Raw genomic sequence first — 59,894 nt, forward strand, 5'->3', positions numbered from 1 at the left:
GTTATGCTGTGTTGGGTGTGTGCAGAGGAAAGGGTGGAGACAGAGTTGTTGAGACTCTGTAACTCCACACTAAGGATCCCACGGACCTGCAAGACAAAAGCCAGAAGGAGTACAGGAGCAAACACACAAGGGATGTTAAACAATTAACATGGTTGAAAAAGATTGCAAGGCTTGCCTTCAATGAGAACATTTCAGATTACGTTTTTTTTTTTCATCAGAGATTTGTTTTTTTTATCCTGTCCAAATTACAATTGCCAACCAAAGATTGGATGAATTCTTTAAGGTGTCAATGTAACAATTGGAACACGTGGAATCTTTTCATCCTCACTGCGGGGTTGTTAAGAGGAAAATTGAGATTGGCAGATTCCTTTCAGAGGATATGCTGAAAGGTGGAGTCTGCGAGGATAGATCTAGATCTGCTGGTCTGACTGGTATGGCTGGGGGTGTAGCTCGTTGCTCAGATCTTCCAGAGGTGTGGTTTGATGCAAACAGAAGCAGGTGGAGAACTGAAACGAGGCTTGTTGAAGGGTGAAACTCTGGAATAACGTTGAAATTTTTCTGAGACGCCATTGTGAGTATGACCCGTGAAATATGTCTGAAACTAATATTTTGAAACGTGTGTGGAAAATTATGCTGCAAAACAATGACTGCAGCTATAGTTACAGCTTTGGTTTATCTTTGCACAGCGTGTGACGGAAACAGATTTTAGTGGATCGAGGTGAGACAGCTGGACATTATTTGAAAAGGAGACAAACATGGCAGAATGCTTGAATCATTCCAGTGATCCGAAGATTGAACTCTTTGTCAAGGTAAGACATGCAGTGAGTTGTTAGGTGGGTAAACGATTGTGTAATTCCCATAACTTCTAGGAACTAATCCAATTCCTGCATCCCAATATGGTAAACTTAGCTTGTTGCCTAAATTCTGCACCAATGGCTTCAAAACCTAAGACATTTTAATTAGATGTGTTATTATTTGAACATAATTCTAACTGTGCACTTAAAATTAGACACTGCATACAGAGGCGATTATGAATAATAGGATACTTAAGAGCTGTAATTTACCCTTTCCTTATTTTAAAAAAAAATTCTGATTCCTCTTTCTAAACACGTGACTATAAAATTCTCAAGATACAATGTTAAGGTAAAATATTAAGGTTTGATGTAAAGAACTTTTAGGTATCTGCTGAAAAATACCTCAGCAGCTTACAAGAAAAGACAGAGCAGAGCAGGCTCAACAAGAATGCCTTTAAAGGAATTCACCGTTTGGTTTGATACATACCAACATTTGTGCAATAGCAAATTCACAGGTGGTTTTAACAGTTGAGATCATTGAAAATTGTTGCCACAGTTACAGGTTTTTGTTTTGTCTTCCAGGCCAGTGAGGATGCAGAAAGTGTGGGGAACTGCCCTTTTAGCCAGAGACTCTACATGATCCTTTGGTTAAAAGGAGCACACTTTACTCTAACTACTGTGGACATGAAGAGGTGAGAATACTCCCCAGTCATTGTTTTCAGGGACTGAAACACATTTATCACAAATTCTTATTTTTTCCTGGAGTAGTGTCAGCAAAATGTTACAATCAGTGTTTTCATTTCGGAAAATTGTTTTGGTCTAGGGTGACACTGTTTTACTGCACCTTTGGTAAACTACTACCACTGTCCCACATCCTATTACTCAGTGTAACAAACCACAATTTCAGAACTCTTTGACAATCACTATCATTACTGAACCAAACAAAAAACAATCAGAATACAATTTTAACTTTTATTACACCTCTCCAGTGTTTTAGAAGCTGGGTGTGCGACAGTGCGCACACTGCAGTCTTTACACAGCTGAATGAACAAATGAATGAATAAATTTACCAGCAACTAATCGCGTATTTGTTTATTTGCTCAAATCTGATTAACATACAATCCCTCTGTCAATATCTTATTTAATTCAGAGGGTTTTACTACAGTTTCAGGACGCATTAGAAATTAAAAACAAAATGACTTTGTTTGGATCATTATTATATTGAAAATATACTGTGCTATTGTATAATTAATTTTTATTCCATTTTATTTTACTTCAATACAATCCATTATTAAAAATTGTTCAAAAATGTATTTTTTGACATTATATATATTTATATATTATAAATTAAGGTACTACTATATTTAAAGAAGGTGTTGATATAAAGAAGTGAGATGTATGTATACTGTATTGTGGTGTATTAGGTCGTTAAAAAGCGGTTATTTAGCCTTCTTTCAGTTGTTCCTGAAACTCGTATTGCTATTCTGATTACTCAGCATTATCACTGAACAAATATCCCTTTTCTTGGTCAATGATATTAATAAAAGCTGCATCTTTGAAAACTAATGCAAAAAACCTTTTTTAAGTGCACACAAGGAAACAAAGAAAAACACTTTAAACATTTTTGTTGAAAATGTTGCAATACTGAGTGTCATGACTATTTAGTAAGCTCTTTGCAGACTTTTTATTGTTTACTGTGGCTTTGAGCAGGGCACCAGAAGTCCTGAAGGATTTGGCTCCAGGCTCTCAGCCTCCTTTCCTCATCTACAACGGTGAACTCAAAACAGACACCAACAAGATTGAGGAGTTCCTGGAGCAGACCCTTGCTCCACCAAAGTGAGTAATAAACTGTCAACTTTGTTAGTGTCTTTTTATGAAACGTAAAACACCTAAACTCTTTTTTTTTTTTTTTTTTTTTTTTTAAACCTGCACATGACAGCCATCCAAAACTGAGCTGTCGATACCGTGAATCCAATAATGTTGGAGAAGACATCTTCAGGAATTTCTCTGCATACATTAAGAGTGACAATGCGCGTAAGTGAAGTTGATTACATTTTTGTGGACATAGACCCGTGATGAAATGTAGACACGTACAGTGCAGACGCTGACATAAAACTGACATTTTACACTGCTTCTTCCAGACCTAGAAAAGAAATTTCTGAAGACCCTGGTGGATTTGGATAAATACTTGCTGACACCTCTCCCTCATGAAATGGATGAAAACTCAAACATCACAGAGTCTGAACGCAACTTCCTGGATGGAAACTGTCTTACGTTGGCAGACTGCAACTTGCTTCCCAAACTCAACATTGCTAAGGTACACAGAAAATCTCTGTAAATTTAAATCCATTTCATTGTATCACATTTTCCTTTAATTTTTTTCCCCTATGATGATAAATATTTCCTTTTTAGGTGGTCTGTATGAAATACAAAAGTTTTTGCATCCACGGAAATTTGAAAGGTCTGAAACGTTACATGGAAAAAGCCTACAGACAAGATGAGTTTTTTTACACCTGTCCTAACGACAAGGAGATAATCGATGCCTACCATGGAGTGGCCAAGCCCCTCAAAAAGTAGATCCAGAGGGAGTAAACCAGGATTTGTAAAAACTAAAAATGAAAGCCTCAAAAAACATCTTTAAACAAACAATGAACCCTGTTTTATTCTGTCAGAATCTTGTGAGACTGACTTAAAAAATTTAATATTTACATGCTTAGACAAGACATTAAATGTTTAATATATTGATTAAAGTTTTTATTTTAATCAGTTTGTTGTGTACATAATACTGTTCATATATTGTATCTACTATTATACTGATTATTGCACTACTGTAATGTTGATGGTTTTTCTTTGGCTCTGTGGGTTTTCATAAAATTACTACGATAACCATTAAAGAAAATGTTTGTTTTTTAAAAACTAACCCACATAGATGTGTGTGTGTGCATTTATGACCTTGACTGTGAATAGTACAAATACTTTGTATTCATCTTTGTGTAACTAATGAATGTTAAACTTTATAATGTCTACATTTTAACTGAAATAGAAGAGACATAAATAAATGGTGATATGTTTTGATAATCAAGTCTAACAAAAACCCCATTTGTTGCTTATTTATTATTTCATACATTTGGTAGGAGGTAAACATCGTAAAACTCTTTTAATCTCTGTGCCAGCTATCCCTTATCTGCTCTGTTTTCTTACCTTGTCTAATGGTGCCTTAGGAAAGTCTGCTTCATTTGGGCCGGTGTGAACATGCAAATGAAGCCTAGAGCGGATCAGGCAAGCAAATTTAAGGTGTTTGTTTTGGCCGGTCTCGGAGCGTTTCCAATGGATTTCACTCCTCTGACAGTTTTGATGGAATTTTCAGGAAACATCAAAAAAGAGATAAGGAACGAATGGCGCTGTGGGTGGGCAGAAGAACCAGCTAGCTAAACAAAACATTAACACCAGCACAGGACTTTGTTGTTGTTCCATTGTTGAATGCTGTGAAAAGGGAGAAGGGGTGGGATTTTTGTGCGCTTTTACACATTTGTGAGATCCTTCTCATTTCAGATTATCTGCCAAGAGAAGTCTGTACTCAAGTGACAGCGTCCCAAGCGAGTAGCACATGCAACTGCACCAGAGGCTGTTTAGAACAGATCAAAAAATATGGGCCCTGTTTACAAAACAAGCCAACTCAAAATGATACAATTATAAGTTATTCTCCACCTATTCGGCCCGAGTTTAGAACTATACCAGAATTGTAAGCCAGTCATGTCTTCTGTGATGCTCTGAGTGACTGATCTAAATCACCTCAGTGCAGTGTTCGGTGTTAATTAATAAGTGTTTGTCATTGTTTTGCAGCTCAAGTAAAGTCTGCATTTTAGCCTATGTTGTACTTCACTGTACTTAACCTGTCCCCTACATGTTAAATCATACTTGTTATGCTCGTCACCTATTTCTATTTCTATTCTCTCCTGATTGTTGATGGGAAGCTAGGAACCAAGTTTATTTTAAAGTTTTGTTCTCACCTACTTAGAAGTCATTTGATGAAACAATGGCCTCCTCTGAATTATTTTTCCAACTATGTTGGACTGTAACCAAGCAAGGTTAATGCTCAATCACGTGTGAGCAGAAATGTGTCACAACATAATGAAAAAATTAAATGTATATGACGTATGGAGACAACCTCACAATACCATATAATATATCTTAAATAGAGTGAGCATCTAAAAAATACAGTAATATTATCATGAAAGGGTCAATATTAAAGATCTTTGGCATTATATTTAACATATTTTTTTTCAATTTGATATAGAAGAGGTCTAGTTACTATAAATGAAATAGAAAAGAAGAAAGTTTACGTAATTTAGCAAATAATAAAACACGAATCCTAAAATATAGCTGCGTCCGAATAGTCCCTCCTATCTCGTTTTCTATCTCCTTTCCTAGCCACTGTTCCTATACCCCCGGAAGTGTTTAAGTGGTGGCCAAGATAAATAGCGTCCGAGTTTTCTTTAAGCTCAGGAAAAGAGGCTCAATGCTTCCTTTTTTGAACCTCATTTAGCCTAGGAAACACTGATGCGTCTTTTACCAAAGGAGACGAGATAATGCTGACACACAATTCCTTGCGGTGACAACATTTAAAGGAACACGCACACCCGAGCGCATACGACAACTAACGACCAACTTGAAAAACCTTGAACAACTTTAAATAAATAATCTAAAACCCATATCATATTACATGCAAGACATAGTATCAGGTAATAGGTGGCAAAAAAAACAGACACTTTGTGGTTCAAGAAAAAGGGATCAGAGACATTTTAGCCACATCATGTTTTATTCAACATAATTCATATTTCTGAGTGGAAGGCGAGCGTAAGCAGCCATTCTCAATGTGACGTTATTTTAGTTTCACTTTTGTTCCTCGTAGCCTGTAGGCTCTTTTCCTTTGATTTACATTCAAACCTTGTGATTTTTGAGATTATATAATCGAAAAGTGTTATCAATGTGTTTTTAGTCCATTTTCGGAAATGTGTTGTTTTTTCACCACGACAGACGTCACTAACATTCGCGGACGTCAGATTATTACGTGCGTCTGATTGTCAAAACAACAGTGATGGCCTTTTCCTAACTCCTCTCCTAACACCTTTCCTTATCCCAGTGACGTCATCAATGGGGTTATGAAAAAGTGGATAGAAAAGGAGATAGGAGTGAGTATTAGGACGCATCTGTCCCAGACACTTTTTTTGTTGGTCGCAGACACTGTAAACAGGAAGAACAAAATTGCCAGTCCGCCTCTGATTGGTCGACTTGTGGAGCGTTACCCAGGCGACCATAGACAAGGTGGAGCTGATATATTTGACAGTGAGTCGAAAACTTTGTTAGCCACCGCCTAACTTTCACACAACCGTAAGCTCAGCTATGCAATCAACCTAAAGCATCGCCATACATGTCCTCAAAAAGTAAGTTTTGTGTTTTTTATTTCCGCAGGAAGCTCACCATGCTGACAGTGGCTATCGATTAATTAACAAAATGGCTAACCAGAACAGCTGCTAGCTAACGTTGTTGCTAAACTAGCAAGCGTCCATAGTGTATTGGGTCAACTCAATCAGCTAAACTCATGTTAACCTACTAATACCTTTATCTCTAAATAATTCCATGAGCTATTCGTGTCATGAAAAGCTAGACTGAACACAGATTTCGAAGCTATGCTGATAGCAAAAATAGTGTAGTGCTTTAACTGGTGAGCGTCGCAAATGGTGACAGAAATGTTTACCAAAGCAAATTTCTTTTTATTTTCTGCAACTTTAGTGTCGTTGTTAAACAGACTCGCTTATGTCCATACGTTCTGTAATATTGGAATCCTTGCTTTCACCGTATGACGTGGGATATTCGACATATATTTAAACAAACGAGGCGAACGAAATGCAAGCGCTAATACAAGTATACATTGTTGCATAACTTTATTTTAAAACTAAAAGTTAAAAGTTTGACTAGTGCAGCCGACTCCGGGAATCAGTGAGGTAGTCGGAAGTTAATAGAGCGGTCACCAATCATAGCGCTACATCTTCTGGTTCTTTTTTTGTTTCATCTAAACAACGAGGTGATCCTTTCAGAACATCTGAAACCTGTTGTCCTCCAACGCTGTAGTCTTCTTGCTAACTTGAAAAACGTGGGTTTAATACACAACTTTACGGATTTTGTTCCAGGATGCACTGCCAGGGAGATGATGCCAGTGAGCCATGCACCCTGTCCAGCTCAGTAAGCCAATACTTTTCTTCTTTTTTCTCATATTTCCTTTGCCATTTTATACTTTCTTAAAATTCCTTTAGCAGGGGTTGTTTGGATGTTTAAAAGCTTTGTTCTCCATATAGGGTGTTAGAGAATATGATTATATCTATGTTTTATTGCTTGTTCTAATTATATTGCACTTATAATTAGGACAAATCTATTGTGTGAATTTCAATTTAATTCTGAAGATTGTGAAGTGAAAAGCCACCATGAGAAGTTTTGCAATACTTCACAGCTTTCCTTTTGATAAGAATGTTAAAAAAAACAAGGGCAAATGTGAAACTGAATTAAATCAATATTATGTTTTTAGATGCTGTTGCACAGCAAAAATGTGCTTGGAAGTCGACTGCACCAGTTTGTGGAGTCGAAAATGCAGACCACTATGGTATGGAATGTGCCATTGAATGTTTAGGGGTTGTATATGTGTAAAAAAAAAAATCAAATGCATGATTTTTGATTTAGAAAATTAATTTGAAGTTCTTTCCTTTCGCTTGTTGTTTAATTGGGTCTCATAGAGACCAACACACTCCTGGATAAAACATGCTCTTCCTGACACTTTTTTTTCAAACTGACTGCATTATGTTCTACTGAAGTAATTTCATTAGAATAAGTTTTAAATGTCTCTTGTTCCTGTCTGTGTTCTAGCTCACTGGCGTTCTTATAGGAGCAGCAGTTGCAATCTCACTCATTGGGATTGTAGTTCTCTTTCTTTACAGAAAATACAAACATACTCGTGAGTTACAAAATCTTTCATCTTCATTTCATGCGTTAAAAATAAGTCATTGTTTTCCTGTAAAGTTCCAGATTTCTTTAAAAAAAAATGTATCCGTTTACTTGCAGCAAATTAACTGTTATTACTGTTTTTGTGTGTGTTTCTCCTAAAAGGGGAACAGCAGCCTGGTGTACCACACTATCGCTTCAGAAAACGAGATAAAGTGCTCTTCTATGGACGGAAGATAATGCGGAAGGTTTGCTTTGTGTCCAAATTATTACACATTCATGCACACAGTGACCGTGCAGATTTGTACCTCTGTTATAAACCGCCTGTAATAGTGCCTCTGTAAATGTACCTATAAATATCAAAAGGAATATTATTCTACATTCTGTCATGTTAGTTGAATTCAAATGAAATAAATTTCCCTTGCAGATTACCTATCAGTGATTCAAAAGCTTGCAGGGTGAGGACCAGACACATTTTTCTGTCTGAACTATGGTTAAAATCTCTTTCCCCTCATATTAATGCCAGATTAATGTTTGTGTGGAAAGCCTGATTTTAACTTCTTACATTCCTGCATTCAGAAATGATCAGCGTGCATTAGTCGTCATCATCATCTGTTATCAATGTTTCACTTGTTATTTACTCTTGTATTGGATCAAACTGTGGCTTTACATTGTACACAGTGTTAAAATAGTCTCATCAGTCTGACATCTGTCAGAGTTTATAACAAGCTGTAGGCAGCCGACACGCGCACTGTGTACACAGCTGATCAGCTCTGTGACACAGCACCCCCTTCCAGGACAAAGAGTGGATGGCACGGATAAAATATAATGAAATGTAACACATTTTCTCCCATCTAGAATTGGTAAATGTGAACATACTAGAAATGCTGATGGTCAGTCCTTTGGCGTGCTTGTGCGTCTCCTCCCATCCTCGTGACAGTGTCAGTTTGGATAGATTCTTTCCGGGAGTCTCTTCTGCAATATTATGAGTGTGTGTGGCTTGAATTGTAACTAAGTCCAAACTTGTTTCACCTTATCGGGGAGCTGCACTTATTCCAGGTTCAGAAGCCTGTAAGAGGAAAATAGCAGACTGGAGAGTACAGGTAAGGCCAAATTTGAATGGGAACGCCCACATTTCAGGGCTGCTCCACCCACAGTGCGTAACTGGGATGGAGGCGTGCAGTTGCTGACTTAACTACAGGGGGAGAATAGCGCACAGCCAAAAACAGCGGCGCTACGTGGCTTTTTTTTTTTTTTACTTACGCGCATGGGACAATAGAGCCCAATGTGTCTTGTATACATGACAAATTAAAATTTTTGTATCATCTTTCTGATTTGAAAAGGTCCAGACTTTGTCTTCTAATCCCACGCCAAACTCCTCTTCAGTATCAAAGCAATCGCAGCGCAACCGCAAACGAACCAAAGTGCTGAGCATCGCTCGCAAGTAAGCGTCCATAACAAAATCAGTAGTTATTGATGCACATTTTTGTTGAATCTCGCTGAAATAGTGCTCGTTTTTTTTTATGTCAACAGCATTTTAAGGATCCGTAAAGATCCCCCCACCCTGCAACCAAAGGAACCTCCTCCATCTTTACTGGAGGCCGACTTAACAGAGTTTGATGTTCAGAGCTCAAACCTCCCCTCAGAGGTTCTTTATATGCTGAAGAATGTCAGGTACGATGAGAAAATATCTGCTTCTATGTCACACATTTGAAATCTCGTTTTATTTTAATTTAGTGAGCTTATCATGTGCGACTTGTAGGGTCTTGGGTCACTTTGAAAAGCCCCTGTTCTTGGAGCTGTGTCGCCATATGGTGTTTATTGAGCTGCAGGAGGGAGAAGGCCTTTTTAGGCCAGGAGACGACGATGACAGCATCTTTGTTGTTCAGGATGGACGACTTGAACTTTCTATCCAAGAGAGTGTACGTGAACTACATTTAACCTTTTCTGATAAACATGTACAGAGTTTGGGTTTTAAAAGACCTACACAAAAAGGTAAGATAATAACATGGGGTTAATTCAGTCATTAGACTGCTCTACATAACGCCAGTTTCAGTTTCCTTCTGTACTTTCCCATAAACACAAACAGCGATTTAGCTTTAAAGCACACGATGACAAGAATGTTTGTTACATTACTTTCTTTATACCGCTTACGTTATACAGTGGGACAAAAAAGTATTTAGTCAGCCACCAATTGTGCAAGTACTCCCACTTTTTAAGTGGGAGGCCTGTAATTTTCAACATAGGTACACCTCAACTACAGGGAGGACAAAATGAGAAAAAAAATCCAGAAAATCACATTGTAGGATTTTTAATGAATTTATTTGTAAATTGTGGTGGAAAATAAATATTTGAAAAATAACAAAAGTTTGCTTACCTATTGCATATTCAGTCTTCCCAGCCTGGTACAGGTCTATAATTTTGTTTCTGGTGTCCTTTGACAGCTCTTTGGTCTTGGTTATAGTTGAGTTTGGAGTGTGACTGTTTGAGGTTGTGGACAGGTGTCTTTTATACTGATAACGAGTTCAAAAAGGTGCCATTAATACAGGTAACGAGTGGAGGACAAAGGAGCCTCTTAAAGAAGAAGTTACAGGTCTGTGAGAGCTAGAAATCTTGCCTGTTTGTAGGTGAACAAATACCTATTTTACCTAGGGATTTACCAATTAATTCATTAAAAATTCTACAATGTGATTTTCTGGATTTCTTTTTCTCATTTTGTGTCATAGTTGAGGTATACCTATGATGAAAATTGGAAGTGAGAGAACTTGCACAATTGGTGGCTGGCTAAATACTTTTTTGCCCCACTGTAGCACAGGACTTAACCTAAGATGTTAAAAAAGCAACATGAAAGTAGATTCTTGCTGAAACAAAAACTGTGTGTTGTTCTCTTTGCTTGTGTGTGTGTGTTTTTAGGATGGCACGGAGTATGTAGTGAAAGACGTGCTTCCAGGAGACAGTGTCCACAGCCTGCTCAGTATCCTGGACATTATCACTGTGAGGTCCCTCTTCATCCTTGTTTTCCACTACAGTCATTTTTGCATTTCACTGTACTCAACTAACAAGTTTATTACTTTTAATGTTTCCCTATAATATCCTCATCATTTTTTTGTGTTTCAATATTTTCAGTCTGTCACTAAAATATTCAAACAAAGCGATATAAGGAATTTAAGATGAATATGAATATTTTTTCCGGAAAAAATATTTTTATGCTTAAAAACAGGTCAATGTTGGATATAATCAATTTCAGTGTTGGACATCAATCATTCTTCAGTGGAAAATGCTTAGTTGCATTTTTAAAAATCTAATTCTGACTTCTTATTGATTGGTGCTCAGTTTGTTCACTTCTTTTCTGCTGTCGTGTCAGGGTTATCCCGCTCCTTATAAGACTGTTCTAACACGAGCTGCCACTCGCACCACCATCCTACGCTTACCTGCCTCCGCCTTTGAGTCCGTGTTTAAGAATTACCCAGAAACCCTTGTACGAGTCATTCAGGTAACAGATTATTCATCAAAGAATCTTCTCAAGCTGATTTTCTGTAATGTGTGTGGTTTTCAGCTGCGATTGATTTTATTTGTGTTCCAGATAATCATGGTGCGTCTCCAAAGAGTCACGTTATTAGCGTTGCACAACTATCTGGGCCTAACAACTGAGCTCTTCAATCCGGTAGGTGGGAAATCTATCAGCGCTCACATGTTGTCTACACACTAAATAAGAAAAATTATGTTTGAAGATACTGCACATAAACAAACCATAGGGGCTCACAGACACCTATAAGATAATCTTACGCAACATTAAGCTGTGCATCATTACTCCACGCTGCAGTACGCTCACAGGAAATAAATAGAAATGAATGTAAGACCTGACGATGGCTGTAACCTTTAGACGAGGCTGACATCCTACCTCATTACTGTCACTTTTTCCCCTTAATGAAAGAAAACCAGTCAAGCAATAATACTGTTTGCCAATAGTTAAATCCTTAAACTTGGTCATGTTTTTTTTTTTTTTTTTGGGGTCACAATTTATTTATTTTCTCTGTAATGTTGAATGAATGATGAATATATATATGATTATATTTAAAGAAGAGATTTAAATTAGTGATAGCTTGTTTCTGATTGGTGATAAAGACACAGTTTGTCCTATTATAATTAAATTATTCTTACAACCTGCACTTTTTTGTTCTTGTTCTTTTTCATCCAGCTAACCTTTTTTTTTCTTCCGATTTCACAGCATACGTATTTTAACTTTTTTGTTTGATTGACAGGAATGCCAAGCTGTGCCTTTGACCAATGTCAATAATGTGATGCTAGGCGAGGGAAATTCTGCAAAAACGAGTCGCCGTCTCCATTTCCAGGATGAGTTGCAAGCTGGGAGTGTCACTGAGTGCCCTGCGGAGACAGGTTACTTTTACAAACACATGTATAGCAAACATGACTTGTGTCATTTTCAGACTGATGTAGTGCCAGCCCTTTATTTACGTCAAACAGATGGTATCAAAGACAGCCCGTCAAACAGCTACAGAAAGCTGCGATCCATCTCGATGCCTGCTGACGGCACAGGTAGGGCACCAAATCACACATGCCTGTTCCTTTCTTGCCCGTACTTATTACTGATCACTAATCTAAAACAAAGTGCACAAACCTGCTTATTTGATCTGTATCCTTTTTCCCCCGCAGCGAATGACCTCGGCATGGCCTGTGAAAGAGCACGAGTCGCCATTGATGAATCTCCACCCAGTCCTGTGTTTCATAAAGTGGGGGTTTGAATATTCACTTTCTACATAGATATTGATCTTTCTTTATGTGCAGAAACATCTGCTTCCCTTCTGTTGTAAAACAGTATTTGTATTCATGTTTTCGTAGTCCAGCCTAAAGAAGAGTGTGACAATGCAACAGACCCCCTCTGAAGTGTTTCACTACACTGACAGTGGGGGGCACTCTGGTATCATCCACCTCAGTAAGAGCAGCACCATTCTTCAGGCAGCAAAAAAGGACCTTCTAGGAATCTTCCAGCTGGAGGTTTGTTGATAATTTGCACTCAATTTTTAAAGCTAATTTCTTCTATTTCTGCCTGTGTTCAATAAGAAAAGTGTAAAAGCAAGCCTATCTTACATATTTACCCGTTAATGACGATATCATTAACAGATTGTGATTTTTTTTTTTTTTCCCATTGTAGAACCACAAGCTACTGGAAGGCAGAGTGACCCTTCACCAAGTCAAAACAGGCTCTGTCATTGCTCGCCAGGGAGATCAGGTCAGAACTGCAGCTTCATAAGCAGTTACACTTCCCTTTTTTCAGTTTGTGAACGTGTGCTTGTCTGATTGAAGCAGACACTGTTGCTGTAGTGTAGGAACTTTCAAATCTTGTTTTTTGGGTATAAAAGAGCCAAAACAGCAGTACAGTGGAAAAAGCAACTTCTGTAGTTATTGTGACTTTTCTGTGCTGACATCACTTCAATACTTTAGTCATTTAATCTATACTAGTCCCAATTATGGGTGGGCGTTGCCATGAAACTGATGATACAATTCACGATTTACATGTCAGAATACAATATATCCCAATACTAAACAAGCAATAGCGACAACAATAATTACGAATTTCACCTTTACAAGTACAAAATGGAGTAAAATACAATTTATTTCATTTTTTTAAAAACTTACAAGAACAAGTAAATGGTAACTAACTGTAAGTACCAATATCAAAAACAAGTGATATGCATATCAAACTGTTCAATTCAATTTTTCAAACAAGTTTAACTTTTGCTTTCAAAACAGATTTTTTTTTTTTTTTTTTTTTTACCTTGTCTGCACATGCTGTCGAAGGTTAACACTACAAGAAGTGCAATCTTTTGACAGCAATGCATATTTTATTATTGCAATTAAATAAATTTATTTATTTCATTGCATAATTGTGACCGTCACCAGCCCTCCCTAGGGAAGGGTAAGAAATACTTTATTAAAGGGAGGATGTAAAAAAGAGAGGGCAGTGTTACACCAAGGTGAGGGGTTGGAGGGGGGTGGGGAAGTTAACAGGGAAGAGGGATACAAGATAGGATATGGAATGGGTGGGGAATAGTTTTAAGTGATGCGATGTGAAATTGTGGTTGTGTATATTGTGTTTATTGTTGTGTTGTCAAGCCAGTTTGGTGACCAGTGTGTGGTTTAGGAATAATGGTGGTGGCTGTGAACAGAGGAAGAGGTGAGTGGAAATTCCATAAAACAGGTATTTGGGAACAACGTGTCTAAGGTTGAGCCCAGTATGAGTGTTATCCCACAGCCCAAGGCCAGTGCATCCATGACAAATGTATTTCCAAGTACCGCCACTGCAAAACCCAAGAGCCGCCCCCGGGCCCGAAGAAGCAGTCAGGCCAGCAGCAAGAGCAGGCAGCCTAAGGGCCCCCGGCGACCACCCCACGGCCAAGCAGTCCCCCGAACGCCCCCAAGATCCCAAGCCGAGAGGCAGCCATCGCCCCCCCATACACACCCGAGAAAGCCCCAAGGAGCCAAGGACCCAGCGCACCACGCCACCGATCCCACCCCCAACCCCCAGACCCCCCACCCCATCGACCCCCCCACCCCACCCCCGCGCCCAACCCCCCGAGGGGAGGGCCCAGAGAATTCAAAACAGATTCTGATTCTGTTAAGTTCTTAAAAAAGTACATACATTTAAAAAATGTGCCCAGTATGTTTTATGAAAATAAAGTGCAACTTCCAAGCTCAAATGAATTGAGGAGTATTTTAACAAGGTCCGATTCACTGACACCTAGTGAGCGGGCGTTTATGTGCTATACACGTTAGCCCAATTATTTATTCATTTTTTGTTAAAAACATGATTTAAAAAATGGATTTGGACTTTTTTTTCGCCCTTAGTCTCAGTTTATACTTGTTGTGAAACACAACTGAGACAAAGTGCTTCAGTTTTTTTAATTAAATTTATTCCCCTCTTTATGTTGCAGGAGGTGAGCATACAGTTTGTGATTTCCGGCCTCCTCCATGTTTACCAGAAGATGATCGACCGTGATGAAGAGACGCTTCTGTTTGTGACTCACCCTGGAGAGCTTGTTGGTCAACTCGCTGTCCTGACAGGAGAGCCCCTCATATTTACTGTTCGTGCCCAGAGAGACTGCAGCTTCCTCTCTATCTCCAAAACCCATTTTTATGAGTGAGTAGCTTTTGTCGTAGCAAACTGTCCATAGGACCTTTGTGTACTGGCTGCAAAATCTTAAGTGAATAAACAACTCAATAAAGGGATCAGGAAAAAAATACAAGGTTTCTTTTTACAATATTTTGTGTTTTTTCCTGTTCTTCAGGATTATGCGTGAAGAACCTAAAGTTGTGCTGAATGTTGCGCACACGGTGGTGAGGAGGATGTCGTCTTTTGTCAGACAGATAGACTTTGCTCTTGATTGGATGGCAGTGGAGGCTGGTAGAGCTGTTTACAGGTACTCTACCTTTGGTCCTACATTCCTCAAACAAATAGTCTCCCAAAAACAGAAATCTGACAAACGAACAAAGGTTATCAGTAATATATATCAAATTCTAAATGTATTGCGGTTTGTTTATTAATCTTTTTTTGTAATTTTTTAGCTAAGTTTACTGTGTTTGTCTTTTTCAGGCAGGGAGAGAAATCAGACAGCACTTTTATTGTATTGAGTGGTCGACTACGATCCGTAATCTTGAAAGAAGATGGTAAGAAGGAACTGATAGGAGAGTATGGACGTGGTGATCTAATTGGAGTGGTAAGAAACACACTGCAATCTCCAGCCTTTACCTTGACCATATTTTGTGTTGAAGTACCTTATTTTTTATTAGCATATAAGTAAAAACAAAATGAAAATACAATATAGAAAGTATACAATATATTGACAAAAAGAAAAAATATATACAGTATGTATAGGTTGTATGTAATTTACCTTCAGAGAAATGAATGATCTTATTCTGTTAAATGCTTGTAATTCAGTATTTTTATTCACATCCATATTATGTATAGGATATGCAAAAATGAATTTTAAAGTTTTAAAGATGCTTTTAAAAAAATGCTTGAAAAACAACATCTCTAGCGTCTTTGCATTTCATCTTGATTGTCTGAACCCTATTTACAATCCATATTCACCAGTATTTACATTTACAACCATACATCTTAATGATCTTAGCTGAAATTATTGTTATTCACCAATGTTTTCCTGATGGTAGACTGACTCCAATAGCAGCGTATATTTTTGCTTTCATCACAACCATGATTAGTTTTCCATATTTTCCTCCTTTTCCAAATATTAAAGTTTTGTTTATTCTGTTAAAGTTCAGAAAATAATTTAACCATTTTTTAAAAAATCTTATTAGATTCTTAATTTTTAGCTTTTAAGTGTTTTTGTCTTGTACCTGTATGTCCATATGTATGATTATTTTTTAAGTGAGTTTAAAAAAAACCAACATTGTGGGTGCAGTGTTACCTGACTCATCTTCCTTTTGTGGCTGAAGGGAGTTACAGTGACTAAGGAGTGTATGTGAGACGCTATTGTTTGCTGAAATGTGAACGTACACCTGAGTTAAATGCATTTATTGTTCTGAGTGACTTTATTAAATTTGTACCTTGCAAAGTTTTCCACTTCTTAAATGTTCAGTTAGTTAGAGTTGGAAATGCACTGCGACTGAATTTTCTCTTGGATAAACTTTGTAAAGTAGTCTGTTTTGTCATCTGCTTTATTGTTTGTAAAAGTGGAAGATTTCAGTCAGCACGCGTCTAATAATAATTGGGCGAGTCAATGCTATGGTTACAGTTACCTGTAGGAGGAAAGCTGTGTTAGCAGCATCTGTGATTGTGGAAATAATTTTATATTGAGCAGGTGCACACTGTGAGACGCTTTTAGCTCTGCTGTGTGACGCAAGCATGTGTTGATTGGATAGAAAGCACGTATTTATAACTTTCCTTTGGAACCTACAATATAGAGTACATGGCTCTAAGAAAATCTTGATAAACCAAGTAACTGTTTAGAATGAAACTAATTTCAAAGCATGTCCCCTTTTAGTTATTTTTTGATTTACATTTAGTTTGTGGCTTTTAATTTTCTGGCAGGTTGAAACGCTGACACATCAGAACAGAGCCACCACTGTGCACGCAGTACGAGACTCTGAGCTGGCAAAGCTTCCAGAAGGAGCGCTCAGCTCCATCAAGAGGAAGTTCCCACAGGTTGGCCTAACTTGAACTCATACATGTAATTAATAACATATAAACTGTTTAATTCAAAGCTTGTTTTTGGAGGTGCAGCGTTTTCGAAAATACTGTAATTTCTGGACTATAATGCGCACGGCTGTATTGGCCGCATTCCAATAATTTACCCATTTTCCAAGAAACATCCATACAAAGTTGGGATTGTCACATAGGCAACACTCTATTTTGCTAATGAGCGTGCCCTTCAGATGACTTTGGCAATCAGAACGGGCAAGTAGGCGGGCTGATATACTTCCGTTTGCTTTAACAGAGATTTCTGTGTTTTAACTGATGAGTATCCTCATCTCTTCCTCACTGCCCCACGTCTACATATCAGTCAATTGGCAGCTTTTTATGGTCACTTTTTACTGGAACCAGACTTATACACCACTTTGTCCGTTCTGACCGTGAACTACCACGAAGCGATCACACCGAGTCCGGACTGTGAGTCAGAATACGGACGTGATCGCTTCTAAGCAAACTAAACGTGGTGATTTGGCAACTTTATGCTTTTTGTTTTTGTTTTCTGTTTTTGTCTCCTAACTGTAGTTGAGTGACACGGGAGATCCGTACTCTCCATGGCCGAAAGCAGTTTCTCCTCCAGGGTTAACTCCCGTAGACCTCACGTTCAATAAAGGTGGTACAGCGCAGAAAGAAAAGGCCGTTTTGTTGTTAGAGAGCTGCTTTGTTAACTAACTGCACTGTAAACATAAACCTTGCTACCCGTCCCGGTTGCCATGTCGGACTGTACTCAGGACTAACAGACACACGTCTTCTCCGCGGGCTCACTCTCATACACGCATCGGCTGTGCGCCTGCACTCACTCACATCCGTGCATTGAGCTGCCTGATCTAAAACCCAATCAAGCTAGACATATCTCACTACATTTCCTTCTGTTATAGACTGGCTGACTTTTACTGTATCCAGGCTGTTCTGATCTCCGCCATGTCTCCATCCGTCTGTTGTCCTTACGTAAGCTTCTCCATCAGCCTCAGCATCCAGGGTGTGTGCATGGCAAAATGACTGATCAGAATGATTCACAGGGAGCGCGCTGGATTTAATGTAAACAGTTTCATTGGTCTAATGGGATTTTTTTTGGCAGCAAGAAGCCTGTAAAACCAGAAAAAAATCCACAAATTAGCCGCGTCATTGTTTAAGCCGCAGGGTTCAAAACGTTGGAAAAAAGTAGCGCCTTGTAGTCGAGAAATTACGGTAAGCCCTTTTTTATGCTTCGCACATCATTTTACGTTTGTTTAATCATCATGAATTTGATATATAAGTGAAAATATTAACCATCAATTTCATACTTTATAAGAAGTTTGATTGTTAAGGTGTATTAAAGGCAAGATGTTTGTGCCCCTCAGGTTGTGACGAGATTGATCCACTTACTAGGACAGAAAATCCTGCAGCAGGTCAACGGTCCTCTAACAGGTGTGTTAATCCTTCATGTGTTTGTCCCCAACACGTCTGTAAACAAGCTCGAGCTTTGACTGTACTTAGAATGCTTTTTTTTGTGGGGTTTTGAACTAATGTCCCTGTGAAAGAAGAAAAGGATTAAGCTGTAATTTGTCCTCAGCTCGCAGTTTAGCCCTTCACACCCCAGGGAGCAAGTGGGATGCAGGGAACCAAGCGTCTAACCTCTCTACGGTGGCAGTTCTACCTGTGTCTGAGGAGGTCCCTCTGACGGCCTTCACCTTAGAGCTGCAGCATGCTCTCATTGCAATAGGTAAGAAAATCCAATGAATTTCAGGTCTACGTCCTCATGTAACGCCTCTTCCTGTAACCTTGCAGCTGTTCATGTGCTCACTGCAGATGGTTATTATAGGCCTAATAGATCAGTAAACCAAAGATCATTTGCTCAAAACAAACAAGATGCAAAATGCTGAATTTGCTGCTTAAAAGTTTGTTTTGATCTCCACTGTGAACAAAACATAGCATGTAATGCGTTGTGGAATGTGGGGTCCAAGTGCTTCTGTAGTCTTAGACTAAAAGTATTACCCCTGGAATTTTTTCACAAAATGCGTCATTTCTCACAGAAATAGTTGTTAGAAATGTTTTTGGTATACACGTGTTTATTTCCTTTATGTGTATTGAAGAAACACAAAAAAGCAGAAGATGAAGCCAAAATGTACATTATTTTACTCAAAATTTAAAAAATGGACTGGAAAAAATTGTTGGCACCCTTTTAAAACTGTAAATTTTAATTAAAGCATTAGAAAAGCATTATTTTTAGTTAAAAATGATAATCACAATATTTTCATGGAAATTATCTTGAATCGAACATGAACTGAAAATACAAGGGTCAGACTTGGTCCCACACCAGGCGGGAAATTACCGGAAGTGATAATAACTATAGAAATAAATCTATTCAGGAGACACTAATTACTGTTTCATGCCACTTGTTTACAAAATGAGATTCTTTAAAATGTGTGTTATCTCATTCATTCCATCATTATGCTCTAAACGTTTTTTTCATAGTGTTGTGAGCCAAATGATGTAGTCCGACTTGGGGGTACTTGGTTTCAGAAATAAAAGAAAAGGTTTGAGAATAATTGGACTACGGGACTCCACTTCCCACAATGTAATGTGCAAGTCTTTTCCAACAATATCAAAAAGAGAGTTTACATTGGAGATCAAAACAAACTTTCAAGTGGCAAATTTAACCTTTTGCATTTTTTTTCTGCAAATATTCTTTGGTTTATTGATCTATGATCCTACACAATGTCTTTATCTGATTAAAAAATTATCATCTCCAGCAGCTTTAATACTAGAATGTATGTTGGATTGAAAATTAGACTGAGATTTGTTTGTTAGCTTCTGAAGAACCAAATGACTGTGGCTATGCCCTGGTTTGCATAATAAAACTCACATGGATGTTGAAAGGGCTTTGAGCAGACATTGATGGTGTGATCTTATCTCCCACAGGTCCCACTCTCCTGCTGACCAGTGATCTCATCAAACAGCGCCTTGGGGCTACAGCACTAGATAGGTAATACTCCGTTCAGTCCCATGTATTTGCTTTTCATTCAGCATAACCATATTTATCAATCCAACCTTGAGGTGGGTTCTTTTCCATCTCCGGTGTATCCGCTCAGTGTTTATTTTTTGAGTCTGTTTCTTTCTTTTTGACTCAACTGTTAAATATGTTAAAAGTGAGATCTATTGACACAAATTGAAAAATGAAATGTCTTTCTCTTTAGTGTCCATGAGTACCGCCTGTCCAGCTGGCTCGGCCAACAGGAAGACATCCATCGCATAGTTCTCTATCAGACTGACTACACACTGACCCCATGGACGCAGCGTTGCATTCGACAGGCTGACTGCATTATTATAGTGGGGCTCGGGGAGCAGGACCCCACCGTTGGAGAGGTGAGGTGTTGAAGCTCTCATGCTTGGTCCTGTAGTAATGAACACTGGATCAGTTCAATCATTTCTATTTCAGTAGTCAGAATTATTAATATCGGAAGGATTTTTCAGTTCTGAACAATGTGTCAGTTTAGAGAAAAGGTTTTTTTAATGTGAAAAGTTGTTTTATTGACTCATTAGGAATGTGTGAGATCTAATGTTTTTTTAGGAAATTTACTTTGATCCCGACATGTTTTGACTGTCCACTGTCAGTCTTCCTCTAAGGCGTCTGCTGCTTAGGAGTTCTTTCTGGGCATGGCCAATTTGACAGTTCTGTCAGGCTGACCACACCCCCTGTTGCCCAATGGTCTCTGAAGAAGAGAATCCCAGGTGTTGGAGAGTGATAATGTTCTCTCAACCCTGGCTTCTTTGAAGTAGAAAAAACTCCAAATAATTACACATCAAAGTGATCAGCAGATGCCTCTGAGGAAGACTGACAGTAACATTTCCTGAAAAAGTTGTCAGACTAAATAAAACCTTAACATATTAATTTCAAAAAGATGACAAAATGAACATATCAGGAAATCATATCAGAACTCGTAGAGTATATTAACGTTAAAGTAGAAGGAAGAACATTGACCATGACTACGAATATCTGTTTTTTTAAACAGGATTATCTGTTTCCAAACAAAGTTTCCAGGGTTCACTGTGAGTTATTGGTTCAGTTTAAAACAGGAAAGCATCAAGTGCACAGCAGGTCAACAGAAGCAGATGACCACTTCAGCTCTGACTTCTGTCTGCCAATACTAGAAATGTGATTGTGCTTTAGGCGTTGCATCAGTGGAAGTGAAAGTGGACTGCTGGGGAAAATGGCACGAATCTCCAAGTGTCCTCACTCACCCTAAAGTTTATAGTTTCAACACACACATTCCCTCAGCTTTTATTGTGGTGCACCCTGTGCATGTGAAACATTTACAATTGTATTTATTTATTTTTAGTCTAGAGCAAAAGAGAGAGAATAATAAAATGAACAGACAACAACAAAATACACAAAATGAAACTGAAAACACGTGCACTGAGAGAGAAAAATACCATTACTAGCAACACATAAAACCACAACAACTTTAAAAAGTGTGTTATCACTCATTCATTCCATCATGATGCTCTATAGTTGTTTTTTCATAGTAGTCTAAGCAAAATGTTGTAGTCGGACAAAAGGGGGTACATAGATTTAGGAAGAAGAGAATGGGGGGTACTTGAGCCAAACAAGTTTGAGAAGCACTCGTCCAGAGTGTGTAATTGGGCACTGTCTCACTGAGAGGCTTTGATCATGGTTAACCAAACCTAATGATGCCCTGGGCTGTGGTTTACGTTTTACCCTTGAGCATCACTGAGTTAAAGAGCAAAGGGCAGGGGCAATGCAATGTGTTCTGCTGATGAAGGAGAGATCATTTCCTTTCTGGGCAGAAAAGAAAAGATTGTATTCCAGTTCAACAGGAAATGTGATAAGATGGATCAATATTTGCTCCGGCTGAGAATGAGTCATTGCTCGGGGCTGATTCTGTCTTACACACACACACACACACACACACACTCACACTGACTCACCTTGCATGGACACTAAACTTTCAGCAGACACAGAGAAGCAGTCAACAAGCTTTGAGATCTGACCTTCATCCCTCTCAGACTGTGCTGCTTTTATTAGAATGCATATTCACAAGTGCTTTTTATTTAACTGTGACCTAGCCTGGGAAACAGTCTGACTCTGTGAAAAAGTAAAACAGGCATAAATAAAGGAAAAGTAGTTGTTTGGATTAGAATGGTCTGTTTCTAATCATACATATGTCATAGCAAGACACTAAAATGTTATTGATTGCCGCTTTATTTCTCAGCTGTTATTTGGTCCTTGTTTCTCTTTTGAGACTTGACCAGACGAGTGTTTCTTTGGTGTAAGAATAAAAAAAAAGGTAAAACTGTGCTGCGTGTTCTTCTTCTAGCTGGAGCGAATGTTAGAAAGAAGTGCAGTGCGTGCCCAGAAGCAGCTGGTGCTGCTGCACAGGGAGGACGGCCCCCAACCTAAAGGGACCGTGGAGTGGCTCAACATGAGAAGCTGGATCTCCAGACACCTTCACCTCTCCTGTCCTCGTAGAGTGTTTTCCAAAAGGAGCCACCCCAAGCTGGTCAGAATCGAACCTCTATAGTTTCTTTTTCTTCCTCTTCCATATTAAGGCTCTTTTCTATCTTCCTCTTTGGCAACAGCACATCCCAAAAAATACTCACAAACATCACTATTAGACTCTCTGCACTTTAATCACAGCTTTGTCTTTGCAGTTGGAGCTGTATCAGCGTGTGTTCGAGAAGCCAGCAGACCGCCACTCTGACTTTTCTCGCCTTGCACGAGTTCTCACTGGCAACGCTATTGCTGTTATTCTTGGAGGAGGAGGAGCCAGGTTGTGCTTTGCTTTCACCTTTTACTGAAATGATTGCCCTTATAATTAAGAGTGAAATTTACAGCTCTAGATTCCTCCAACAGAGACCAAAAATTAACCAGCTGATTGTGTTGTTTTTCTAAACCAAGAACTCGCACTTTTGTTGTTTTACATTTTCTCAAAAAACTAAAAATTTTTTCAAACTCAAATTTTTTTTTTCTGTGGCCCACATTGTTCTCCTCCTCTTCTGACCAGGGGTTGCTCCCAGGTGGGCATCATGCGAGCGCTCTGTGAGGCAGGCATCCCAGTCGACCTCATTGGTGGTGTTTCTATTGGCTCCCTAATGGGGGCGCTGTATGCTGAGGATCGCAGCCACAGCCTTTTGAGGATAAGGGCCAGAGAATGGACAGTGGTGAGTCTTGGAACTATTGAGATAATGGCTTTTATTACTGTAAAAGCTTTATAATGGATCACTTTTTTACATATTCAGACACAATACATCAGCTCATTGATAAGACCGTAAAGACTGGAGTCTACACTAACATTTAGAATGAAATGCTGTGAACTTATTCCGACTTTGAAAGAGCATATCTTGGCTAGTGTTACATAACATCAGCAGGATGCTGCAGGCAATTTGTTCCCATTGTTTGGTCACCTGACAGCGCACTTTTAATTATCTTGAAATTAGTACAAATAATTGACAAATGGTTTAGGGAGATTGTTTAGAGTGACAGTGCGGTGTGGGCTGTTTACACAAGCAGCATTTCAGCATCTCTTCCTGTTTGTTGCTTGTTGTTTTGTTTTTTTGTGTGTGTGGCTGATGAAAAAAGGCCTCTTTCCTTTCAGTGAATTAAAGGATTTATTTTTTCATATTTTCTAACATCAGAAAAAAGGTTGAAATGTATGTTTTTTTTTTGTTGGATGTGGCTGTATTCTTTACAGCACTTTGCTAATTTAAGACCACGTCTTCCCATCCCATCGACCATTTCAAATGACAGGCTTCCACGAACCACTGTGCCAAGAAAGTACTTTATTCTCTCAGTAAATGGGCTTTGTAGAATCAATAAATAAAATGGATTTTCAAATTTTAATTTTGGAACAGGAATATGCTTGAACCTTTGTGTATAAAAAGTTGTACAACGTTTATTTTTGGAGTTCTTAAACTTGATTTTATCATTGAAGGCTTTCTTTTTCATCAAGTTGGGATTCAGGTTTTTATGAATAGTTTTTTTTTTTGTTTTTGAGAAAATGAATGTTGAAAGTGCATTAAGGAAACTTTTGTTTTTCATTCTTGTAGGAGATGACCTCAGTTTTTAAAAAAATACTGGATTTAACGTATCCAATCACTTCCATGTTTTCCGGGGCTGCTTTCAACTCCAGTATCAGAAATGTGTTCAATAGCAAACAGATTGAGGTGAGGATAACAAAACACAAAATAGTAATAGCAGAGAGAGTGTATTTCAGTTCATTTTGGGACAGTTTATTTCCTGTAAATATGTCCCCTATCTTATTGGTGTTTTCTAATGTGGCTATTTGTATGTGCAGGACCTCTGGATTCCATATTTTAACATCACAACTGACATTACTGCGTCAGCCATGAGAGTACACACTGATGGTAAGTACAGACTCAGGCAAGCATCTTTGTTAAAAAGAGTAAATGTATGCATCACTGTTTTTACATTGTAACCTAAGTGGATTTTAATTATTGCACTGCGAATTTTTCAATATCTTTTTTTTTTCTTTTTTCTTTATTCTGCTTTAGCAAACCAGGAATACTTGGTAAATGTAGCATTATGTGTCAGCAAATATTATCAAACAATATGAGATTTCATGTCAGGTTTAAAGATTGAAAAACTGTAATTAAGATCAAATATTTTTTTTCTTTTTTAGTTTGTGACATAACTTTAACATCAGAAACACCAGAAATGTGTTGGGATGTCACTTTGGCAGAGTAAAGGGGGGAAAACACAAAAAAATCACAAGAATGAAGTAAAAACCATTTTACGCATCTTGTCAATAAACGGAGTGTTTACAGTGAAGGTCAAAACAAACATTTTGGCAGAAAATTCAACCTTTTACATCTTTTCTTTTTTTTTGAATAAATAATATTTAATTTATTGATCTATGAGGCCTACATTATATCTTTTTCAGAGCAAATACTTTGTTAATAGACAGCAGTGTATCCTTTTCACTACTCTCGCTTTTTCTAAGTTTTCTGTGATTCTCGATGGAGAACTGACCCTTTGCTCTCATTGATGAGTTTAATTCTCAGTTGATTCTGCTCTGTTGCTTCTAATGAGGTAAGCAGTGCTTGAGAAGTGAAACAAACCCACAGTTGCCTGTTTGCATGTTTAGGGTCCCTGTGGCGTTACGTTCGTGCCAGCATGTCATTGTCAGGATATCTGCCTCCTCTCTGTGACCCCAAGGACGGACATCTACTCATGGATGGAGGTTACATCAACAATCTCCCAGGTTTGGGATCACATGGACAAATAGATCAAGATACTAAAAAATAAGAGTTCTGTTCATTTTACTATTCATAGCGCCATTTTTGTTTATCTAAATTTTTTCCTGTGGTTTCTGTGTCCTGCAACACTCCTAGCTGATGTGGCACGCTCAATGGGGGCCAAAGTGGTGATAGCTATTGACGTGGGCAGCCGGGATGAAACCAACCTCACTAATTATGGCGACTCACTCTCAGGCTGGTGGCTGCTATGGAAACGCCTCAACCCGCTCGCAGAGAAAGTAAAGGTGATGGATTGATTAAGAGTAAAGACACAGCTTTCAGTGTGAAAAAATAAACGAGTCCTCTGAATAGCATCGAGGATTCATTTCCAGGTGGTTTTTTTTTTTCACTCATCCATAAGTTCATCTTTATAGGTGTTAAACATGGCGGAGATTCAAACTCGGCTGGCGTACGTGTGCTGTGTGAGACAGCTGGAGTCTGTGAAGAGCAACGACTACTGCGAGTACATCAGGCCTCCAATAGACAGATACCGAACCCTGGAGTTTGGAAAGTTTGATGAGATTGCTGTAAGTTTGTAGATGACCATATTTCTTAAGCATCAAGTAAAAAAATGCAGTTTTAACTGATCTTTAAAGGTTTATGGCCTCATCTTGCAATAATTTAGTTTGATTGTTTTTTAGGAGGTGGGATATCAGCATGGCAAGACTTTGTTTGACGTGTGGGTGCGCAACGGTGTGGTGGAGAAAATGTTGAAAGACAGACACCAAGAGGAGTTCCACAACACTCAAAGCAAGAACAACGTAAGCATGTGTGGAGAGATCGAGATGGGAAAGTGATATTGTAAACAGGAAATAAGCGTGTTTTCATTTGATGCTTTTAAACTGTAAATAATTTAATTGTTGTCACATGAAAACAATGTAGAATTACATATTTTAATTACCACATCAGAGAATAATCAAATCGTTTTTAGACATGCATAAATAATGGTAATTATTTGCAACAAATTTAGTACAAATTTTGTTTACTTACTTTAAAAATTCAGATCTATATGCCATTTCCTAAGGAGTGGGCTGACTTTGCTGCTTTAATACGAGTAAGAACTGCACATCAAACTTTTTCATAACAAGCCTCCTGACTTAGATCTAACATCAGAACTGTATTTTATGTTGCTCCCTTTAGTTATCGTGTGGGTTGTGTAAACTTATTCGAGTGATGCTGAGGTTGTGCTCCTGTAGAACAATCCTGTGTCATGGCAAGAGCAGGTTGCATATGAAAGTCTGTTTAGTCTTAAGGCTTTTTAAATCCCTACTCCAAATGCCAAACACCCAATATTACCATTATTTATTTTAGCAAGGGACAGTAAGATCAGATGTTATCCTACAACTCGAGATTAAACCCGAGGAGCAGGATTGGTACAAAAATGTTGAAAATTACTCTAAGCAACACGCTAACAAATTGTTTTGAACATTCAGATAAAGGCAAAATGTATTAGTAAGGAAAAATCTGAAGATTGTCTTTTTTAATAGCTCCCATCCTCCTTCTTTAAAACAATGGCATTCCCACGCTCACAGTTAACGAGGGCTCTGCTATTCTCAGTAACAACTGGAGGTTGCATCACAAGAGGAAATAATACAGCGCTCAATGCGACGGATTTGACATTATGTTTATCTTCAAAATGCAAGGGGGAAAAAAAAACACAATAACATTAATTTTATGTCTACCTAATCCACTTTAGAAAGATGTGAAAATAAAAGAAGGAAGTGAACTGGCTCAGAGTTGGATAAAACGTGTGTGTGTTTCAGGTGGTGACATGTCCCAATGCCTCCTTCACTGACCTTGCAGAAATAGTGTCTCGCATCGAGCCAGTTAAAGCTGCTATTGTTGACGGTAAGTGTCAGACCTGATCACATATCAGAAACATACGGTACACATTAATCCAAGGGTTTAATTGAAACATCACACATTAACCTTTGTATCTCGCTCCTTCTGATCACTCGTCCTCCTCCTTCCTTTTTAATCTATTTGTCATGCATCACTCATCTGAATGTATTCTCTGACCTTTCACAATGTTGGACATTTCTGCCGTTGTGACTCACTCACCTGCACACCCACTTTCATTTGTCACTTCCTTTGCCCATCATATATTCCAAAAAACTAACACCCACAATATGCTTCATGTCCTCCACTCTCCTTTCCCGTCATTAGACGAGTCAGACTACCACACTGACTATGAGGAGGAGGCACTGGAGAGCGCGCTTTCTGACATGGAGACATACAATCGCCATGGAGAACATACTGAAGGAGAAGAGACTGCAGACACGGTACAAAATCCAGCTTTAAAGTTTTTTTTTTTTTAAGGAAAAAAAGGATTCTCTCTCTTTTCAGGGATAAATTGTAGAGCTTTTCAAAAAGTGGGCTGGCCTGTATAGTGCAGACCTTACATATCCAGGATTTTGGTTCAAGCCTCCTTTTTTAATACAAACAATGTGGAGTTTTCAATTTTGAAATGGGTAAAAACACCTCAATCCCAGATTTATCTAAGATCAAAGCTTTAGTTAAACCTGATGTGAATAATTTAGTTGAGAGTTATGAGCACAAATGACTTGTAGGAAACTAAAGAATACTGTTTAAGTTTAAAAGACAATATTTCCAGTTTTCCAGATCTTTTATTCCTCATAATTGAAAGTGTTGCATGGCACTTGTCACTTTGGGTAAAAGGCAGAGGACAGACACCACAGACAACATTAGGTCATCAACATACAGAGGCAGACCATCACAGTTACACGCACCACTTCTGCAGGAATATACATATGTTCACTATGAATAGATAGAAGTTTACATCAGTGTAGGCCTCATAGATCAATACCAGATGATCATTCGCTCAAAAACAAAAAGGTTGAAATTGCCGCTTCAACGTTTGTTTTGATTTCAATCACAAACTCTCTTTTTCAACATTGCCAAAAAAGTTTAGCGTTTTGCATTGTGGGCTGTGGAGTCCTGTAGATGGATTAATAGAATTGTTTTTACTTCATTTTTACTGTGATTTCTTGTGTTTGCCTCCAAAAACTCTGCCAAAGTCACTTCCCAACACATTTCTGGTGTTTTCATGACCTGAAGGTTCCTGCAAAACGATGGTGAATGGTTATTTTGGGGCAAAATTAAATAATCTTGCATAGTGATGTGATATCACTAGGAACAAACTAGAACAAAATGGAGTGAAGTGACTTCCTGTCCTCGTCTAGTGAAGGACTAGAACATTTTGCTCAGAATTCTGTGAAAAAACAACTATTGAGCATCATGATGGAATGAATGAGTGATAAAACACATTTTAAAGAATCTCATTTTGTAAATAAGTAGAATGAAACAGTATTTAGTGCCTCCTGAATAGATTTATTTCTGTAGTTTTTATCATTTACGTTCCTCCCTCCTGACGTTAGACCCTTGTATTTTCAGTTCATGTTCTGATCAAGATAATTTCTATTATCATTTTGTGTGTTTTTTGTGTCATTTTGTGTGTTTTGTTGTTGTTTGTTCTTTTTATTAATATTCAGTATATGTTTTCTCTTATTTTGTGTATTTTTGTCGTCGTTTTTGTGTGTTATTGGTATTATTGAAATTATTCTGTTTTTGATGTCGTTTTGTTGTTTCTTATGTCGTTTTGTATGTTTCTTTGTGATTTTTGTGTATGTTTCCCTTATTTTGGGTGTATTTATTGTTGTTTTGTGAGTTGCTGGTTATATTTAGTATGATTATGGTTTTCTAATTAAAAATCAACATTATAAAACCCCATATTATGTATTGCTTTCATTTGTTAATGTTCCGCTCTCTCTCTCAAGTACCCCCTGTAGTGCCATCGCATTCCCCTAGGGGTACACATATCTAAGGACTCCACATCCCACAATGCAATGCATGAAACTTTTCCAATATCAGTAATGGAGTGCTTACAGTGAAGATCAAAACAAACGTTACAGCCGGCAATTTAAACTGTTTTACATCTTCATGTTGAGCTACTGATCTTTTTTTTTTTTTTTATCTTCGTGGCCTACAATATGAATTTATCCAATTTGAAAAATCATGGCCCCGAGCTGCTTGAAATAAGAAGGTAAAGCGCATAGGCAAAGAAAAAATTACAAACATAGAATCAGAAGCAAACACTATTTCATGAGACATTTATCTTCAGGACATTATGAAACAACACTATCAAGCATTTGTTACTGACTGACCTGCTAATTAAATAAAAACCTGCCAGTCCTATTTTTGCAGCTCTGCCCTTAGACAAATGTAACTTGAACTCTATTTACGTCATATCATTGTTTTAGAATACAGTGAAGATGAGATGTGTCATACTTTGTCCAAATGCGTGGGTTTAGATGTTAAAGCACACACTGACTCATCAAAAGAAAAGCAACTCATTTATATTGTTTCTCTCTGTCAGGATGAAGAGTCAGATGCCCAACCAGCACGTCCTGTCCTCTCAACCATTCCTGATGGTTCTCCAGACCAGTTGGTGAAGCAGCAACTTCTTCCCAGACAGTCCACAAGTGATGAGTGATCTAGTAAAATAAGTCTTTACCTGAGTCACCCTTTGATCACGTCTCCATAATCTCAAACCTGCTGATGGGTATCTCTGATCTCTGTAGCCATGGTTACAAGTCATATTTTTCATATTGAGAAAATCTTGTAGCTCTACGTGATTCAAACCACTTTGGCACAACATAGATTTAAGGACAAATAAAATTTGGGAAAGTTTCACACCACACTCCTTTTGTTTTGAAACTTGATAGTTTTTGTTTAGTTTTGGCTCATGATTCTGAGATTTTAGGATTTAAATCAGCAAAAAAAGAGAAAAGAGCTAGAAGTTGTTTCTTTTCAACTTTTTGTCCTGTTTGTTTCAAATTCAGTCGCAGCAATTCACAGGTTACAAGAACCACTTTACTGGGATTAGAAAGGTTACTTTTTGGTTTCTATTTATATCATAGCTAATATAAGTTTTCAAGAGAAGGGTTTTTTTTTTTGTTTGTTTTTTTAAAGGTGGACTAAATGGGAAAACATCAGGACAATTGGAACAGGTTTTAAATTTGAAATACACAAAGCTGGATCTGTTCATTTGCATGAGGTGAGGAAATGAGTGCTGCCTTATATTACTCATACAATGATTTTTGCACTTTTATTTTTCACTCATAATGTAACCCGAAGCCTCAGAATGTGTGACAGCTTGTAGAAAAAGAAAACGACTTCATGATGGTGGTGACAATTAGGAATATCTTTTTCTAATTCTGTTTTTGAAAAATCCTTTGCACGTTTAATCACTGAACTAGAGCGATGTGGAAGCTCCGCCTCAGAATTGACCTTGTTTCTGGTAGTTTTTTGGTTCATGCAGTTGGCCTTTACATCAACACATCAATGCACAGCAATGTTTCTGAAAGCAGCAGTTTGATGCTTCTGAAAAAAAAAGACAGTTATTGTTTTTGTTATTTGTCATGAATGTTAATTGCCTGGGATTCTGTGCCTGGTCAGTGTTGCTTTGATGTTTGCCTATTAATGCTGGGCGTTGGACATTCATTTAACAGATGTGGCCTAAACCACTGTATACGTAACGTACACAGTGGTTTATGTGCTATGTCGTTCATCTGAAGGGTAAAGGTGGCTTGAAAAGCTTGAGTCCAATTGTTCCATATAGATATCCTTTAAAAGGTTGACTATGATTTATTGAAGGGCTGAGTTTTTTTACTGTCATTATTTGATTTGATTTATTGCATTACCTCATTGCATCTCTATTATGAATCATATGAGATCACTTTTAGAGGATAATTACAAAAATTGGTGGCAGTCACCAAACATCAACCATGAGCTGAAAATATTACATTTATGTTCCCTTTAAAGATGAAATAATGTTATCTTATTCTGAAACTGGCCTAATTAAACAGAAGTTGAATAAGATAATTGACCAAAAACCTTGCAAAGACAAGGTTTTCACCAGCCTGGTTTTGTTGTGTCTGGAAAAATGAATTTCCTTTCAGCTGCTCTGCTGTCCTATTTAGCACAGACTCAGCAGCAGACAGCATGAGTCAGCTAAATCTAAACTCATTTATCAAAAGAGAGGAAAGCATGAGAGCTTACGTCATGTTTTTAGTTTTCAGATTTTATAAATTGAAAATCTTATATTGCTTTCCGTTTATGTGATAACTTGTACTTTACACTCCATTGTGAAAAGGGTTGATTATTTAATAGCAATCACAGTAGATGAATCAAATATTTAAGCTAAGGGGTGTAACCGAAAAGCCTATGAAATGATTTTAGGTGAAAAATTCCTTAAGCTATAGACAATCATTTTCAAAATGTTGTTTTCAAAATAGGAATTTGGTATATTGCCATGTAAAGATGTAGCACCTATCAATTTATTTTAGTTTTTCACTAATCAATTGGTCAAGTTTCTGTTCATAATTGTTCAGTTTTGCACAATGCTAGTTTTAACATTGGAAAATACACCAAAACTCTACTGACACAAGTGAAATATTTGCAACTCATTTCAACAACCTAAAGACTTTTAGATGAACCAATGCAAATGTATTACAAAGTAAATACAACAAACTTATTAACAATCTATTGATGAACCATTGACTTTGCCAGCACTTCAAACCGGGCCAGTAACATATGAGTGAGCCATAGACAGGCTGTCTGTGAGGGTAGTGAGGTCTTTATTTTTTATTTTTCTGTACTTGAACTGAGTGACTTAATGTTGCCTGGCACAATGAATGTTTTCCTACTTTAATAGATGGAACACAGTAATGGATGAGAGGCTGATGCAATGTGTGGAGCTGTGCCAATCTGTCAATGTAACAAAGCCTTAGGTGCCCCTGTGGTATAAACAACCTCTTATGCCTTCCATTGGCTCACATCCTGACGATGACAATAATAATGGAGTTTACTAATAAGTCTGTAATATATTATTACCTGCCTCTCATCTTCTTTTTGTATTAATCACTTTACTAATAAACAAATTCTGGTTACTGTGTCTCTCTGTGTTTTAATTTGCTGTCTGACTCTAATGCAGTTTTAGGCTAATAAAGCTTTATTAGAGTTTTATTAAGTTATCAAATATCCATTTATCATCTACACTCATTAATCAGGATATGATCATCAGAAATTGAGTAAGTCTGGACACCCCACCCCCCTTTTGAATTAGTTCCATTTTAGGTTAACGATGCACAAAACTAACAACTAAGAAAGGCAAAGGGCTAAAAAAAGAAGTCACCCATTTCAATGACCTGGAAAAAAGAAATCCAGCCCAACTGTTAGAGGTGTAAATTGATGGCACTTGGCTGCATTCACAAATAAATTAATAAAGGACAATATTATTCCTTTTTAATATTTAATTCTCAAATAATCTACTTTCGGTTCTGACCCACGAGTTAACACAGAGTAAACCTATAATGAGCTTGTAGACAAGATGTCTGTTGATGCCATTAGCTGATGACAAGCTCATTGTCCAATGTCTACTTTATTTAATATTAGTGTAATACTATGTCTAAGATCTCACAACTGTTCATCAAAAAAAAAAAAGCAAATATGACAAAAACTCTTTCAAAGGGATTATAATAAATTTGCTGTTGTGTAAAATGTAAAGATGTTAAAAACTGCCTGGTCATTGCGTTAACACCCAACAAACTACCGGTATATCTCCTGTCCTTGATGTGCTTTGACAGAGTCGCCTCTGTAAATAATTGCAAAACAATAAATGTTTTTCATCTGCTTGTATTAGGTGTTGTTGAAATGAAACCTTTACTTCCAAGGTTCCCATTAAATAAGATGAGAGTTGTCTCATCGGTCTCCCTAAGGGGAAATTCAATATCTTTAGCATTGATCACTGGCCAGGAATTATTTCATTTGTCTTTGTAGTAGTGACAGAATATACTGATTAAAAATGAACAAAAATGTACATTTACACACTATTCTACAGTAAAATTATGTTACTATAATTACCTAAACATAATTTTCTATCAATAGTTTTCTATAGGATGCAGTAACGAGCGTTGATAATTGCTGAGAGGTTTTTAACACTTGACATGCATGAGATCCTTTCCGGTATTTGGCATAAATAAACATTTATAGCTTTATAGAAGTATTTTATTTGTTGTGTGCCATAAATGTGTGTGATTTTCCACCTCTGTGTTGTAGCCTTACAAAGGGGCGTGTCTTGTCGTCTGGCCTCAATACATTTTATCCTAATGCACTCCTGATCCCAAATGAGATAAATAGGTTTAAAGCAAGGTTGAAGCATGGGAGGAAGAAAAGAAAGTGTATTCTTTATATATATCTCATAGTATTCTAATATTAAAAAAATGTGGTACTTTTTGTTAACATGAACAAAACTGCATTAATTTAACTACACGACAATACAAAGCCTATTAAATGCTTCTGTTTAATTTATTTTTTTTAAATGTAATTATCCAAATTCCTGGTTTCAATATAATGTCTTATTTTGTGCAGTGTCTTTTTCATTTTGTCTATATGATTTATCTTATGTCACTTGTTTTTTTTTACAGGTTTAAGTATTTATTTAATTTAAATTGAATTGTAATTTTTTTTTTTTTATAGGTAACTATAATAATTGAATTCTTGTTTTCTAAAATTAGAAGAAATTGTCAAGAAAAAAGATTATCAGTTTTTTGTATGAGGATATCTAATTTGGAAAAGTGGCGCTTACAGCATCACCTACACTCTAGCCTCGGGAGCCAAATTGCTTAAATCCGGCACTGGTATAGGAATGACCTTTTTCAGAAACTCTACATTGCTTTTCTTATTATTACTACTTTTCTGGTTTTCAGTGGCGCAACAAGTTTATCTGGTAAACTTTGAAAAGGCAACTGAACTGAGTTTATGAGAAAATATTTTGATTAAGAGATCAAATATCCCAAATCGAATTGCTCTCACTAAGCATACCATGACCTTAGATTGATGAGTGTGATGGTTCACAAACGACCTGCAGTTGTGTGGGAGAACGGTGTCCACAGGGCTTCTTAAAACAGCCACCGTGACATGGACTGACGGCGTTGGACTGCTCAGGGTGTGGTTTTGCTCACTGCTCTCACACGGTGCGAATTGCTGAGACTCCAATTCCAAGGAATTGATGTTTTTTTGAAAAGCTGCTCTCAGCACATTTGGTGGTATTTACGGAAAAAAAAAAAAGTGTATTTTTTCAGTGCCATATTACAGCACTTGAGATGATCTGAGGTAGCGATCACACCTGTGGGACTGTACTCGGGACATGCACAATGTGTACAATTAATCCCTCCTTATTGACGTGTCCTACCTCTTATTATTCTCATCCTCCCTGGGGAAGGCAGACCTGCATCAGATAAAAAATGAAGTCACAAAAGGAGGATTTGGGTCATGAGAATGACTAGGAACACTATGGAGAAGCAGAAAATGGACTTTGACAAATTCATTGGGGAGGAAATGAAGGAAAATAATGTATTTGGGTCATTAAGGAGTGATTTCTTGGACATTCAAGGCCCGATAGGAGACGAAGTTTGACCTCAATGAGACAGTTTGATTTAAAGAATGTCAAACATCCACATATTAGATGTGTCACTCCTCCTCCATCTTTGTTCCACTCTCCTCGTGCCCTTCCTTTAGCTTCCTCGTATCTCATTTGTCTTCTATTGCCTGTGGCTTTTTAGCGAAATGGGGACAAAATGTGTAAAACAGGTAAATGGGTCACACTTTCTGCAGCAGCTGTGAAAGAGCATTTGGAAGTGTATATAGTTTGTTATTATCACTGCACATACATGTATTTACATTAGACCAGCACTCAGATTTTATTACATTCCCTCTGAAAACTCACAAAAACAAAATTATTTGTGAAACTTCGTCTTTTGGATTGAGACATTCACATTTTTGTCCATATTATGGATACAACAATCAGACTAGTTTTTAAATATGTGTTTAGTTAAAAGTATTATGATGTATTGTTGTACTGACTGGTTAAATCAAAAATAATGGGGTCAAAGAATGACCACAAGCACCACTTTAGTAACATTTTGTTGGATGTTATAAAACACTAGATTTATATTATCCTGAGAGAGAAAAAAGTAAAGAAAATGTTATATTTTATGTTTAGTGATTGATTGTATTGCACCTATCAGTTAATTTGTTTTGTTTCAAAAAAATATAACATAAGTAGACGATTACGAATACTAAATCACTCTTTTGTTCAGGTTGGAGTACAGAGTGACCACTGACTGATTACAATATTGTTCGCTTCTTGTAATCCACACAGTTTGAATAGTAGTTAAATGAGGGATGATAACCAACTTTTGGTCTGTTTATCTACTCATAAGATTCAATTTCTCAGTACGCAATCTTTTTATGCACAATTCTTTGCTGCTATTGGTTAAAATTAAATTCAAATTAGAACAATGATTATCTCATGTTATTATTTCACCATTATTTTATTGGATAAATTTAAGAGTTTGACCATTTAAAATGTTATGTAATATACATATACGTAACAGCAGTGAAATAGTTTTAGTTAGGAGCTAAATACAATCTATAAATAAGCAGGAGGTAGTCAGGGTGTGAGCATCATCTTTGTCCAGGTGAGTAAATATTTTAGATGTGATGTTGTGATAATGAAATAGCAACAATAGGAAGACAACATCTGAACATCTCACAGGTTTAGGCTCTTCTGATCACAACCAATGAAGAGTTAACGCCTGAGGGGCTGAACAGAATATATTACTCCAATCGAAACAGTTCTGTTTTCTATGTATCTGATAGCGGCCTGTTTATTCAAGCCTTTAGGAAATCTGTACATCACTGCCTTGTGTTTATTGTTAATGATTGGACTGTCAACAGAAGACGTTAAAAATGAATGAATAGGAACTCTCATCAATAAAAAATATGATAATTCAAAAGGAGTGCTATGGGAGTTTACACAAAGGCGTATGTGTGTGTTTGTGTAAATGTCTTTAAGACATTTGAATAAATAATGTATGAATGTACTCAGTTTCACATAAAAGGAATGCACAGGCCTTCTCCAGCTCAATCAGAGTGAGACAGGCTGCTAGGAAACATGCTGACTGCATGAATATACCATACATTCCTGGTGTTTTCACCAATTGAAGTCTTTAAAATGAGCTCTTCTTTACGTTAGATCTCGTTAACAAATCTCTAAAGGTGTTGATATCTCTGCTGTTGATGTGAGACTTAGCTCTATCTAATAATTTCTGTCTTTTTTTTACTTTTCTGAGACTGTAACATCTGTTCCCCCTACTTCTGTGTGTTTAAAGAAAATGTACATAAATTACAACACATGTGCACAGTTTATAGAGCCATAGCGATGACACCAATCTTGAGTGCTGAGACAGTTGATAATCTTTTGGATGAGTTTAATACAAAGTCTGTAATGTCATAGATGTGGTGGCTCCAATCAAAATTAAGAGAAAACCAAACACACAGAAAACACCTTGGAGCAGGACTGAGATAATGCAGAATTTGAAATCTGATTGTAGAAGAGCTGAGCGTAAATGGAGATCAACAAAACTTCAAATTAATTTAATTTTTAATTTCTTTATTTAAGTAGGGACAATACATATTAATGAACATTCAAGAAAAAAATGTAAATATGCCAGATTGTAGCCAACGGCTAATTTCCATCTGTTGTCCCTAGACAGGCTGATGTAATAAAATGTTACACTTAACAATAAGACATGGCGAGACACAAAATATATAAAAAGATGACATACAGGACAAAACATAGGGATCATAAAATACAGTAACATCTCATATAAATGGAACACTGGGACCAGAACTACTACACTCAAGAGAAAAGACAGGATGCTGTAGGGCCAAGAAATGTACAGGGGAAAGAAAAGCAGTTCACTTCTATATAGTCAGGGTTGGTCAATCACAGGAGTGCAACAATAAATTTACATTATCATAATAATTTATTTAAAGTGCCACTGTGCATTGCAAATAGCCCTGAATCGCATTTTAATAAAAAATAAAAAATAATAATAATAATAATACTAAAAGTATATATATTTAAAGTGTTGTAGTGCATTGCACATAGCCCTAGTGTGCTTTGTCCCTAATTTTTTATTTATTTAAAGTGCTATAGTGCATTGCACACAGCCCTAAGGTGCTTCTTTCTATAATTTTTTTTTATTCAAAGTGCTATAGTGTATTGCACACAGCCCTAATTTGCTTCTTTCTCTAATTAAATTATTTATTTATTTTTTTAATTTAAAGTGCTATAGTGTAGTGCACATAGCCCTAAGGTGCTTATTTCTCTAATATTTGTATTTAAAGTGCAACAGTGCATTGCACGTAGCCCTAAGATGCACCATAAAAATATCAGTTCAAATCACTTGTGGTCACAAGTCTGTGTTGAGCTGAGCCACTCCTTTAAATGACTTTTAAAAGTGTTAAAGCAGGGGGCTTCCCTCACTGTGGTTGGTAAACTGTTCCACTGAACGCTGCCTTTGTAGGACAAGACGTTTTGACCAAAGGTAGTTATTCTCACAGGCATCTGACAGTCACCCCTGCTTATGGCCCTCGTGGTCCTCGAGGCAGTCTTTCTGTATTTAATGTAATTATTAAGAGGTGGTGGAGCCAACCCATGTAAGCTCTCATAAATAAAATTTACATTTTTGAATTTTATGAAGTTTTCAAAGCTCAGTAAGTTATACTTTGAAAGAATACTGCAATGGTGGTATGTAAATGGTTTTTTGTCAAGAATTTTCAAAGCTTTTTTTATAAAGCCTCTCAATTGGTTTTAGAATTGTTACACCTGTCAGAGACCAGCTGGTTATACAGTAGCTTACATGGGAAAGGATCATACAGTGCAAAAACATCATAGCAGCTTGATTAGTCATTGATCTTCTTATCTGGCTAAAGTTAGATAAATTGTATTTAATTATTCTTGTTATCATTTTGACATGACTCTTGAAGGAGAGTGTAGAGTCGAACAACAATCCTAAATATTTAAATTCCTTCACCAATTGCAGTTCTTCATCTCCAAAATACACATTGGAGTGGGCAATATTGGAAGCCTTTTTAGAAAAAAACTTACAGACTAGAACTGTACAAAATAAATCTACGTAAATTCAATAATGGCTTGTTCAAAGCAAGGCAGCAATACTTTTCTGAAATGATGCTAAAAATGTCAACAACTCTCGCACGTTTTTTTCCGTAATTGAAAAGCTCACAACCCCCCAAGATCATATAGCCCCTGAATTACTGTGAACTGGAAAATATTCATATTTCAATGAAAAAATACAATCAATAAAGTCAAACATCAGAACAAACCAGCAAAATAACAAAAAGCTTGAACAGCTTCAACCACTGAGGGATGAGTCAACTACAATGTTAGAGTTTATTACAGTGAACCCAAAAACAATAGAGGAAACTGTTCAGCAGCTGAATCCATCAACGTGTTGCCTTGACACAATACCCTCAAACTTGTTTAAAACTGTTGTAAAGTCAATTGTCACTGATTTGTGTCAGATAATTAACTGCTCATTCCAATCATGCACCGTACCAAAATCCCTGAAAGTAGCTGCTGTGAAACATCTGTTTGAGATTTGGTATCAAATGTGAAGTGCATTACAAATAAAATGTATTATTATTATTATTATTATTATTATTATTATTATTATTATTAATAAACAAGAGAACACTGGATGCCTCTATACTGGCCAACTATAGAACAAATAGCAACCGTCCATTCATGGCCAAGATCATCGAGAAGGTGGTCTTCAACCAACTGAGTCAATTCTTAACATTCAACAAATTCAAATTTCAGTCAGGCTTTTATTCTCACCACAGCACAGAAACTGCTCTTATCAAAGTGATCAATGACATAAGGTTGAACACTGATTCAGGAAAAGTATCTGTTCTCATTCTATTGGATCTAAGTGCTGCATTTGTCACTGTAGGACAAACAATGTTGTTGCATGGATTGCAAACATGGGTTGGACTAAATGGAAAAGTAATGCAATGGTTTAAGTACTATTTGAAGGAGCGAAGTTATTTTGTAAGCATTGGAAACTTTGAATCTGACAGATTACCAATGTCCTGTGGGGTTCCTCGGGGCTCTGTTCTTGGACCTCTTCTGTTTAACCTTTATATGCTTTCTTTAAGACAAATTTTCCAGAAGCTATGCAGATCTATCACTGAGCCCAGATGACTATGGTCCCATTGAGGTGCTGTGTGACTGCTTAGAAAAAGTAAACTGCTGGACGAGTGAAAACTTCCTTCAACTAAATCATGACAAGATGGAGGTGATTATCTTTGGTAAAAAGGAAAAGAGGACTGCTGTCAGCAAGTACCTTGAGTCTCGATCTTTAAAACCTAAACCTAAAATCAAAAACCTTGGTGTTCTGATTGGCTCAGATCTGACATTCAGCAGTAAAGAACATCTCCAGAGTGTAAGGTTTAATGACCCAGGAGAAACTGGTCCATGCTTTTATATCCAGCAGACTGGACTATTGTAATGGTCTTCTAACAGGAATCCCCCAAAAGAGCATCAAACAACTACAGCTGATTCAGAACGCTGCAGCTTAACCCGAACAAAGAGGTCAGAGCACATTACTCCAGCTTGAAAGTCTTTACACTGGCTCCCAGTCAGCCTCAGAATAGACTTTAAAGTTATGCTGCTGGTGTATAAATCTGTGAATGGATTTGATCCAGAATACATCAGTGAGGTGTTAGTCATGTATGAACCCAGCAGGTCTCTCAGATCTATGAATACAGGTCAGATAGTGGAGCCCAGAGCTCACAGTAAACATGGTGATGCTGCTTTTAGTTGTTATGCTGCAAGGAAGTGGAACAAACTGCCAGCAGAGCTGAAGTCAGCATCCAATGTGAACATTTTTAAATCAAAGTTAAAGGCACTCTTTTTTGTTTCGTTGCCTACTTTAATGTTCTTATTGATTTTAAGCTGTTGTCTGTTGCACTTTTTGATCACGTAAAGCACATTGAGTTGCCTTGTGTATGAAATGCGCTATACAAATAAATCAGCCTTACCCTTGCCTTGTCTTGAAAATTCTGCCAAAACCAGGGCGGATGTTCATTTTGGGGCTTTCCACAGAAAGACTTACGGCTTAAATTTATTGTCTCATGGAGTGACGTCATATCACGGTGACATCATAAACCAGAACAAAAATAGCATTAAGCAAATCACTGTCTTCCACCTCTGGCAAAAGAACACAATAAATCACAGAACAAACTAAGTAAAAACACTTTTTAAATACTAAAAATGTAACTTTGAATATTGCAGTCTAACCTTGAATGGTAAATGTAGCGTGTTAACATGAGGCATTTCATTTAAAGCTGCGGTCTGTAAGTTTTTTTGGCTTCATTTTGTCAAAAAGCCAGTATCACCTTTGAGCATATTCAAAGTGTTCTGAGAGGAAACTGCACCTCTGCTCCTTCTCTTGTCTCTGTATTTGAGCTTTAGAAATCCAGGAGCTTGACGCTACTTTTCAGATAATCAAAGATCTTTATCCAAACAGAGTGCTCCATGTGCTGTTTTGGGGCATTACTATTGGCTTCCTGACTAAAGGAGATACAATGCGTTCGTGTCCTATTGGTAGTAAAAGTGCAGTGGCAGACATTCCAGCAGAAGTCCCCATCGCGGCATGAGGTACAATGGTTTCAGGGTAATGCAAGCGGACGTGGAGAAGTAACAGTCAAAAGGCCCAAACGTATTTGGGCGGAACGGACTGCACGCAGTCCGCCCCACGTACTGGTGTCAGAGGGAGAGCGATAACAGACGTAATAACTCACGTGTAAACCTAAGAGAAGCATATCCAAGTTGGAGAGAACATACACAATTAATTTGCAGTCTGGAGGTGGAGTGGTGTGAGTCTGCTATGACTTGCAGCTGGGATTGCTGCGGCTTCCTGTGAGCTTTGTGGTGGGGAGGGGCTTAAAGCAGCAGGCGCCAGCTGTTGCTTTTGAGGACAGTAAATACAGGTTGATACGTGCATTCATGTCAGAGTCTCTAAAATACAAGAAAACTCTCAAATAAGACATGATAAAGTCCCTACATTTGTCACTAGTCTTTTTTGAGAAAAAAGTTGTTAAGATCTCCACAGTCATGCGCATTCACAAGGATGCGGGTGAATTTGAAACAGGGAGGGGACGAGGGAACGTGGTAGATTCCATACAAATCTCACGATTCTACATACTGCAGCTTTAAGTAGCAGCAAAACCACAGAAAGTTATAGATTCTATTTCCTCTGTGACAGCATAGATTTAGCCTATCCTTGCCCAATCTGTCATAAAAATTCTGCTTCAGCTCCGTCTTTGCATTCTTCTACGGGATTCCTAATCCCATAATGCAATGAGCAAAGTCTTTCAATCACATAACCCTTTGTAAACAAACCCAATGTTTGTGATGGTGTCAAGAACAAACTTGCAAGTGGCAATTACAATTTTCGACATTTGTTTGTGAGTAAATGATCCCATTATGTGGAAGAAATACCCTCGATTTATTGATCTCTGAGGCCAACACAATGTCTTTATCAACGATAAAAGAGGTAATAAGAAGCGTTGATGGCATCTTTAGAACTCATTAAAGGCCAGAGACAGGAAACTACCTGAAAATAAAATGTGGCAGTAAATGGTCAAGACAAAAAAGAGTAATTCATATATACGTACATCAGATCATTTCTTGGTGTGGCATACCACAGAATTTCGACTTTGCATCTTCGCATGCATAGAAGTAAGTAACATTTATTTGTGTAGCACTTACACAGAGAGAGTGTTTTACAGGGTTAATACATGATTACATCCAAACATACAGTAAACTGTTTAAATGGATTAATTATTTGATAACAGATGTAGAAGCTCTCAGGGTTTGGAGGAGAACATTCCATAGTCAACTGACTCAAAAGTGTTGGAAACTTAACAGATTGTGATTGGTAGACCTGAGTGTCCGAGAAGGAGTATACACCTTAAACAGTTTGAACAATTACTCAGGTAACCTATAGACCTCTGTAAAACCAGTACTTTTGTACTGTAATGGGGTAGTGCCATCAGGAGTGACGAAAGGAAGTTGTTACTCATCCAATCATTGATTGCAAACAGATAGTCATGCAGTAAAAATGTGGGTATTATCAGGATCAAAGGGAAATGCAGCTTAACATATTCACTGCACGCCATTTTCAGAGCAGCCAACCCCATAGAGACTCAAGGTGGGAGATGGAGACAGAGGGAAGGAGTGAGTGGTAATACCTAAAAACAGGTATTTGGGATCAACGTGCAACCCCCCAGATCCCAAGCCGAGAGGCAGCCACCGCCCCCCACATAGACCCGAGAAAGCCCCCAGGAGCTGAAGACCCAGCCACCATCCCCAAACCCCAACCCCAAGGCCCTCCGACATCTTAAAATGAAATTTATTTCAGGATTATTACTCACCTACCTAACAATGTGTGTATTGTTGGACACAAACATATGCAACATGCACACAAAGTATAAAAGTGCATCGAGCTGGAGACTTTATACATAACTTCATGTCTCCTCCACTGGCAGCGTCTGCAGCATGTGGTCATGTTTGCTGTCAATGAAACACACACACAAACACACTGTAGGTACAGAGACAAAGCAGAGTAGCAATAAAAACAGAAAACACACGGTTTGTCTTTGTTGGACTCTGTTTGGTGGTGTTTCACATGTGGTGCAACCATGAAAAGAAATAATAACACGCTGGCACTTCTTTCCCACCTCGGTTCCCTCTCCAACTCAGGTTGGAGATGATCAAACCTCGCAGTTTCGTCCACTCTGTTTTGCAATATCATGATGGGTCAACAACATCACAGGGCAAACAAAAAAAGAATGAAAAACAAAGTTGGTATCACAGCTGTTGGTGGATCAGCCTTTAGGTCTGCTCTTCTTAGCTCCGTGTCAGGCTAATAATATGTTGCTAAAGCTGCTGATTGGGAATCCGAGGTGAGGGTGGCTCACTGCCCGAACACGTCAGCAGAGCTAAAAGAGGACTAATCTGCCTCCAGACAGAAACAATGCACAGTGGTTGAATAGATCCAGGACGGTGGTACACACCCCATAAACCTTATCCTCAGTCCTATACAGCAGTAGCAATAGGATACATTGTCACTACTTCTTCATTAACTTTCTTTCCAGGCTTTCACCATCTTAAGAGAAAATCTTGATGAAAGAATAAAGACAGGTACAGATGTACACAGTTGCAGAGGTGTAAATAAGATTATTAAAGCCGCAGTAGCTAGAATCGTGAGACTGGAATGGAAACAACCACGCTCCTCCCTTCCCTCCCTGTTTCAAATCCACCGGCATCCTTGTGAACATGCACATTTGTTGAGATATTTGTTGTGAGAAAGAAAGAAAAATATTTTTAATGTAAATTTTCAAAGAATGATATAAAATTGTGACAGAATAATTTTGCATTAAATACTTATTTATGTACTACTATTTTCTACACTATATGCCATGTGTTAAATTCCACGAACTGAATCAACAGCCAAAATATGTGTTTTGAATAAAATGTTATTCAAAGTGTAATTAAGAATGGCAACTGTCAGTGTCGGTAGACTGCTGGAAATGCTCAGTGTGTATCTCATAATTATGACTTTCTATCTCATTGTGACATTACTAACTCATAATTATGACTTGGTGTGGTGATTTAAAAAAAAATATATATATAGTAGTGGAAACAGGCTTCCATGGGTTGAAGAGAAGAATAAAAGGGACATAGATCATTTTAAACACTGACATTGTGTCAAAACATCCATGGAAACGAGGAGGAAATACAATATGCTCAGTGCAATGGTCTCCACCTGTCTAAACATACAGCAGAATGACAAAAAAAAGAGTGTTTGAACCTTTGAAAGGTGGCCTACACTCAGAATGTACTTTATTTATTTTTTTATTTATTTCACCTTTATTTAACCAGGAAAAAAATCCCATTGAGATTAAAAACCTCTTTTTCGAGGGAGTCCTGGCCAGAGGCAGCAAAATTACAACACACTGAACAGAAATACATTTACATTACATTAAAATGACAGGATAACATAAGAATCAAATAAAACAACTTTAACCCCTCCCCTTTAGCAAATGAATAATGTTCTTATAAGTAGAGCAGAATCAATTGGTGTGCATAGTAGTATGTCACACATGCTTTTCAATTCAGTGGGGATGGGATCAAATGTAAAATCAATACTTTAACAATTTAGCACTGATAGATTAATGATGTTGTAATAAAACGTTTTTTTTTTACTACCTACTGCATGTGGGCATAAACAAAAGTGGTGTCTGTACAACTATAGTCATCATTCAAATCTGGTGCATAAATAGCTGTTAATAGCTGTATACTCAGTATGGTTGCATCACACGTTAAAGTTAGGATTCAAAGTGTTACCGATACACATTTCTACAGATTTTGAAGGAGCACAGCTGTGACGCTCCAACACTGTCCTCCTCCTCCTGACTGGTCTGTGTGAGCGTGTCAATGGCTGAACTGGTCTATCAACACCAGGAGGTCCCACCGCTCACACATTCAGGGCTTTCAGTGGTCGCTCATTTATCACTTTCCTCTCGCTGTCTTCGCTCGCTTTCCAGGCCTCCTGGGTTTTACTGTCACCTCTGCCCCTCCTCTTCACGCTACGGTGCCTGCTTTTACACATTTACCCTTCATTGCACTCTTTTTCGCTCTTTTTACCCTTTCGTCCATTTTCTATGTTGATATTATACATATTGCTTGTGTCAAACAAACTTAATACCTCTTTCTCTTTCCCGTTAATCCAGATGGAACTATCTTCCTCTGCTTTCTGTTTGCTTTGCAGTAAAAGGTCTCGTCCTGCAGCAATAATCCATTTCTTATTGCTTGCGATCACACTGAGGCTTCGTGGCAGGGCTGCCCTTAGAGACGCTTTGCAACAGTGAGTGAGGAACCCAGGCAGAAACTAATGACCTTCTCCAATCTGAGCTGTTAGAAGAAGCCCAGCTCTAGCAAAGGGCTTTAATCAGATCAATGAGCCTTTGTCATTCTGCTGCCTGCCCTGTCACCCTGTGTACCCTGCTGTCTGCTTTTTTTGTTTGTCCCCTGCTTAGTCTATGTTTTGTGTCTCCCTGAGAAGTAGCTCTGCCTGTATGTATCAGCCGTGGATAGTCTCTGTATTATTAACAGACACTGGCAAAACTGTCAAAAAGGTATTAAAACAATAAATATTTGTAGCTCAATCTTTCCTTCCATGCTCACGTTTTTAAATACACGTTTGCCAAAATCACGTCGCAGGAGGAATAAAATAGGCATGCGTGCAGATTACCTGAGATTTCCCTGAAACTGAAAACAAATAGGTGCAGCAAAACATGTTTGTTCTCTAAAGCCTCACTTTCAAATAAAATGACTGGGAAAAAAATGTGGGTTTAAAAAATATAGGAGGAGGCCACACCCCCTCCCAAAAGCACACAGCTGCTCTGCCTCTGTTCCCATAGCATGTTTTTATGTGTTTGCGCATGCGCAGTCAGTTCCCCAAGATGACAACCATTTACGTAAAAAGGCAGCTCTCTACACTGCCTTTGGACTTAACCGTGCTATGCTAAATGCTATACGTACCTTCAGAGTGCATTAGTGAATTGATATCAAGTGGCCGCTGCTGCTACGTTCTCTAGCTAGTGGGCGGGATAACACTACAGGCAGGATGACAACGCTAGAGACAATAAAGAAACTTTCTTCTGAGGAAAAATGACAGCTTTTAAAAGATGGGAGACCAACACCTGAGCTACCAGACCTTTAGCAAAGGGAAGGTCAGAAAATGTTTCGTGTTTTCCACAGTGAATGGAAGGATTGGCTTTGTGGATGAGCCTCACTGAGGCTGTTCCGAGTTGTTGTTGTTGTTGTCATTTTCTCTGTGTTTCTGCGTTTCCAACGCAAACAACAGATGTGCTGCCGTGTCATGAGATATATCTTGTTGGAAGATTATGGAGGCTATATTAAATAATTGTTTATGTTTCTTTAATGGTGTTTATGATGTTGATTTTGTTAGATGGCTAAATACTTGTTCATGTGGACCTTGTTGGGGTTTTTCTTTCTTATTATGAATTTTATATTTTGATAAGTGCATTGAGATGACTTTGTTGTAAATTGTGCTATACAAATAAAGTTGAATTGAATCGAATTAACACTTGCCAGCAGAAACATATGAAATTGTCGCATATGTACAGGTACATACAGAATTTTTTTCTCTGCATTTAACCCAGGGGTCTGCAACCTGTGGCTCTGGAGCGTCATGTGGCTCTTTGAGTCTTTTGCAATGGCTCCCTTTAGCTTTAAAAAGAAATATTAAAATGAATTGTTATTCATTATAGATAGTATTGATGATTCATGGCATTAACTTCAAATAGAATTATGACAAAACAATTTGTTACCCTAAAAATAAATGACATTGTGCAATAACTCTGCCACCTCTCTACATCACCTCCTGCAACCTCTACAGACCATCAACTTTCCTTGCACCTGTGGCTAAGCTTAAGTTTTAAATCCATGGTAAAATAACTAAACTAACAAACACAAAATAGTTGAAGAAAATGGAGATTTTATTTGTGTGGGGAAAGATTTATGAAACTGCCAACATGCCTGCTAAATACGCATGCTTGATTTGTTGCAAAAAATTAGCAATTAGCATATGTTGACCGACATAATCATGTGTTATCAAATTCAAGTTTATTTTTGTAGCTTATCAAATCCAATAACTCGTAAAATTATTTTATATTATTTTAACTGTATAGAATGTTATACACTATTGTTTTCATTGAGAAGGTATTTGTTCAGCTCCAGAAGGACTTTAATCAAGGAGAGATTAAGCCAAATGACTCCTTTGAGAGTAAAGGTTGCAGACCCCTGATTTAACCCATCCCTGAGGAGGAGTGGGCTGCCCAGGTGTAGCGCCCAGGGAGCAGTAGGGTTAAGGAACTTGCTCAGTATCCCACGGTGATGGCCCAGGTGAGATTCAAATCGGTGACTCTGATTACATTAACTACTAGAACACTACAAAATATAGAATTATTAATTAACAAAAAATAAAAAAAAATGTTCGGGGTTCTTCTTCAACTGAGGAGGAGCATTTTCATGCCTTCTAGCAGGCAGATCTGAAGTTTGTCTTTGGTTTGCTGCAGCTGCCTTGGGTTAGTATCAGTGATGTACAGTCAGGGTAGGCAAGGTAGGCAGTGCCTACCCCAGGGTGAATTGATATTTTGATTATTTGTTTTAATTATAATATAATTACAAATGATTTATTTTTCCGTTTCTGATAGCCTACAGTACCTATATGTTTGAAAGTGTCAGCATTTTGTGCTTTTCATAGCCCAAATGACTAAACATCGCTATTCCCTGGTACAGTATTACAAGTCTCACTCCGCTGTAAGGCAGGAGGAGGCCACACCCTCTTCCAAAAGAACACAGCTGCTCTGCCTCTGTTCCCATAGCATGTTTTTAAGTGTTTGTGCATGCGCAGTCAGTTCCCCAAGATGAAAACCATTTACGTAAAAAGGCAGCTCTCTACGCTGCCTTTGTACGTAACCGTGCGATCCTAAATGCTGTACCTTCAGAGTGCATTAGTGAATTGATCCAGCATGGCTGCTACAGCTGCTACGTTCTCTAGCTCGTGGGCGGGATAACACTACAGGTAGGATGACAGCGCTAGAGACGATAAAGAAACTTTCTTTTGAGGAAAAATGACAACTTTTAAAAGATGTGAGACCGACAGATCTTCAGCAAAGGTAAGGTCAGAAAATGATTCGTACATTTCACAGTGAATGATACAAAAGGAAGGATTGGCTTTGTGGATGAACTTGTTCCAAGTTGTTGTTGTTGTTGTTGTCATTTTCTCCGTGTTTCTGTGTTTCCAACACAAACAACGGATGCGCTGCCGTGTCATGAGATATATCTTGTTGGAAGCGTATGGAGGCTATATTAAATAATTGTTTATGTTTCTTTAGGGGTGTTTTACAATGTTGATTTTGTTAGATTAACACTTGCCAGCCGAAACAAATGAAATTGTCATTGGTGGTCTCGATTTGCAACGTGCCTACCCATCCCTAGTGGTCACGGCACGTCATTGGTTAGTATACTTCGTTAGTAGTAGTTAGTAGTCGCAGTTAGTATTCACTAAATTATACAAATGTATTATTTGACCAATCTTAAAGTTTTACTACATTTTCTTCATGTAATCCACCTTGAAATCCTACCCCCTGTTGGGATCAGGATGATCCTGCTTTTTTGGATCAAAGTTATCCATATTCTACTGAAATGTTTCGAACAACACAAACTAAAGGTTTGATCCAGATTAAAATGATTGGATTCCATGATCTAATCTGATTTCCCTTTTGAACAACCCATTTTCAAGATGATCCAATCCGATAACCAGAATCCGATCATATTACCTTTGAACAACTGGCCAATTATTGTTGATTTCAAACTGTTTTTTTAATATTGAATAAGCACATCTGTTTTTAAATATTTTCAAATTGGCGTTGAAGTTATCCATTGTTACCAAATTACTAAGAACAGTTCTTGGTCATTTTAATCTCTTCTGCATGAGTCTGTCTCATTCTGTCCCTCTTTTTAATTTACCAGTTCAGATCAGGACCTAGACATACTGTTTGGCACTATGGTTTAGGATTGAGTTTCATGGTGACATCCCTGAGCTGCAGTAAATCACCAGCCTCCCTGCAAAGGACACACTGTTCCCAATGCCTTTTGGTATGCATGGCGACCGCGTTTAAACAAGTGAGAACTCTGTCTGATGGACGTGTGCTGATGTCTTCTCTCCTTGTCGAGCAGCAGTTCTTCAGTCGTAGCGTTTCATTTGACAACTGTCCTTCAAGTACAAGCAGGAACTGTATAAATCCAACAAGGACACGCTTGTCTGAGTAAATAAACACAAACAGCCTTGAGTAGGGCAGCCAACAGCCGGTGTTAGTAAAAGTCTACTCATTGCTCTCCTCAGTGGAGCATCACTGGAGGGAAAGCCGTTAAATAAGGGAAAAGAGGAATTTACTGTAGGCTACGTACAGACTGTGGGCTAATAGATTATTTATTTTTTTTTTTTTGCATTTATTGAATAATTTCCAAACTTCAGAATAACAGTGAGTAGATTTTTTTGAAAATACGAATTCAAACAGTAAATGAAGCAAAAGCATGAGTCCTTAATGCTATTTTTTATTTTTTTGCTTGATCCTCTACGGTCACAGAATCTGCTTGTGATGGCTTTGTCCAGAAGTTTTAGAATATAACTATTATTTGCATTTTAGAATAGGGAGTGTCTGAGAATGACTATGAAGTGATTCTGTAGCTGTGCCCCTTTATTTAAAGTTATCTTAGTGTTACACACAAGTCTGACTTCACGATTTTCATATTTTTGGCGTCAAATGGTATGGATACAAATTGAAGAACAAGTGATGATGTTTTTTTTTGTATAATAAATCCCTTTTAGATTATGTACATTCGACACATCTGCCCATTGGGAAAAAAAACTTAAAAAATAAAATACTTTACAGCAGGGGTTCTCAACCAACCAAATTTAGTTTTTCAAAAACAGCTGTTGAAAACACACATTTATATATGTTTTTTTAAAAAACATAAATCTAACTCTTTTCCTGTGCAACATGCATTTCACAGCATGCCTGTCAAAAGAAAAGTTTATTTCAAAATAAATGACAAGTCCAAAATGAGACATTTATTTATTTTTGACCAACTGTCCACGACCCACTTTTGGGTCATGACCCACCAGTTGAGAATCGCTGCTTTACAGTATTACAAGTGAAGTTGCTCATAAAAAAAAACAATATCTTTATTCTGTTTTTTACTTTCTTTTTTTTTTTTGAAAATTGTGGCCCAGTTGTTCAATAATGTGTGAAACCATAAACACATTTTGTAATATTTTAGGCTCTGGTGTCTTATTCTACCTCTCCTCGTGCTCTTTAATGCCCAGGTGTAATTTTTTATTGATTTTTTTTGTAGCTTACTTCATCTATCTATCTCAGTTACTCAATATTCAACTTCCTAATATTTGTTAAAGCAAATTGATCTGAAATCTTGCTTTCCAGTTTTTATTCACAAACACTAATAAATCATTTACTTAATGTTCCATAAGCTCAAGTTGTTCCATTTTACAAATAGTAAGATTAATAATCATCAACATATTGATGGAAGAGGGTAGAGAGATAGTCACAGTTGTCACAATAACCTCTAATCCAACTATTACTATTTGTTTACTTACGTCTTTATTTTTACTCCTTTAATTCAGTTTAATCCATTTTTTTCTGTCTGCCTTTCCTGTCTGAGTCAAACCCCATCCTCCAGCCAACCAGTAAGTGCAAGAATCTATTAGTGAACCATAGTGCCAATATGTCACCTGAGAGAAGATGTTACAATTGGTTTAGTGAAAGAAAAAAAAGAAGGGACGATGTAGAAGAAGAGAGGTGGCGTGCTGCAGTGCCAAGGTGAGACAAGGTGGGTGTAGGCATGGGTGTCACGTAGGATGACGGCCTCCCCGCTTCTCTCCCACACACTGTGGCTGAATCTTAAGAGTCGTTGCGAAGGCCATTATTTTCAGAGGTGATTGTGGACCAGTAATGAGATTGGAGGAATGCCCTATTGGAGTTAAATCAGGCCTTTACAACATCATAAATCTACCTGCTCACACAGTCTGACTTACATGGAAACGCATCTGCTGCCATGTCTGTGGAGGAGGAACTCTTTTAATTAACTTTTTCACCAGCTGATTTATTTAGTGTGTGTTCAATTTTTTTTTTTTTTTTATAGCATAGGGTCTCTGGATCAATGTATTGATTTGTGCTTAGACAAAAACAATTGCCTGGAAACCAGCAAAAAAAGACATTGACTGAAAAAGGATTATTATTATAGAAGACTTCACTTTAATAAATGTTGATATAAGAATATGGTTTTTAAAATATTGAATCAGATGAGGCGAATGAGATGCACAGACTGCTATCACTGACTCAAACTTTTACATTTAAAAAAAAAAATACATTTTGCCTCAAGATTATTTGAGTTACTACTTAATACAAACCAAATTTGCCTCAAGACCATTTCTTAAAAAGTTCCATGAGAACCTCACAATTAACAGTAGTACCGATAAATGTACTGTATAAATTATAAAAAGATCTTCTTATAATGTAAAAACAGCATTTATCTCACACAATGAATCATCACATTTTTGATCAGAAATCGTATTTCGTATTTCTTAAAGTGAAATGTCTAATTGCATTTTTTTTCACAAGGAAAAACACTTAAAGGGTAGAATGTGAACCATACAGACTTCAAAGGTCTGGGCCAGTTTTTTTTTTTTTTAACAAAATATTACTCATTAAAATGAGTAAATAACTAAGATAGTCCTTATATGTTTAGTAAATTCCAGTGTCAATATGTGAGAACGGTAGAAACAATTTGAACGTTGAACACTAGTATCATTACCACTGCTGCTACTGCTACTTATATTCACCTATAACCGAACCATTAACGACGTTCCTTGTTCCTGCTGTTCTGTTTTTGTCTGTATTTTGTATGTAGTAATGTGCTGGCATTAAAAATCCTCAGTATTTTTGCTGGTTTTCCTATCCTGTATTTTACATTTTCACTAAAGTTGGAAGAGCATATTTCTTCAGTATTGGCTTCCCTTCATTGGCTTCCTGTAAAATCTAGAATGGAGTTTAAAATCCTCATGTTAGCATACAAAGCTCTCCATGAACATGCTCCTGTACATCTTAGAGACCTGTTAGTGCCCTATTGTCCAGGCAGGTCATTAAGCTCCCAGTTTGCTGGCCTTCTGGAAGTTCCTAAAGTGTCTAAAAGTAGAACAGGAAGCAGAGCTTTCAGCTACCAGGCTCCTCGCCTTTGGAACCAGCTCCCAGCTTTAGTACGGGAGACTGCTACCCTCTCCACTTATAAGGCTAAACTCAGAACCTACTTATATGCAGAAGAGTGTAGTGTGTAATAGTATTAACTTATCCGCTTGAGCGGACAAGGGCTCATCTGTAAACGGTCACATTTAAAGTCCTTGGAGTCGCTGTTAGATTACAAATAAATGATAAGAGATTCAAATGCTGGTTATGATTTACAGTCAGCATAAACAGGACTGAATCATAATATAACCTAACCACTAGAGCGGACATGGGCTCGTCCATAAACGGTCGCATTTACAGACCTTGGAGTCGCTGTTAGCTTACCAATAAACTTGAAGAGATTCGTCACCTTTGTAATAAGTATTGACTAGGCCACTGGGAGTGATGTCCAAGGCCAAGGCAGGATGACTTGATAATACTGTATCATGTTTTTCTGCAGTCAGTGCCTTCTCCTCCCTCTCCTCTCTCTGCTCTGTTTCAGGTGTTGTGAAGCTGATGATGGCTTGAAGACAAAAACAGTGGACTAAACTACTGTTTGGTTCCGCAGATTAATGCAGAGGCATGTGCACAGGTCTTGCAGTAAACAGTCACATGAACTGCGAGTAAATAAATAATTATGTCAAACAACAAACAACTGTTAATGTCAACATCAGATCAGTGCACGGGTAACAAGCGAAAGTGAAACACAAACAAGAGACACGCAAGAGACACATTGAATCTATTTACATAATCCATGTATCTAAGATAAAGATAATCCATGTTATTGTGCAGTAAAAGGAATGTTTCAATGGTGTATTCCTTTAAAATTGTCCTCTGCTCCATTCTCCTTGCCCCGCGGATCACAGCTCTCATCAGATGTGGCTGCTACTGCACTCACTTCAGACTGCATGCAAACGACACTATATGTGACCGAAGCCGACCACTAGTTCTAAATATCTGTCCGAACCCAACCCGACCGGTGCCGTTGGGTCCCGTCAGGGCTCGGTCGGGTGTCCATCCTCAATCCACAGTATCAGCTGTGCTCCGGTGATAAATAAACATTTGATGCACGTTCCCGTGGTGGCTTGGCTGATGACTGCAGTTACACTAACCACCGTGGTGTCACTATGGAGTATGATTTCTAGATCTTGCCCTATGCTCCTTTAATGCATGGGGGGAAAAAAAGATACCGGTAATTCTTTGCACGATAATATTCACAGCCCCTAATATCCATCCATTTTCTGATCTGGTTGTTCTCTCTTTTCAGCCCCTAATATATGAATTGTTAATAATATTAAATTAGCACTCACAGAGACTAATATAAAGTGAATGTGGGTTTTTGCACTTTTTATAGCTTGACTGAAAAAGTGATGTACGATGTGTGAGTCTTTTTTCAATGTAAATACAACAACAGTGTGATTATAAACTGCGTAAAGGAACAGAGTACTGATAATATATCCTTCTCAAGTACTAAGTATTGTTACTTAATTGAAATTGCACTCAAGTACAAGTTATACATAAAATACTCAAGTACAAGTAAAAAGTAGCTCAATTAGATCAATTAGATCAAAGCAAAAGTTACTTGTTACTTTCATTTGCCCTGCCTCCAAACTTTCCAAAGTCCCTCCCTCAGAGGAGCTAACAAGCTAAAGTTAGTCCGACAGCAACATCATAGTAATATAACATGCTCTGTTAAAAGCATATTACTGCAGAGCTTCTCTCTCTCAATGTGCACACGCCTCAACAGCAGCAGCAACAACACAGTGACACTTACAGCAGCCCACACGGAGGCTGCTGCGTGCACATGAACAACACATGCACAACACATGCACTGCAGAGTTCTAGTGTAACAATTACAAATCAAACATAATGTAAATCAAGCAGCAGTAATTACCTTTCAAGCAGAAAAGTTGCTAAATCCATCTTCTACTCCTCCAGACACTGTAAAAAAGACGGCGCTCCAGCTCCGGGAAGAGCACAGGGACTGTGAGCAACAGCTGTCAGACAGTCCATCAAACACAATCCTGGCTCTGATTGGTTCTTTTTGCTCGGTCTTGGTGCAGGAGCAGCAGCAGGGAATCAATGAGCCTGTTTTTTTTCACTCATACTATCAGTTTGATGTAAAGCTGTCCTTACATAGTGACAGCTGTAGAAAATATGACAAAAAATAAAATAAAAGGCTTGTCAAAATGTCAAAATGTAAAATTTTTTCTTAAACAAAATAAAACCAATTAATTCAATTCAAAATAATAAAAAAAAAAATCCTCTAAGCATAGCTAAATTTATTAACTCTAAAACAGTGCCATGGCAAATGAAATGTGCCATGTGGGTAGAAACCACAACCTAAACCCAAGAAAGTGGCTGGGTGTTGATCAGAAATGGCACAACTATGAACATATGGATTATTTGATTGTTGTCTGTTCATATCATTTTTTTTTTTTTTTTGTTTCACAACGTCCGTTGATAATTTTAAAACAAAAAAATAATAATTAACTCTGTATCGGTTGGATGTAGAAATGTAATGAATTACTTGACTTCTTTTCAAACGGCATCAGGAGGAGCACCAGCTTATGTTCAGAGCTGGTGAATGCCAAAGCTGACAGTTAGAGTTGCCATTGTAGAACAAAGTGCATCTCACTACCCAAAGATATACACCTCGGACCAGTTGTGCATTAAATTTGGTGCCAAATGCTCAATATGACTGAAACCATTTAAGCATTGTAACATGAAAGCTGGAGTGAGCCATGCAGAATCAGGGCCAGAGATGGACTGATCATAAGGTGTTGAGGCTTTTCCTTGTTGTTCACTGTATCACACAAAAGAAGACCTTTAATACTTCCTATCATCCCCAGGATTCCACAGCTCATTTATCGCAGTCGCCTGAATGTCAAGGGGGCGTCATGATGGTGGAATTCCTGTTAGAAGAATGACAATTACCATTCTGCCACCACTGCCTCCGAAGAACGTACACGCCGTGTGTGAGTCACTGAGAGGGGAATCCTATTGAAACTCAACCATGAAGCTGGAGTCCATGGGGATAATTAAAGAGGGCTCAATAAAACGGGTAATCCAAGTGACGCTGACTTACATTTTACGCATTTGTTGCCTACGACAAATGCGTAAAAGTGGACGTGGGCGTCCTTTCTATTTCCTTGTATCAGTTAATGACATTTCTTAGCATTCTTCCCACTCTGACTTGTTCCAGGTCACCAATCTGACATCTCAACTAATGTGATTCTTAACATAAGTATTCCCTGCAGTCGTTTGCTTCAGCAGTTTCACCCCATTATATTGTCCTCTACTGGAACCACTCACACGTTTTTCCATTTTCAACGTTTAATAAATCAGTCTAAATTAAGGCATTGTTAACAAAGATCTATCGTAGTTACTCTGAGATTGATCAGAGAGACAGAGTCAGAGGTTTTGCTCTGCTTGAATCAAGTGTTTATTAACAGATGGACAAAAAATGAATCAACAAGAATAACAAGTCAATAGGGAAATAGGCTCATCTATAGCACAGCTGATGTCTGGAGAGGACAGTGTCCGAACCAACAGGGCTCAAGGTCCATCACCTGATTAAACCAATACCAATTAAGTTCAAGCTTATAGATTGATATAAGGATATTTCATGTAAAGCTATTTAATAAAGATATGTTTAATATAAGGCCATTAGGTTATTAATTATTTCTTAATGAAACAATAAAAAGGGATACTTCACACAAACAGCATGAAAGTTTTTGGTCACAGTTCAAATCCCAAGTCACTCAAGTTTTTACACCATTACGTGTACCTTCATTTCGATTTCAAAGAACACAGAATGAGATGTTAACCTCATCATGTATCTCTTCTGTCTTTTGTCACATATGTTAGACATTACATTATTAATATATATATTTATATATTTATAGTCATGCAATGGACTGACACCCTACCAAACGCACCATTGAGAGTTGGAGTTGGAGTTCCAGTGGCCCTGGAAAAGGATATATATACATATACCACCTCCCGGAGCTGCACACTTTACAATATCACATCATTAATATTTAAGGCTTCCTCTTGTTGCATGCTGTTAACATAGTTATAATCTCATTAAATCTCCAACTCAGTTTTACAGCTGAAATCTACTCACGCAATACAAAAAAACCCACAAAATAAAGTTCCGTTGGTACAGCTAAATATATTTACTAATATATTATTAATTGTTTCAGATCCCCTGCTATTCATTCCTATGTTTTCATACATATTTGAGTTGCTTGAGGCTTTGTTTTTATTATGGCATAACATTTTTATAGAAGTCTATTCAATCTTTAAAGATGTTCACATTTGTTTAAGCGTATCAATTATCCATAATCAATGTTTTCTGCATAAACACAAAGTGCAGAAACTCCAGATATTGATTTTATATCATCAGATGCATTATCAATATGATTATATATATTACTCAGTTCCACTGCATGCTCCCTCTTAGTATTCAGGTATGGGTGGAGACATAAAGTACAAATATGGCTTTTTGCTGCAGTCACAGAGCTTGATAGGAGTCTGCTGTAAGGCAGCTTATACCATGAAAGCCCAACAGCCTGTGGAAATGCTCATGGTTCATTTATCAGCTACAGTCAAAGCATAATGTATTCGCACAGGCTTCTTAGGGCGAGACTGATGTGGTTGCTCTGCTATATATATGCAGATAGGATAAATGACTCCTGGCTGACCTTGTTTGTTGGTTTATTCGACACCAAGGTCTGTTGGTTTCTGTGAAGATACAGCACAGAATCTTTTGAGGTTTCATAGTGCTGACAGAACACGTGGGGTGAAATTTTCTAGAAATGCACGTTGGAGTTGTGGAGTAATATTTCAGAAAGGAAACAGCTTTTGCTGCAGTTTTTATTGAATCTCCACAAGAACGCTGTTTAGCTTGAAGCTTCAGAGCCAGAGTCAAACCAGTCTTGCAGAAGCAATTTTTACCTCAAGGGAAAGGAATTTTCTTTTTATTTCAGATGTACGTATTAATCCAAGTTTTAAGCCCACCTATTCGCCTTCATGGTTAAACCGACACACATACAGTATAAGCCGCACACTGATTCCCACCCTCTGTGTTCAGGGTTTGCACGATACATCATCTGCCCATGAAAATCTCCCCCTCACCACCAGCACACTTCATTTCTGCACCTCATTTTCTGTCATTTTACTGCTGCAATCCATCTTTGCTCCTGCGTCCCTGCAGGGTCAGACGGGTCAGTTCCTCATTCACAGAGCCATCAGCAGCAGATGTTTGTTCATTTTAGCTTAGGCAAGAAAAACTCCCCCTCTGTAATTGGATTTAAAAAGTGTGCACTCTGCATCATTTAAACAAAGTTCTGGTTCTGGTGTCTATATATGTGTGTGTGTGTGTGTGTGTGTGTGTGTGTGTGTGTGTGTGGCTGTGTTTTTAACCCATCCTAATTATTTTCATTCTGCTCAACTGTAGGCAGCAGCCTCAAGAGACTCCATACACTTTACAGCTCCACTCCTAACGTTAATATAGAGTAAGATTTAAAGTTTGCTCTGCTAAAGTGTTAAACTGCACTGGAGGCCAGATTTAAGCAGAAGTCAGCTTAAAGGCACCAAAAGGCATCTGTGCTCTGTATTGAAATGCTCCAGCTGTTATACCTCAAGCACAAACCTGGCTGCTATTTTTCCACCAGAATTGCAGTAAAAGTTTAATTTTAAATTAGAGTGTTATGCAAATGTGAGATATTCACAAAAATCAAAAGGTAAGGATTGTAAAATTGTGATGAGAGTTGCTTGAGGTTCTTTATTTAGAGACGCTTGCCCGTTTAAAAGTGTATTACTGTGGTGGATTCAGTGAATGTTGAAAACAAAATTAAACTCGTGTCTCAGATTCCGTGATACTTGTCGAAAAATATTTCAGCAAAACATTCAGTACGTGTTGAGCTACAGAACTGTAAAGTAGGACCAGCTGGTGGCTTCAGATGAGAAACATGAGACTTTAGAGAATGAACTGCTTGGATAGCATCACAAATGTTACAACCAGCTCGGATGAATTTATATAAACTTTCAACTCAAAAAAGGATGTTCATCTTTCAACAAGCAGCCAGAGGTGAAATTTACTGGTTAAGTACTCACGTTATTGTAATTGATTTCCTTTTTGTTTACTTGTACTTTTTTAGTATATTTCTAAATCAGTAATTTTACTTGTACGTAAGTACGTTTTAAAATAATTTCAATAATTCATTATTTTTCTACACCCAACCGTTACTGAGTAAATTATAATTTTTTTGTGATTATGTTTTTATTTCCATTTCATGGCACATTGCACATAATCCATATGTTCTTAGTCGTGGCCATTTCTGATCAACCACTTTCTAAAGGTTCAGGTTGAAGTTTCTACCTATTATGCTGTTACAAATTTGGCATAGCACTGTTTTAGCATTCATAAATGTAGCGATACTTAGAGCCTGATCATCTTTATTTTTGAATTCATTTTTTTTTTAAGAATAGTTCATTTTGACAAACCTTTTATTTTATGCCATTGTGGAAAATAAATTAAGTTCCAATTGATCTTTCACAAAACCCCGCCCACAAACAGTCATTGTTCAATCATACGTCCGAGCAACCGTTACTATGTAAACAAGGTCCGACATGCTCAGAGCGGGCACAATGGCGAAGCGGTGTTTTCATGGCTAGTGCTAGTCTGATACCAGGTACCCCAAGAGTTTGGCTGGGGGAGTCGTGTGCTTTCTGTTCCCAAAGCCGAAAACACATCTGGAGTGATGTCTAGAATGGACTATAATACTATAAAAATGTCTCAGGGATGTGTGTGTGTGTCAGTATGCGTGTATGTGTAGTATGAGAGAAGTGTATGTTTTTAACTGATTTTGGAGAAATGTTGTGTCATCTTGTCTGCAGGACTGTGCATGTTCAGCAAAATGACAATAAAGCTATAACAGTGCCTTGACATAACTATACATTTACATACCGAGTGAAAATACAGTTATTAGCAACTATCATATTACTATATTACTATCAATATTTCAGTCGACATCCTCCTGAAGCATACAAGTCTCCCAATCTATATTAATGTATATTAACAGGCTTTGTTACCAGTTACCAGCATTAATAGCTGTTATCTTATTAGCCTTGGGTCACCTGTTGGTTCAGCTAGCTAGCTAACGTAACAGTTTGTTTTATTAAGATTCCCATTAGCTGTGGTAACACTCTTATAGCTTAAGGAGAATACGAACAATATAATATAGACTTTTGGTAGGGTTAGGGTTAGGGTTAGGTATTGGTATTGGTATTGGTCCGGACCCAGACCTCAGACAATACTGACTATAGTTCAGGCACTTCCTGTGCGCAGTAAGCCGAATGCCGGTAGTTTGCCGAATGCTGGACCCGTCCCTGATACTGTCAGACCCGTGTCCTTCTAGCTTCTAGTTTAGTCAGTTTTATTATAGCACTATCCCTAACCCTATCCTTAACCCTAACCCAGGAAATACGCTGGAATGTTTCTTTTTTTTCGTATATATATTTTTTAAAGTTAAAATTTGCAGTGTTAAGTATGTTAAAATGAAAAAATAATAATAATACAGGCACACTAACCCACATTACGTTTATGTAGAAAAGGTCCAGCAGTTACGGAACTGCGCATGCGCACAGGAAGTGCCAGAATAATAGTCAGATTTGTCTGAGGTCCGGATCCAGAACTATAGACACCGTATAATATAAGAAAACAGTGCAGGAGCATGATTGGTCCACAAGGCTGTGCTTGTTGC

General features: G+C 37.7%; 2 protein-coding genes across 5 annotated transcripts; both read left to right on the forward strand.

Moving 5' to 3' along the window:
• Positions 1 to 232: 232 nt before the first annotated feature.
• clic3 (chloride intracellular channel 3) lies at positions 233 to 3,872 on the forward strand. The gene is made up of 7 exons (XM_028462228.1): positions 233 to 571; positions 687 to 809; positions 1,377 to 1,486; positions 2,505 to 2,630; positions 2,734 to 2,828; positions 2,936 to 3,111; positions 3,207 to 3,872. Exons 2-7 carry the CDS (start codon positions 756 to 758, stop codon positions 3,369 to 3,371), a joined length of 726 nt encoding a protein of 241 aa, XP_028318029.1. The 5' UTR covers positions 233 to 571; positions 687 to 755; the 3' UTR covers positions 3,372 to 3,872.
• Positions 3,873 to 5,894: 2,022 nt separating this feature from the next.
• pnpla7a (patatin-like phospholipase domain containing 7a) lies at positions 5,895 to 32,243 on the forward strand. Of its 4 annotated transcripts, none has more exons than XM_028462225.1 (36): positions 5,895 to 6,140; positions 6,986 to 7,037; positions 7,378 to 7,452; positions 7,713 to 7,800; positions 7,953 to 8,035; positions 9,131 to 9,231; positions 9,321 to 9,461; positions 9,550 to 9,709; positions 10,701 to 10,781; positions 11,152 to 11,280; positions 11,371 to 11,451; positions 12,050 to 12,185; positions 12,273 to 12,344; positions 12,462 to 12,538; positions 12,648 to 12,803; positions 12,961 to 13,038; positions 14,741 to 14,946; positions 15,095 to 15,226; positions 15,400 to 15,523; positions 16,858 to 16,971; positions 18,357 to 18,423; positions 18,569 to 18,718; positions 19,918 to 19,981; positions 20,193 to 20,361; positions 22,335 to 22,517; positions 22,669 to 22,787; positions 23,022 to 23,178; positions 24,064 to 24,180; positions 24,312 to 24,381; positions 25,122 to 25,238; positions 25,369 to 25,517; positions 25,647 to 25,799; positions 25,914 to 26,033; positions 27,036 to 27,120; positions 27,439 to 27,554; positions 29,669 to 32,243. In XM_028462225.1, exons 2-36 carry the CDS (start codon positions 6,987 to 6,989, stop codon positions 29,783 to 29,785), a joined length of 4,038 nt encoding a protein of 1,345 aa, XP_028318026.1. In that variant the 5' UTR covers positions 5,895 to 6,140; position 6,986; the 3' UTR covers positions 29,786 to 32,243. The 4 variants fall into 4 exon arrangements, with proteins under 4 accessions (XP_028318026.1, XP_028318025.1, XP_028318027.1 ...); XM_028462224.1 differs by having other exon boundaries at positions 5,897 to 6,238; XM_028462226.1 differs by lacking the exon at positions 5,895 to 6,140 and adding an exon at positions 6,707 to 6,879.
• Positions 32,244 to 59,894: the final 27,651 nt, after the last annotated feature.

This window comes from Gouania willdenowi, chromosome 12, assembly GCF_900634775.1.
Source record: "Gouania willdenowi chromosome 12, fGouWil2.1, whole genome shotgun sequence".
Lineage (NCBI taxonomy): Eukaryota > Metazoa > Chordata > Actinopteri > Blenniiformes > Gobiesocidae > Gouania > Gouania willdenowi.

What these genes read in the sequence shown, in the direction of transcription:
- clic3 (XM_028462228.1), top strand. Translation starts at nt 756, where the DNA reads ATGGCAGAATGCTTGAATCATTCCAGTGATCCGAAGATTGAACTCTTT. An exon ending in CAGACCCTTGCTCCACCAAA is followed by an intron (nt 2,631 to 2,733) that starts GTGAGTAATAAA and finishes TGCACATGACAG; the next exon opens with CCATCCAAAACTGAGCTGTC. An exon ending in CATTAAGAGTGACAATGCGC is followed by an intron (nt 2,829 to 2,935) that starts GTAAGTGAAGTT and finishes TGCTTCTTCCAG; the next exon opens with ACCTAGAAAAGAAATTTCTG.
- pnpla7a (XM_028462225.1), top strand. Translation starts at nt 6,987, where the DNA reads ATGCACTGCCAGGGAGATGATGCCAGTGAGCCATGCACCCTGTCCAGC. An exon ending in CTTGGAGGAGGAGGAGCCAG is followed by an intron (nt 22,788 to 23,021) that starts GTTGTGCTTTGC and finishes TCTTCTGACCAG; the next exon opens with GGGTTGCTCCCAGGTGGGCA. An exon ending in TAAAGCTGCTATTGTTGACG is followed by an intron (nt 27,121 to 27,438) that starts GTAAGTGTCAGA and finishes TCCCGTCATTAG; the next exon opens with ACGAGTCAGACTACCACACT.